The sequence below is a fragment of the Zeugodacus cucurbitae genome, chromosome 6, assembly GCF_028554725.1.
Source record: "Zeugodacus cucurbitae isolate PBARC_wt_2022May chromosome 6, idZeuCucr1.2, whole genome shotgun sequence".
In the NCBI taxonomy this organism is placed as follows: Eukaryota; Metazoa; Arthropoda; class Insecta; order Diptera; family Tephritidae; genus Zeugodacus; species Zeugodacus cucurbitae.
This window is the reverse complement of record NC_071671.1, coordinates 38,601,429-38,673,517: the sequence shown is the minus strand read 5'-3', so window position 1 is coordinate 38,673,517 and position 72,089 is coordinate 38,601,429. Positions and strand designations below refer to the sequence as shown.

Genomic DNA, 72,089 nt, shown 5'->3' with positions numbered 1-72,089 from the left:
ACTATAAACGTAGTATTTATGCAAAGTTCGTTCCTATATCTTCACTAGTGTTTACTTTATATATTGTAAAGAACTATATATTGTAACCGCAGAAAGTTTGGTTTATATAGCTTAATTGGTTTGCGAGATATATAAAAATAACCTATTTGGGGGCGGGGCCACGCCCACTTCCCAAAAAAAATTACATACAAATATGCCCCTTCATAGTGCGATCTGTCATACCAAATTTTATTTCCATAGCTTTATTTATGGCTTAGTTATGGCACTTTATGTGTTTTCGGTTTTCGCCATTTTGTGGGCGTGGCAGTCGTCCCATTACGCCCATTTTCGAACTTAACCTTCTTATGGTGCCAAGAAATACGTCTTCCAAGTTTCATTAAGATATCTCAATTTTTACTCAAGTTACAGCTTGCACGGACGGACGGACAGACAGACATCCGGATTTTCTCGTCACCCTGATCATTTTGATATATATAACCCTATATCTAACTCGTTTAGTTTTAGGACTTACAACCAACCGTTATGTGGACAAAACTATAATACTCTCGTAGCAACTTTGTTGCGAGAGTATAAAAATAAGTATAAAATGTTCGGTTGCACCCGAACTTTGTCTTTCCTTACTTGTTACATTATAGATTACCTCAGCCCTCATAAAGTATATATGATAATTTTCTGTTATTCTGTATAACTATTACACTGGTTTACAGCAAAAATGTTCCATGAACGCCACTATCCAATTTGTATGTGAAATGGCTCGCTGATTTCGAAAATCGAGTTAATTTTTTTTTATGGATACGTTTTTGAGATATTTGCAATTTACCGTTATTCGACCAAAAAAATGGTGTCTTCATTTAATCAATAGTCTTTGCAATAGCATACATTGGCTTCCTTCGAAAGAGAAAAGAAAGAAAGAGACGAAAGTGACGAGCATGGCGAAAGGTTTCACCAGCAAATGCAATTAATTGAGAATCGATACCAAGGTTTCTGGGACGTCGGTATGATGGGTGCCTACTGTTGGTTTCTCATAAGAGGAACCGATCCTAAACTAAATAAACGACAAAACAAAACACATAATCATTTCGACTATAATGTAAGAACATCAACTTAAGACAAAAATAACACATTGTTTTAATATATATTACTAATATATAAATAAATGAGTTTATAAAAACTAAAAACGACATGAAAATTGACTTTTTACTTAACAGAAACAGCGCATAGCCAGATATCCCACCCCTACTTTACACACGACATACGCATATACGTATACATTGACTTTGCGAGACTTGGATATATTTATTTGATCATGTACAACTTTCCTATTTATCCATGGATTTTGTTCGTTGGTAGCTTAATTTTTTCTAAAGAAACAGGACTTCATATGAAATAAAAAAAATTTAAAAAATATCTTTTGTTTTAAAATTTTTTTCTTGCCAAAGTTTATTTTTTTTTAATTTTTTCATAAAAAAATTTAAAAACTCGAAGTGATTAATCAATTTCTCAGAAATTATAAGGCCTATGGAAAAATGGTGTAGGCAATATTTTTAGGAAATTTCATTCACTTTTATTTTCTATAATTTGCAGTAAGATTGCTCAACTGGTCAGTGAGATATACATGATTAAATGACACCTTTTTTTTTGGTCGAATAACGGTAAATTGCAAATATCTCAAAAACGTATCCATAAAAAAAAAATTAACTCGATTTTCGAAATCAGCGAGCCATTTCACATACAAATTGGATAGTGACATCCGTGGAACAAAAAACAAATTCAAATTTGTGATTCAGTGTTATTAAAGTTATTCTGTTGGAAGTAATGCCGAATATATGGTTCATTGTGTGTTATCTTAAAAACAATGACATCAATATATTTCGAAATTATAAAATGTTCGGTTGCACCCGAACTTAGCCCTTCCTTACTTGCTATTCTTATAAACTTTTTCAGATTTTTTGAGCTAGCGGTATTTCTTGGCCTACTTTGTCGTAGAGTTTCATGCCTAAAAACCAGTTTAGCCATCTCATTGCAAACTTGTTTTGAGTTATAAAAAAATAATAACCCTCAATTATTTTATATAAATAATAGGAAGAAGTATAAAAACCTGGGACGGAAAATAAAGAAATTAGAAAATATATTAATTTTACAATTTACTGGTAGTACTTAAATCGTGTTTAATAGTTAATTAATTCAATTAAAATCGGTGTTGGACGCACAACGTCACAGTGACGTTCTCAATTAAATGTTTGTCAATGTTTGTCAATGTTTGCTAAGGCATAAAAAACATGCTAGCAAAGGAATTTCCGACTCCACATCCATTTCCGTTTCCGCATTCCATCATTATTTGCCGCTATGTTGATCATACACTGTCCTTGGCGTGGCTGTGTGTGTTACCAGCTTTGTAGTTGTTGCCATGGGGTATGGTTTATTGATTGTCTGTCTTGCTTTCTGTGGTTTGTCAACAAACGATACACCAGTCGCCAACTGCAATGCGTTTATTGAATTTGTTCACTGCAATTTGTATTGCTCATTTCAGAGCAAGTGTGTGCGTGAAAAGGTCGCGAGTCGGACATTGCCCTTCACTTTGTTGTATTGTACTTGTATATGATCAGTAAATACGGTAACATGATGGGAAAACTACAGGATTCTGACAGATGCACTATCAAAACTCCGTTTATTTCGAGTCTGCAGTGGTTTTAGAAACACTGCAATCCAATGCGTAATTCATTCTGCAATTACTAATATGTAAGTAATTCATTTTAAATTTAAATGAGAGTTTTCATTGTAAAATATTATTTTGGGAATTTCAATTTACATATTTGTTTTGAATTTACTACTAATGTAATTTCCACATTCAGTCGTGATTAGTATGTAACAAAAAGTGCAAACATGAAACGATCCAACGATATTGAAAAAGTGGGAAGTGGCAGCAAAGTGCTCACGATATAACGTACTCGTATATGTATGAGAGTAAAATGAAATTATTACGCTGTTTCGGCTGAGCGCAAATACTGGAAAGTTGGAAATCCAATACGACAACTTACGCGATGGCAAGGACATCTGGAAGTGGAAGTAAACTGGTGAGTTGGGGTACTACCCTATTGGTGTAGTAAAGTTCTTCTGGCGACATTCGCATTTACCTGACTATGCCCACTCAGCACTGCAATTCTATATAGAGGATAGTTCCGTATTTGCGATTTGTGTGTTGGGTTGTGGCAAATGTAGTCATTCGTGGTAATAGTTTCTTTTCTGCTTCCAATGATGTATTCACTATTACATACATTGCGACATCGCAAAAGAATATAATATAAAAGAACAGTGGTGGCGAAAATAATGCCTATAACCTAAAAGTTTGAATAAATCGCTCATTTACATGAATAGTGTCATAACTCAAAAAAATGATGTTTGAGTTAAGTGTGCAGAAATGTGCGCAATTTCATTGTCCATATTGTATACAAATTTCATTCTGAAATAAGAATGTGACGTTATTAAGCTTGTTATATTGCGTTATTTTTTAACCAAAACAACGACCCATTTCAGTTGTGCCAGAATTAGGCATGGTTTTTTTATTGTCATAGGGTGAATTTGGGTTTCTTTTCAGAAAGAACGACACATTTTGTATTACAACGATATTGGTGAAAATGTAATTAAATTTTTTATGTTGTTTTTTTTATCGGCAAAAACGACACATTTAACTTATGACGACGAATTTTTTTACAAATGTACATATATTTTTCAAAAATAACGACATAATTCAAAACGTGTCACGTTTATGCCTAAGAAAAAGTCTTAGTACACTCTTTTTAGTCCACCTATGCTCATTATGGTTTTTAAGATATTACATGCCACTAGTTTAGTCAATAAACTTATGGCGTTTTTCTATATTTACTAAATAAGAGACAATTGAAAACTTTAAACCTCTCTCCTGAAAATGCATTTAAATAAATATTAATTTTATATACCTTAAAATAATTGATTATAATCTGCTCGAAAACGGACGTATGTACATTTAAAGTTAGAGTTCATGAACTGTCCAAAATGCCTCCTATCATAAAAATGAATCCAGACAAAATGAATCGAAATCAAATTACTCACCGTTACCTTAACTTTCTTTGTAGAATGCAGCATAAAAACCAGCATTTTAGAAGTCTTGTGTACAAAGTTTTCTATCCATACTGTAGCTTTGTTCATGTGTTTATGATTAAATTTAAATTGACGGTTGGTGCGTTACGGCTGACTAAAACGCAATGTGATTTGCGAAAAAACATTTGTGGGTGCATTGGCAAATATTGGCGTCGGTTGCCATTGTATCCAGGGATGAGGAATACATTTAAAATTAAATGGAAAAGGAAATAGTTTGAAGAAGCCAAGAAGGTAACAAGACTGCTGGTAAAAATAGAAGGTGCGTGTTGTAGTTCGGTATGAGGGGATGAGGTGGTATACAACATATAGATAGCAATCTTCTGAATTGGCATCATTTTTACATTTTTATTGATGCGTCGCAGCTGGTTCGCTTGAAATGGCAATTTATTGCATATTTTTTACAATCCCTCCAATACATATCTTATGTAAATATATACATATATATACACAATATAATAACACCACTCCTCAGTGAGAAAATATTTTCGTTCAAGCGTGATAAATAAATTGATAAATAGAAATGAAAACAAATATAAAGAAGAAATATCTAATAGATTCACTTAAAATTCATAAAAAAAATAAAATCGATGGGGCTTACTGAATTTGCAAATGCAATTTTGAAAGCAATTTGAATTTGCACAAATTGATAGGGCTTCTTTCTCCTTAAGATTTAATTAAAATTTTCGGTTGATTTTTCGTCTCACATTATATACAGTTGGGAAATACAGAACTTCTTCAGTTAGTATTTAATATCGTGATTTTTTTCTAATAGTATGGTCTCTTGTTATTTGGTATTTGTTGACTTATTACTATTTGTATATGTAAATGTTCTAGAACAAGGCCGTAAATAATGATTATCGTTTTGATTTTTAAACTAAAAAGTCAATCACTTAGAATTGAACAGAAACAAAAGAATAACGTCATGTTAATCCTTTTTGGACGATCCATCCATTTCCACCATGATTTTTTTAAATTCAGATTTTTATGATTCTCTTCACCGTTAATGATTAATTTTTGTAAAAAGAATAAATAAGCATTATTTTTGATGTATACATTTTTTGCTCAAAATAAAACTCACTTTTGAATTAGCGGTTTCTTATTAAGTTTTTTGGTAATATTGTTTCATGTGTATGAGTATTTATGATTTTAAATTTTTTTTTGCTCAAAAATAATCGAAAATAATTTTATTTTTTTTTGTTTAATAATAGTGATCATTCATGATTGTTTACAAAATTACTCAAAACTAATTATTAACGGTGAAGAACATCAAAAAAATCAATATATGTTTATTATTACGTGATTTTTTAAATAAAACTTATAATCATTACGGTGACCGTTTTGCCCTACTAGAGGTAGATGGTGTAGATCACTACTTGTAGATTACATATATTAGCTGCCATCGATTGGTCACTTCTCTGCTCGCCATCTTTGGGCGCTGCTCGCCTGTCAAAAATTTTACATGTGAAAGTAACAACAAAGATATCTAGTTGAATTCGTGCTGGAGAGTATGCGAATACCTCATTAAAATTCCAATCGTCGCTTGCTGAGTGCTACCAAGTTTTGTTTTACTCATTTTAGAACCATTTTACTATTGTGAACGGCTCAAAGGACAAATTACTGTCAAAATAATAAAAATTGTTATACACAAATTTGAAATTGAAAAGAGCAGGCGAAGATAAATCGTCAGTATTTTTGTATTGAATTTATTGAATAAAAAACTTTAATAAAAATTAAATTTGTTGTAGAAAACGTTAGGCATAGACGGTGGTTGAAGAGGTCAGTGCGACCAAGTATATACAACTCGATTTCAGTGCTGCCAGTTTGTATGAAATTAGGAAAGTTTGTTCGATTGGCTTGTCTATAGCAGTTAGCCAATCGATGACAGCTATTATAAACGGTTGATAAAAACCTGTGGGCCGATGGAGCAGCCTTCGCCTTGGTGTCACACAAACTCTTTCGCCCAATATATTTTGCTGAATATTACCTACGCGGTGTCTTGGGAAACCGTGTGCCCTTTCAATCGGCGGTCTGTCAACTCAAGGTTGAGGATTTTGTCGCGATATTTTTTCTAGATTGTACGGACACGCTCGCTTCCACACGATAGCATAAGCAGAAAATTTTACAGTAAAGATGTTACAAATATCAAAACTAACCAAAAACGAATGAAATCTGTTTACATAATATAATCTGTCCCTCTGGTTGACTAGGTATTTATTGTTGTATATTCCCCCATAACAAAAAGTAACTTTTTATGGAAAATGTTTGTTTAATTGGAAAAGTTTGTGGACACATCTAAATATTTCACATTCCTTTAGTTCATACCAATTGAATGAAGGACAAAGCGTAAAGAACGACCGCAACCAATGTTCGACATATTCATCTTGGTGACATTTCCTGTTTATAGATAAATACTTATTCACACAGCTTGAAAACACAATTTGTGGATTGTGGAACCAAAGTCGTTCTGACCGACATTTTGTGTTTTCGATGCGTTTTCATTAACAATTCACAAATTTATTTGTTTGTTTACATTTGAGCATTTTTATACTCCCGCAACGTGTTGCTAAGAAAGTATCAAAGTTTTGTTCTCATGTTGTTTGTAAGTCATAAAACTAAACGATATAGGGTTATAAATATCAAAATGAGCAGAATGACGAGACGAGTTAAAATCCGTCTGTCCGTACAAGCGATTACTTGAGTAAAACTTCTGATATTAGCTGCCATCGATTGGCTAACTGCTATAGACAAGCCAAACGAACAAACTTTCCAAATTTTTATACGAACTGACAGCACTTAAATCGAATTGTCTATACTTGGTCGCACTGAACTCTTCTACCACCGTCCATGTTTTACGTTTTCTGTAACAAATTTAATTTTTATTAAAGTTTTTTATTCAATAAATTCAATACAAAAATATTTACGATTTATCTTCGCCTGCCATTTTCAATTTCAAATTTGTGTATAACAATTTTTTATTATTTTGATAGTAATTTGTCCTTGAGCCGTTCACAATAGTAAAATGGTTCTAAAATGTATAAAACAAAACTTGGTAGCACTCAGCAAGCGACGATTGAAATTTTAATGAGGTATTCACATACTCTCCAGCACGAATTCAACTAGATATCTTTGTTGTTGCTTTCACATGTAAAATTTTTGACAGGCGAGCAGCGCTCAAAGATAGCGAGCAGAGAAGTGACCAATCGATGGCAGCTATTATTATTCTGCCCTGTACTCTAGTTATCAAATTGTCAGTGAGAGATGACCAGCATAATAGGGTGACATTTTTTTGTTCTTTAATCATATTAAAAATGGAGCACATTCAAAAAGGTAATGCATCATGTGTATAATGTTGAAATATAAAAAGTCACCATTCGAGAAAATAAAAGAAAACGCGCTTAACAACATTAAACAAATAAATTGCGATAGTATAAAATGTTCGGTCACACGCGAACTTAGCCCTTCCTTTCTTATTATACTCTCGCAACAAATGTTGCTAAAGAGAGTATTATAGTTTTGTTCACATAACGGTTGTTTGTAACACCCAAAACTAAACGAGTTAGATATAGGGTTATATATACCAAAGTGATCAGGGTGAAGAGTGGAGTTCAAATCCGAATGTCTGTCTGTCCGTCCGTCCGTCCGTCTGTGCAAGCTGTAACTTGAGTAAAAATTAAGATATCTTGATGAAACTTGGCACACTTATTTCTTGGCACCATAGGAAGGTTGCTTTCGAAAATGAGCAAAATCGGACCACTGCCACGCCCACTAAATGGCGAAAACCGAAAACACATAAAGGGCCATAACTAAGCCATAAATAAAGCTATGGAAATAAAATTTGGTGTGAAGGATCGCACTATGAAGGGGCATATTTGGATGTAATTTTTTTGGGGAAGTGGGCGTGGCCCTACCCCTTACTAAGTTTTTTGTACATATCTCGCAAACTAATAGAGCTATATAAACCAAACTTTCTGCAGTCGTTTTTTTAGCCTCTTCCTAATACAGTCCAAAAATGAAAGAAATCGGATTGTAACCACGCCCACCTCCCATACAAAAGTTAGGTTGAAAATGACTAAAAGTGGGTTAACTCACTAACGGAAAACGTCGGAAACACTAAATTTCACATAAGAATTGGCAGATGAAAGCTGCACCCAGATTGTTTTACAAAATGGAAAATGGGCGTGGCGTCGCCCACTTATGGGTCAAAAACCATATCTCAGGAACTACTCGACCGATTTCAATGAAACTTGGTTTGTAATAGTTTCCTTACATCCCAATGATATGTTGTGAAAATAGGCCAAATCGCTTCACAACTACGCCTACTTCCTATATACCAGAACTTTGAAGACGATCTGAATCGTTAACTTTACAATATATAAAGTAAGCACTAGTGAGGATATCGGTGCAGAACTTTGCATAAATACTATGTTAATAGTGTGGCAGCCCCATTCTAAAAATCGCCGAAATCGGACCATAGGTTTTTAAGGCCCCATATATCGAACACGAGGACCTCGGTGCTTCTAACCTAATATTAGGGTTTCCAACTTTCAATAGACTTTATACAATATATATGATGAATATGTGGGTCAAATTGTGTATTATATAATATAAATAAAGTCAAATAAATAAATTGCGAGAGTATAAAATGTTCGGTTACACCCGAACTTAGCCCTTCCTTACTTGTTTTTATTTCTGTTTCTCCATTATTTTGACAAAGTAGTGGAATTTGTTTACAATATCCAATGACAATTTAGAGCTGGCAAAATATGTCTTCCAATAATATCGACTAAACAGGCACCGATTATAATGAGGGGAATGTAAGTTTTCAAGTAGTTTTCAGCGAAAACTGTGATTTCGTTTGACAGATTTTGCATGGATGAAAACTCAAGTTTTCGTACGAAAACCCATTTTTTCTATGAAAACATGTTTTCAATGTCGGTCCGAACATAGTATTATGCAATCCATAAGTGTAATATCATATTTTTGTTCGCCTCCATACGATATAGAGGGACTCTGTTAAAATTTGCCTTCTATTGCCACTTCAAGAAAGGAAATTTGTATGAAATTTGGCTTCTAAACGCTATTGCCAATTCAAGTGTTCGAGTTATGGAAGTCTTCGAGTTATAGAAGTTCGAGTTATGGAAGTTCCACTGTATGTATATTTATAAAAGCACATGTTTATGAACATACATGAATTTACAGGTAGTTTATATACTCCACTAAGTTCAAATAAAACATTTCACAACGAAAGTGACAGTTGTGAATAGAATTGAGTCAATACAGCTATTTCGGCATATGACTGTTTTACATAACAATTCAAATAAGAACGAAACTCAGCAGAATATAGGGTACAGTATCCACGAACAACTCAAATTGTATAATACTCACAGTAAAGCCTGAATTTAAAGGAACAGTAAAATGGTTGTACATACAATAAACTAAGGACGTACTTGCACGAATGGGAAAGCAAATGTAATAAGTTGAATAACAGCTTGTAGTTGTAATCGTTATTTCTTGCGTAATGCTTGGTCACTAAAACCTTCTTAATCAAGACTTAAGTCGCGTATGGCTCCAAGTGGTTCCAAGCTTAGGATTACACTGTACATCATATTTTAACTGTTTGAAAATTATTTTAAAAGCTGTGAACTTTCATTATCTCATACATACATATGCACAAACTTACATAATTGCAGAGTACAAAAGAATATTATGCGATTATGCGAAACGAAACGAACAAAACTTACATATTTGTTTTCAATATAATAAGAGGAATAAACAAAAAAGAAATACTTCCGTTTCCGCTCCAATGAACATTAATAACGAAAACAAGTGCAGACTACAACAACACGCAATAAAAACAAAAAATAAATTCTTCAACAATCGTGAAAATAAGCACCCGAATAGCTGGTAGATCTGTGTTGACAGCGGGTGTTCCAATGTTGACACCAACACTTAAACAACAACAACTGAAAGCAAGCTCCAGTCGACTATGGCGGCTGTGAGGCAACATAAACGATAACAAAAACAAACAATATGGGGAAGTCTGTATCTGTGTCTGGAGAAGCAGCAGTGAGTTCTTGATTTAGTTGTGTTATTTTTTTGTTCTTATTGTTCACTTAATAAATTTGTGTAACTAACTACTCAGCAGCCGTCTACGCAGCGCAAAGCTTATTTCATTTTCTACATTTTCCACCGCCTTCAACTAGACTACATATAAATTTAGGGGCGTTGTAGTACCATTTTTTATGCTTTAGTTTTGCTTTGTTTCTTCCATTTCGTTTCGTTGAGTGTAAATGCTTTCTACAGCAGTAACCATCTGCTAGAGAGTTGGGATTTTCGGGCCACATTGCACTTCATAAATGGAATTTACACCCATCGTGAGATAAGATATGTGAAGTGCCACAGAAAATGGCGACAACATCTGCAATCTTATTAATAAGTTCAACAACGAAATGTTTTTGAAAAATAACAAAAATGGAATTGAGGAAACCAATAATAACAAGTAAGGAAGGGCTAAGTTTGTGACCGAACACTTTATACTCTCGCAATTTATTTATTTAATTTTATTAATATTATATAATACACAATCTTACCCACATATTCATCATAAATATGGTATAAAGTCCATTGAAAGTTGGAAACCCTAATATTAGGTTAGAAGCACCGAGGTCCTCATGTGCGATATATAGAGGCCTTGAAAACCTATGGGTCGATTTCGGCGAAAAAAGAGAAATAGAAAGGAGCTGCCACACTATAAATGCAGTATTTATGCAAAGTTCCGTTATCTTCACTAGTGCTTACTTTACATATAGTGGTTGTGAACCGATTTGGCCTATTTTCACAACATATCATTGGGATGTAAGGGAAATATTACAAACCAAAATTCATTGATATTGGTCGAGTAGTTTCGAAGATATTTTTTTTGACCCAAAAGTGGGCAGAGCCACACCCACTTAAAATTTTGTATACCAATTTGGGTGGAGCTCTTCTGTTCCATCTTTATAATGAAATTTAAGGTTTCTGGTGTTTTTCCCTTACTGAATTAAAACATTTTTAGTAGTTTTCATAGCGCACTTCTGCAAAAAAAATACATCCAAATATGACTCTTATAGTGACTATCATAGTGCAATCCTTTGTACTAAATTTTATTTCCATTTGTGGCTTTGTTATGACACTTTATGTGTTTTCGGTTTTCGCCATTTTGTGGGCGTGGCAGTGGTCCGATTTTGCCCATCTTCGAAAGCAACCTTCTATGCTGCCAAGAAACAAGTATGCCAAGTTTCATCAAGATATCTTAATTTTTACTCAAGTTACAGCTTGCATAGACGGACGGACGGTCAGACAGATATCCGGATTTGAACTCCACTCTTCACCCTGATCGCTTTGGTATATATAACCCTATATCTAACTCGTTTATTTTTTTGTGTTACAAACAACCATGTGAACATGTAAACAAAACTATTATACTCTCTTAGCAACTTTGTTGCGAGAGTATAAAAAGGTGGCAATTGACGTGAATGTTAAGTGAATAGACTGCCATTTCTTATGTAATTTAAACAAACGGCAGCGAAGCAGCCAATTTGTCAAATGATTTGGCTTTGAATAGACCTTTATATATACATACATACATACTACTAATATTATTCATAGGTAGTCGGTAGCATTTCAATTTAAAATTTATTGGCACTTGCAGATTATATTTAAATACACTTAAAAAAAGTTAAAAGTAAAAAAGTCATGAGTAATGTTATTATACAACATTGCACCTTATGCAATGATTTATGATTCTAACTAACCAACATGGAAATAAATTGATTAAATCAATAAAATTGTCAATAAACTCGTACATATCGAATATCGCTAAAAAATGCTATAAAACGATTTTTGCTAATAATTACACTATATTTCATTTATCGGTGTTTTATTATGGCTATTTAAAAAAAATTACATCCATATATGCCCCTTCCTAGTGCGATCTTTATTCCAAATTTTACTTTTATAGCTTTAATTATGGCTTATGCTACGTTCGGACCGACATTGAAAACCTCTTGAAAACACAATTTGTGGATTGTGGAACCAAAGTCGTTCTGACCGATGCGTTTCATTGACAATTCACAAATTTATTTGTTTGTTTACATTTTGAGCAACGAAAATGGTAAGTTTTAGAATCTTTAATAATGTATGTATCAAATGTTTAGCAATATTTCTTTCGCTTCATCAGTTATCCTAATAAGCTACATACATATGTAGATACATATACATGGTTCTCAAGAATGCGTACACACTGGCATGTGCATTTAAGCACGTATTCTTCAAAGCGAACATCAAAGCTTGTGCTTGTGCGTCTCTCCAAAGTGGATAATTTGTATTTGATTTGATCTCACAGAAGCTTGTTAAGTTCATCCCCATGACAAGACTTTCTGTTATATACAAATTCATATATCCATATGTACGCACACTTTTATACCATCAAAAAGTCAGTAGTTGCCATCAAAGAAAAATTAAGTGACTAAAATTGTATGACCTCCATCACCGTTTCTTACTCCCGTTAACCTGTGTACGTGCTTATACCTATCATGTTATTAAAGCTTGCTGACGCATAACAGAATTCACCGCGGACGCGGCATCAAGTCGCGCTCTTGGCTCTCTTGGCTGAAGCATTTCTCGGTTTCAAATATGTAATTCAAACGCTGAAGATTAATTAGAGAGCAATTTATACAAAATGCGCCGTTGGGAGCAATTGACAGTAGATTCCCTTTGGAGCAAGTACTCAAGTTCCTCCAACATCTTTATAATGTATATATTTATATTTCGAAAAATGTGTAGACGAACTCTGTAGAAAATGGATTGCATTTAAGATTTATTGCGTCAACTTGGAATATGATAACAAATCGATATGATAATTACAAATTTAGTACAAAAGTGAATTTGTAAAAATTAAAAAGTGGTTGAAATGTATCCATGTGTCTATAATACTTTATAATATCCACTTTTCATGTGAATTATCGAAAGTTCGAAAATTGTAGTATATGGGAAGTGTGCGTGTTTGAGTCGATTTCGCTCATTGTCAAACTATAGCATTGGAATCTCAAAGAAGTATCATAGATCTGATTCCGAAATTGAAATTAGTCGAGTAGTTTCTGAGATATGGCTTTTGACCCATAAGGGAGCTGACCCAGCGGAAAAAGTTTCTTCCGCCTTAGAGGCAATAAATGAGGAGAGTTTTAATTTTATTGAGTTAATTTTTTAGAATAACATAAAAAATGAAGTATTTAAATTATTCTTTATTAGCTATGTATTTTGAAGCATGGGTTTGCTCTCCAGTCAAGAATCTTGTGATAGACGACCTTTTTCGTTTTTTCGTTTTATAATCAACTTTCAAGGATTGGCCTTGTAATTTGTTAATACTTATAGCGAATGCAAGAGGGATCAGAAATTGAAGTCGTTTGAACTCAAACATCATATTGGTAGGATGCATGATTACTACGAAGCCTAAAGAGTCGTAAATTGTATGGTTCAACTGGCACATCCAAGAGTTAAAAAATTCAATTGAATAGTTAATGGCTTCATCTTAATTTATTACACAGTCAATAGATTTGAATGAATGAAGTGTACCAATGATCTAATTCGGAATTATGTAGTTAAAGTCACCTACTTCTTTATTCTTAGCCGGCAAAATTGCTCGCCCATTCAAGCATTCATTATTTTTGTGATTGGGAGCATCTTTTTGATGAGTTCGTTTTTCGATGAGACAAAGTTACAGGAATTCGAAATTCATTCGATTTGTCGAAAGGTACTCGACTATTACCAATTGTCAGTAATTGGTGAGAGATATCTTCAACAGATGTATCATTTAGGAACACAACTCTCATGTTTGTTGTTAGCTGAAGTTCCTTCACATAACGCCATTTGATAATTTGAGGCAATCGTTTATTTCGTCAGTTGATCTTTTTTGGGGGAAATCACCAGACAGTAAAATCATTGCGCCTTTAAAACATCTCCAGTCATTTTGTATATATTTTACTGTTCGGTTAAGTGCTTCCAATACACGTTTATGCGCCATTGTAAATTCGTCCCATATGATTTTCGATGCTGATAAAACTTGGGCCATCGCGGAGCGTTTTGCAATATTACATGTTGATTCTTCAACAGTTTGAAGATTACACTGTAATTTTATAGTTCAAATACTGAACGACGTAAACCCGTAGACGGAGAGAGCCGATACGATCTAACTTATGAGATTTCAATGTAAATGAACCTTCATTACCGCTTCTACCGCTTGAGATATTCTTAAACTAACTCAAAATCACTGTCGAATACAATTATTTATAAATCGTTAGACTATTTTTAATAGTTGGATATGAGTTTTGAACTTTTATATTCTGAAAAAACAAAACTGAAAAGCTAAATGTGTGAAAAACAATCTTGACAAATTGAGCAATGGCAACATTAATTTCTCATTTTACTTTGCTTCTACGGGCATAACTTTTTTTTTTTATACATATTTCTTTATTTATTGAATCTGCTTTGTTTAAAGCCTAACAATAAGTAATAAAATCTTAAATCTAAAAAAGCTCAGGAATGTGGTTGAGCTGTTTTGGTAGAACGGTGCTCTCTAATAGGCTGGTAGATCTCTCCTTTTTAAACGTGTTTGATTGCAGGAATGTACCAAAGCATTAGCCAAAGGGTTTGGATGTTCACGAAGTTTAGAAATATATTTCTTTCTACTGTCCTCTATCTCCTTCTTTACCATAGGAATATCAAGATCTTTATGGATATTTTCGTTACGCATGTACCATGGTGAACCCGTGATTGTTCTAAGCATTTTAGATTGGAATCTCTGAATTATATCAATGTTGGTTGCACAGGTCGTACCCCATAGTTGAATACCATACATCCAAATTGGTTTTATGATTGCATTGTATAACAGGACTTTGTTGTCTAGGCTAAGTTTAGAATTTTTGTTTAAAAGCCAATTTAAATTGGCTGCTCTTAACTTCATGCATGTTATTTTACTCGCTATATGTTTCCGCCACGTGAGCCTTCGATCCAGGTGAATCCCAAGATAAGTTACTTCATTCGCTTGGGGTACTAGCACATTGTTTATTTTAACTGTCCGGCATGTTTCCGATCTTAGCGAGAATGTAACATGCTTGCATTTTTGCTCATTAATATTTATACGCCAGTTGGCTAGCCATTCTTCGACGCAAGTTAAGTGTTCCTCTAATACTCTTGATGCTCTTATGGGGCATTTGTTACGGCTTATTAGGGCAAAAGTTGATGTCAGTACGTTATTAGCTATTGGAATGTCTGCTGTATATATTATGTACAGAGTAGGGCCTAATACACTGCCCTGAGGTACACCGGCCCTTATTGCTCGTTCTTCTGATATGAAATCTGCTACTTTAACTGTAAATTTCCTATTTCTTAAATATGACTCCAATGTTTTATGCAATTCGTGAGGTAAAACGTTTTTGATTTTCCATAAAAGGCCTTCATTCCAGACCTTATCGAACGCCTGAGCTACATCGAGAAAAATAGCTGAACAGTACTCTCTGTGCTCGAATGCCTTCCTGATTCCGTTTGTATCTCTATTCACTTGCTCTACTGTGCCATGTTTAGCACGAAACCCGAATTGGTGGGTTGGTATTATATTATTTTCGTGGAGGAAAGGAGACATTTTTGATAGTAAAACTTTTTCGAATATTTTGGAAAGACAGGGTAAGAGACTTATTGGTCTGTAGGAAGACGGTTGTGTTAAGTCTTTTCCAAGTTTATCTATCATGATGAATTGCGACTTTTTCCACGAAATTGGATAGTACCCGAAACCAAGAATTGCATTAAAGAGCAAAGAGAGCACTGATATAGCAATATTTGGCAACTCAATTAACATTTTTGGAGTAATATTATCGTGTCCTGAAGACTTTTTCGGATTTAGCTCTTTTAGGATCTTGGTAATTTCATAAGTAGACGCCCTAATAGACACGCTTGACTCGTTTGCGATATTGGGCAAAGTTGGCAACTTAAAATTGTTTTTTGGACCATTGGGTTGAAATACCTTTTCTAGGTGATTTGCAAAGCAATTTGCCTTTTCCTCATTACTACGCGCCCAATTACCATTCAAATGTCTTATAGGCATGTTGGAATCTACTGGTGGCTTAAAAGACTTTTGGGCTTTCCAAAGAGAGTTTTTCTTGCTTGAATTTGGACACAGGTGCTTTATATAATTTTCAGTATTGTATTCTTCATCGCGTTTAAGTGCTTTTTTTAACTTACGTACAGCCGATTTAAGTTGACGCAGAGTTGAAGGGGAACGACTTAACTGCCATTCACGTCTGGCTTGCCTTTTCTCATTTACAAGCTTTTCTATTTCAATATTAGAGATGTTTCTAAAAACCTTAACGTTTCTTTTAGGTGTTGTCAAGACAGCTGCATTAGTTATTACATCATTGAATTCCATTATGCTTTCATCAATATCTCTTCCTGTACTTATTTTTAAATCGATATTAATGTGGCTACCGATATATTTTCTATATTTCAACCAGTTAGTTTTAAAAGATGTTAGAGATACTTTTGGCTCAAATATCATGGGCTGTTCGCATAACTTTATAAGTACAGGAGAATGATCAGAACATAAGTCAATACATGTATCTACTTTTATTAGCGATCTATCTATATTTTTTACTACAGCAAAATCTATTAAGTCTGGTATTTTGTTTCTATCACTGGGCCAGTATGTCGGCTTACCAGGAGATATTATATCAAGGTTATTGTGCTTCTTTATAATAGTGTTGTACAGCTGTCGTCCTTTCGGATTAATAAGACGTGAGCCCCAGTACATGTGTTTTGCATTATAATCACCACCTGCTAGAAATCTTGGACCTAGCGTTCCAAAAAAATCTTTAAATTCACAGGCTGTAATTTTAAAACGAGGTGGACAGTATATAGCCGTCAGATTGAGGTCAGAACCTCGATTTTTCAATGATATTGTTGTAGCTTGTAGCTGCGCTGTAGCATGTGGTTTTAAAGCATGGTGGTTTAGCCGATTTCTAACCAATACTGCTGTTCCACCGTGCGCCTTTCCATCTGGATGATTTGTAAAATGAAGTCTATATCCCGGTATATAGAAATTGTTTTTATTTGTTAAATGAGTTTCTGACAGTAGCATAACATCTATGCTTTTTTCAGTCAGAAATCGTATTAACTCCAGTTTGTGTTGGTTTACACCGTTGGCATTCCATATGCAAATATTTAGCATACTCATTTTTTAGATAATAAGGTTTGTAACATTTGGTTTTGAGATTTGATCAAATCTTGGATCATGTTTTGCATGGTAGATATAAATTGTGTCATACATTGGGTAAGATTTAGAATCATATTTTCAATACCTCCATTTGGTGGACTTTGCTGTTGTTGCATTTGCACAGCGTTGCCTTTTACCACATTTGCATAGCTTCCCTGGACAAGGATATTCTTAGAATTACCAGGTTTCGAACTCTGGTCTGCAATTTCTACATTTTCATTACGAGGGATATTCATCATTTGGTTACGACGAGCTTGAATTCCCAGTGACAATTTTGATTTCAAGTCTTTATATACAGGGCAGCCCCTGTAGTTAGCAGTGTGATTTCCTCCACAATTACTGCATTTTTTATTTGTATCCTCTTTTTTAAGAGCACATTTTGAAGTTGGGTGTAAATCACCACATACCACACAAACACTGCGTAGAGTGCAATAAGATTTGGTATGCCCATACTCTTGGCAGTTAGTGCATTGTATCGGACCATTTCTTTTATGAGGTTCTTCAACGGTAATTCTACGATGGAGTAAATATTTTAAGTTATATATTGGGTGTGTTTCATTCTTTTTTAATGGATTAGAGTTTGGCAACAATTCGATTTTAAACATTGGTTGTGGTACTTTATTTCTATTGAAGATTTTTACCACATTTTTAATTCCAAAGCCGCATTCTTCAAGGGCTTCTTTGATATCGTTAGATTCTACCGAAACTTTTGACAAATTTTGGTTGCTACTGTTTGAACTATTAGTCTTGAATGAACCGTACGCAATCCTTCTAACAATTTGGCTGCTATTCGAGAAGAAGTAACTGCAACCACATTGTTGGATCTCGCACAAACATTGGCTACAACTAATGGCATGAGGAATGTTTTTTCAGTTCTACCAGGGACATCCAGGAAATATAAACCACCATTTCCTTCATCAATTAGTGTATCATAAACTTCTTTTTGTTGTGTATTCAACAGAGGTACATTTGTACTGCAAACTTTTGGATCGAAAAAACCAAAACAATAGGCATTTACACTCTAACGCATGAGCATTATATGAGGCACAGTTGCTGTTAGATTTGTTGAAATATCCAAATTGAATTGTTATAACCGTAATACAGAAATTGACTCAATAAAACGATTTGTAACATAACTATTACACGGCCAGTTAAAGGGTTAAATTCAAGATTTCAAATCTTCAAATATTCACCCAAAGACAATATTATTTTTTTGCCTTGTTGTTGTATTTTTGTTGAAAATGTTTTGACTGATACATTTTTCGTTTTGCTATGGGTTTTTTATTTTTTTGTTTTCATTTTTATGAAATTAATGCCTATGTTTTGAATAATAAATTTGAGTTTTACAGTGATCCCCGCTTAACTGCCCCTCCCCCTGTTTAAGTGCCTGTTTTGTAATGATTTTTTTCCATATTCATTGTTATTAATAAGTATTTTTCTTATTAATAAGAAATAAATGTGATTTTTATTCTAAAAGAAAAAACATAAGGTCAAAGTATTTGAGAAAAAGATTGGTAAGTACCTCGAGGCACTTAAGCGCGATTCATTTAAGTGCCTTTCCCGCTTAAGTGTTTCAAAAGTCTTGCATTTTAAGAAGGGCACTCAAGCGGGGATTACTGTATATGGAATGCCAGTTGCGTGTTTTATACCACAGTTTATTCACGTTTTCGTCACGGGAATGGAATAAAAAGTATCCTAAGCTACCTTCAAATCAAATTTAAGCCAAATCGGTTCTGAAGAACGCTTCAGTTATAAATAGTGTAACTAACACGAATTTCTTTTATACATATAATATTTTTTTTACATATACTCATGAGGTATAAAATTTCTTCCAAAAGTTTTCTGTTTCACTCCCTTTTAGGCCATTTTCACAAATTGTTGCACATTTGCAAGACAAATAGTAGAAGAGAAACGTCAACTATTTTCCTGATGTAATAAGAGGCATTCGTACCTTGAATAACGAACGCAATTATGTTTATTTTCAAATCATGAAATTAATTAGTCCTCTGCCTGCAGCCCTCCGACCGCTTTATGAATATATACAACAAGTTGTCCTTCAAGCTGCAGTCCATGTTTTCTGTTGTTTTCCATTTCTAATTAGCATCGCATTTGTATGGTAATTCTGCTGGGGCACTTGAATACTCAACACCCTTTTGCATATGGGATGTAACTGGCAGCGCACACTGAGTGGACAGTTGGTCTCCAAGTTTTCAATGCACAACTTATGACAGCCCATCCTCGAAGAGCATTTCACGCCGTCTGCGCTGTGCTAATTCTTTCGCTTGCATAGAATAATTTTAAGAGCTTGAAGAATTTAGCAAGTGCAAATGAGATTTATTATAATAATGAATATTTATGTGGTGCTACCTTATGTTATATATACACACAGCGTTCAATCATAATAGGAAAACCTTTTAACTTCATATTTTTACTCATACGAAGGTAAATTGTTATCACACAAATCGATCCATATATTCGGCATAAAGCCTACTAGAATAACGATAATACTATATACATATAATATAAAGGGGCTGAGGTTTGACCGATTTCAACTATTCGTGCCACCAAGCTCCATTATATTCAAGAGAATATAAAAATAATAAGAGCTGTGTAAAATAAATATTGTTTATATGAGCTCCAATATTCAGGGGAATGCAATTGGTAACTCGCTTGTTTGCACTTAAATTAAAAGCGTTTAAGTTCTTCTATTTGAAATCCATCCGCGTATCGAGGTCAAAGCGAAGCAATGCTGTTTTCGCTGCACCAAAGACATTAAAATATACATGAACATTTATATACTCACTTAAATAAATAAACACATCTTCTCCCACCGTTTGTAGGTTTATAGTATACCGTTCATCAGCGCCTGGTGCAACGATTTAACTTCTGTACTCTTTGAACAAATACATCTTAGAGCGCATATTTACTTTGCCTCGCATTTAATTTATTTCAATTTTCGCAATCAACTGTTGTATAAGTAAATAAATTATTTCCTTCTCTACTCTTACCCGGCTTATTTAGACTTTGCTTCCATTGATTCTTTATTCTTCTCACTAAAAACATGCCTCTTTCTTTCTTAGCACATATTGCACACACGATAAATTACACGAATGTGCTCGTAAATACATACATAAGTACAACAACATTCCGCAAACAACTAACTGGCCATATGTATTCAGTTAGATGTTTGTTTTATACGATTTATTTTAATCAAATTGATTTATTATCTTTTGCAGGATTTCAATTTATTTAATGTCAGGTGATTTGTTACCATATTGTATATAAAAGTGCCTTATAAATGTACATATGTACATATATATATATCTACAATATATTAACAATCAGTATGAACTACAATGACCATCGCTTTTGATACATCGATCATCAGAGTTTCAGTTTGAAAATGGGCGAAATTCGATTAATACCACTCTTATTCCTTATCTAGAAATATAGAAAATTCAGTCTGATTCTTTAACTTTAAAATACATAAATCAAACTTCAATAATATTTTCGGAACAATAGTCATCTAATCATCTTCGCTATTTGAGCTATTCAAATACGGCGTCGAAGAACTTAGAGGTACATGCGTCAGCTTCTTTGCAGAATATGGTTGGAAGAAAGCATGCCTGACGATTGGAATCTTAGTGTGCTCTGCCCAATCCATAAAAAGAGAGAGCACACAATCTGTGCCAATTACCGTATGATAAGCCTCCAAAATATCGCTTATAAGGTTCTATCGAGCGTACTGTTTGAAAGACTAAAATTAATACGGTTGTGTAAGGTGACATTGAGCAACGCCAAAAGCTCCGTCACGATCGGGAATGATCTGTCCGAGCCGTTTGATACCAAACGAGATTTCAGACAAGGAGACTCACTCTCGTGTGATTTCTTTAACCTGATGCTGGAAAAAAATAATACGAGCTGCAGAGCTAAATAGAGAAGGTACAATCTTGTATAATAGTGTACAGCTGCTGGCGATAGCTTTTTCCCACCTAGTTTGTTCTGCTTCTTCTCATCTAAATAAGGAAGCGAAGCGAATGGGTCTGGAGGTGAATGAGGAAAAAACGAAATATCTCCTGTCATCAAACAAACAGTTAACGCAATCGCGTCTTGGCTCCCACGTCACTGTTGACAGTCATAACTTTGAAGTCGTAGATATAGTCGTATACCTGGGAACCAGCATCAACAACACCAACAATGTCAGCCTCGAAATCCAGCACAGAATCACTCTTGCCAACAGGTGCTACTTTGGACTGAGTAGGCAATTGAATGGTAAAGTCCTCTCTCGACGAACCAAAATAAAACTCTACAAGTCGCTTATCATTCCCATCCTGCTTTATGGTGCAAAAAAGTGGACGATGTCAACATCCGATGAGACGACACTGGGAGTTTTCGAGACATTGGCAACGGCGAATACCACAGGCGAAGGAACGATGAGCTGTACGAGTTATACGACGACATTGACATAGTTCAGCGAATAAAAAGACAGCAAGACACGTTGTACGCATGGACGAAAATACTATGGCTTTGAAAGTGTTCGAAGCAGTACCCGCTGGAGGAAGCCGTGAAAGAGGACGACCTCCGTTGGAAATAACAAGTGGAAAGTGACTTGGCAGCACTTGGAATTTCCAAATGGCGCCAAACTGTAAAACGGAGAAATTAATGGCGCGCTCTGGTGAATTCGACTATAACCGGTTAAAAGGTTTCTACGCCAATTATATACATACATACAATCATCTTCGCACAAATAGTCATCTAATGATCGAAACTGGACTATACGTTTGTTATCTTCGAAATACCGAAAATATCGCTCAATCTATTTAACCCTATTATGCCAATGTTGCCTTTAAGCAAATCTCGCCTAAAAATGTTCAAAACCAGACTATAAATATGCAAGCCTTCACATATCAAATATAAGGACCTCAGTACCTATGTTTGACTTTTTAGAATTTCAGAAATATCCTAATTAAAGAAGTTATTAAAATTATTAAAGAAATACAATTAGGTCCATGTTTCTACTAACTCTCGTATACATATTAAAGAATTTCCATCTTCGGCTTTGTTTCGTATAAAGTAAACTAATAATCTTATATCGAATATGCTACAGTTTTATTCCGAAAATAGGTCAATCGGTCCTTTTCCATAATGGATGTGTATTATCCAATCCCCCTGAGTACCTAATATAATGACTGTATGCAACATAAGCTTATCTGTAGCTAACTTAAAAAAATAGTGTTGTCTTTTTTGTCAAATAGTCTTTAAACTATGAAATAATTAAGAGTTAACGGACACAATAATTAGAAATTTGAAAGAATGAAACTATGGCAAATGGGTAATTATTTACATACATGGGTAATTGTTAGGCTGCAATCAAATAATGTAAAAATGGAGTTTTATCAATTTGACCGCCTTTTATTTATAAATACAGTGGAACTTCTCTAACTCGAATCACCATAATCCACAAAAAAACTTCGAGTTAGAGAGACTTTGAGTTATAGAAATTTTCATTAAAACATAAATTTTTCAAAAAGCTGTGAAATATAGATTTACCCACAGTTTTAGTTATTTACTTCGCAATAAGTTTTATTTAAATGCATTAAAACATGTATTCTCTAATTTTGTTTGTTGCACTTTGATATTGTTTGGCTCTTGACGTCTGTATCTCATGCCTTTGTTACACGATTTATGAAATCTATACGTGTAATATCATATTTTTTGTTCGTTTGCATATGAATATAGGGACTCCTTTAAAATTGTTTCTTGATAGTAAAATTTTAAATTTTGTATTATGCCCTGGTGGAAAAGTTCGACTTATGGAACGAAATTTGTATGAAATTTGCTTTCTATTGCCAATTTAAGAGTTCGAGTTATGGCGATCTTCGACTTATAGAAGTTCGAGTTAAGGAAGGAAATTTGTATGAAATTTGCTTTCTATTGCCAATTCAAAAGTTCGAGTTATGGCGATCTTCGACTTATAGAAGTTCGAGGTAAGGAAGTTCCACTGTATGTATGTATGTATCTATTGTGTGAACTGGGAAAGAACCGCGCAAAATGGCCTTTGTTTCTGCGATTAGAATTGGATTTTTGTGGCTTTTCAATTTACAACGCACTGATAAAGAATTGGCGTTACAGTTATTTTGCGGCGCAATATGGCTGGGCGCCAAATAAAAATCGAATCGAAGGGACATTTTGGGCAGTGCTTTATCATACTAGTAGGGATACCACACACTCGCACGTTATACAAATGTATGTGCCTACTATATGTATTTATTTGATATAACCAGCAGAAATAATATGAGCTAGTGCCGGGTCCAAGCCATATACCAGGATAATGTTAAACAGTACTTAGTTGAACTCCGAACTTTGTCAACGTAAGTCATGATGTCAAAGTCTATTTAGTGATTTCAGATTTCAGATCAAGAAACTTTGTCTCTAAATACAATAGCAACATAATAATTTTTAATGATTTGTCTTTGTTGTTTGCAACAACTACTGCAACAGCGAACCATTCACTGCGCCATTTGCAGCTATCAACATTCACAATTTTGACCATCCCACAGAGATCTGAGCTTGAAAATAACTTGTAGGCAGAAATGTTTGTGGGACACCAAAGGATAAATTGCTCTTTATTCATGTACTTGTAGTTATGAGTATATTGAACGAGTTAGATATAGAGTTATATATATCAAAGGGATCAGGGTGTAGGTAGATTTCAGATCCGGATGCCTGTCTGTCCGTCCGTCCGTCTGTGCAAACTGTAACTTGAGCAAGATATCTTGATGAAACTTGGTACACGTGTTCCTTGGTACCATAAGAAGGTTGCTTTCGTAAATGGTCGAAATCGGACCACTGCCACGCCCACAAAATGGCGAAAACCGAAAACACATAAAGTGCCATAACAAAGCCATAAATAAAGTTATGGAAATAAAATTTGGTATGAAAGATCGCACTAGGAAGGGGCATATGTGGATGTAATTTTTTTGGGTAGGTGGGCGTGGCCCCGCCCCCAAATAGGTTTTTTGTACATATCTCGGAAACCAATAGAGCTATACAAACCAAACTTTCTGCAGTCGTTTTTTTAGCCATTTCTTAATACAGTCCAAAAATGAAAGAAATCGGATAATAACCACGCCCACCTCCCATACAAAGGTTAGGTTGAAAATTACTAAAAGTGGGTTAACTCACTAACGAAAAACGTCAGAAACACTAAATTTCACATAAGAAATGGCAGATGGAAGCTGCACTCAGATTTTTTACAAAATGGAAAATGGGCGTGGCGTCGCCCACTTATGGGTCAAAAACCATATCTCAGGAACTACTCTACCGATTTCAATGAAACTTGGTTTGTAATAGTTTCCTTACCACCCAATAATATGTTGTGGAAATTGGCCAAATCGCTTCACAACCACGCCTACTTCCTATACACCAGAACTTTGAAGACGATCTGAATCATTTACTTTACAATATATAAAGTAAGTACTAGTGAAGATATCGGTGCAGAACTTTGCACAAATACTATGTTAATAGTGTGGCAGCCCCATTCTAAAAATCGCCGAAATCGAACCATTGGTTTTTAAGGCCCCACAAATATCGAACACGAGGTCCTCGGTGCGTCTAACCTAATATTATGGTTTCCAACTTTCAATGGACTTTATACAATATATATGACGAATATGTGGGTCAAATTGTGTATTATATAATATAAATAAAGTTAAATAAATAAATTGCGAGAGTATAAAATGTTCGGTTACACCCGAACTTAGCCCTTCCTTACTTGTTAATAATTTGTCTTTGTTGTTTGCAACAACTACTGCAACATCGAACCATTCACTGCGCCATTTGCAGCTATCAACAATCACAATTTTGACCATCCTACAAAGATTTGAGCTTGAAAATAACTTGTAGGCAGATATGTTTGTGGGACACCAAAGGATAAATTGCTCTTTATTCATGCACTTGTACGTGTATATTGAAAAAATATAGAACAAATGTGGTTTTTTACCGGTTTGCTCATTCAAAAATCAATTAACATATGCATATATACTTACATACATACATGTAGATTACTTTTGAAAAAAAAAGTAGAACTTATGTGAGTTGCTAAGAGAGTATAATAGTTTTGTTCACATAATGGTTGTGTAACACCCAAAACTAAATGAGTTATATATACCAAAGGGATTAGGGTGAAGGTAGAGTTGAGATCCGGATGCCTGTCTATCCGTCCGTCCGTCTGAGGAAAATCGGACCACTGCCACGCCCACAAAATGGCCAAAACCAAAAACCTATAAAGAGCCATAACTTAGCCATACATAAAGTTATGAAATAAAATTTTGTATAAAGGATCACACTAGAAAGGGGCATATTTGGTGAACGTTTTGTAGGAAAGTGGGCATGGTTCCGCCCCTACTAAGTTTTTTGTACATATCTCGTTAACTGCTAAAGCTATATAAACCAAACTTCGTAGAGTAATTTCTTTCAGGCATTCCCTTATACAGTTTAAAAATGGAGGAAATCGGATTATAGCTACGCGCACCTCACACAAAGGATGAAAATTACTAAAAATGTTTTAATTCAGTAAAGAACAAGTAAAGAAGGGCTAAGTTTTGTATTCTCGCAATTTATTTATTTAATGAAGTACCAATTGGCAACTTATAGAAAATATTTTACGGGAAACGCAGAATACCTTACCAACTGTTACGAATTGTGTGCTTCCCTGTGGAGAACTCTTGTAAGTATGTAGTAGTATATACATATCTACAAATTACATATTTAGTTATTTCCTTTATTTATTTGAATATCATGGTTTCTGTATATATGTAGGAATAAATGCGTTTAAAAGCAATGCTCGCTCGTAACGCTGCAATAAGCTGGAATGGCGGCGTAGCATAGTTTTCAAAATATTTTGCTGGTCAAACTTTTGACTATTAAAGTTCGATTCATTTTTATATGTACTCGTATATACTTAAGAATTTCGGAAAGTTGTGGCAACAATGCAGCTACTTAGAGGTGAAAATGACATTGACAGCGGAAAATGGGTGAGTGTTCGTGCTGTCTTAGTGATAAACAAGCCAACCGCAAACAATTCACTTTAGTTCTTAATTTGTTGTTTGGAAATTCTCTTAGTTTGTTTCAAACACCACAGTACCTACTTACGACCACGCCATGACCTGAAAGTTTCGCAACAAAATGTTGGTGAAAGCTGTTTATTTTGTCCAACTTTTTATATGTTTGTGTGAAATTGTCGTTGGTATACATATATATATAGATATAGCAGGTGTGTGCTCAAAATAATAGGTACACCAACTTTTTTTAAGTAAATCACATCAAAAATTAGATTTCTTTAAATTTTTGAGAAATGTGGAAACGCAATTCTATTGTTTAGATGTTTACAAGTTAAATCAAATAAACTTCACGTAAAACAAATAAGGAAGGGCTAAGTTCGGGTGTAACCGAACATTTTATACTCTCGCAATTTATTTATTTAACTTTATTTATATTATATAATATACAATTTGACCCACATATTCGTCATATATATTGTATAAAGTCCATTGAAAGTTGGAAACCATAATATTAGGTTAGAAGCACCGAGGTCCTCGTGTTCGATATATAAACTTATGGTCCGATTTCGGCGATTTTTAGAATGGGGCTGTCACACTATTAACAAAGTATTTGTGCAAAGGTCTGCACCGATATCTTCACTAGTGCTTACTTTATATATTGTAAAGTAAACGATTCAGATTGTCTTCAAAGTTCTGGTATATAGAAAGTAGGCGTGGTTGTGAAGCGATTTGGCCAATTTTCACAACATATCATTGGGATGTAAGAAAACTATTACAAACCAAGTTTCATTGAAATCGGTCGAGTAGTTCCTGAGATATGGTTTTTGTTCCATAAGTGGGCGACGCCACGCCCATTTTCCATTTAGTAAAAAAATCTGAGTGCAGCTTCCATCTGCCATTTCTTATGTGAAATTTAGTGTTTCAGACGTTTTTCGCTAGTGAGTTAACACACTTTTAGTAATTTTCAACCTAACTTTTGTATGGGAGGTGGGCGTGGTTATGATCAGATTCTTTCATTTTTGGACTGTATTAGGAGGTGGCTAAAAAAATGACTGCAGAAAGCTTGGTTTATATAGCTCTATTGGTTTGCGAATTATGTACAAAAAACTTAGTAGGGGGCGGGCCCACGCCCACTTCCCCAAAAAAATTACATCCAAATATGCCCCTTCATAGTGCGATCCTTCAAACCAAATTTAATTTCGAGAGCTTTATTTATGGCTTTATGTGTTTTCGGTTTTCGCCATTTTGTGGGCGTGGCAGTGGTCCGATTTTGCTCATTTTAGAAAGCAATCTTCCTAAGTGTGCCAAGTTTCATCAAGATATCTTAATTTTTACTCAAGTTACACCTTGCACAGACGGACGGACAGACAGACATTCGGATTTGAACTCCACTCTTCACCCTGATCACTTTGGTATATATAACCCTATATCTAACTCGTTTAGTTTTGGGTGTTACAAACAATATATTTAACACTAGCAGACCGCTCCGGCTTCGCACGGGTTTAAACAAACATTTCAACAAACATTACACACTCTCACATACATATGTATGTACTTTGTCGTTGTTGTGTGGGTTCATTAAAAAAAAACAAAATGAGGAAAATTCGAACATGAAATTATATTTTATTTGCAATGAGCTAAAACTTGGTTACGGCCTCCGTTGTCTTTCTCTCTGATTATGAACGTTCAAAGTTCGACGCCCTAGTGCGAGCCTATATATTTTTATACTCTCGCAACAAAGTTGCTTCCACTCCAGAAGAATAACTTTCGTATAATTAGGACACCTTGATTAAATTTGGCACGAAATTCAACATTTCATTCTCTCTCACACAGCTGATGATGTGGAAATAATACCAACCAACAATTATTTTCATCAAAAATATTTAATGCTATAATGATCTACTCATTAGTTAGCCTTAGAAAATTTACGGTCGTTCTTTACTAAATCATACGAGAAAACTTAAACTCCTGCATTTCACTCCAGCTTATGAAAGGTTTCATCACATTTGAAAATTACAGCTTCGAAGTTGTATTACTTTCTGGTTCCTTTCTAGCTATATTGGAATCCATATGCTCTATTGACTACACACTATCGAGTAGTGACGCAACTAATTTGCCGCCAGTCATCCCCGTTAAGCGCCCAATAATATGAAGGCATACACGTGGCACGCATATTTAATTCCAATGCAAATGTACTCGCCATACTAGCGAGTGAGACCTCAATCCCACCTTTGTGGCACGTCATTTCGTTTATCTTCAAACTGCTGCTGCCATAGTGGGGCAGGGTCATTGGTAATGTAAACTAGGTTGAGTGGCTCTAATTTAATGCGCTTAACTTCACAGTGGCACTAAAGTAGCCTTGTTCACTTCTATACATTCATACATAAGTAAATACACAGGAATGAAACAGTTGCGTTCGTCTGAGGGTAGTTATGCATTTATTTTATTTGGTTTCATATAATTCGTAGAATAATAGGTTTTCGCCAATAAACATTTCATGCCACTACAAAAGTAATGCATACATACATACATACATATGTATGTACATAGATGTACGTAATAAGTTGAATGAAAACTTGTTTTGACCTTCTCTCGATTGCGTGTTAGTTGGAAATTTCGTCCCACCAAACTTTTGGTGCTAAAGAAACGATTTCTTAAAGTGTGTTTGCCTTCTGGTTTTAGTTGGAATGTATGTCCATGTAATGATTAATTTAATTTAAAATTTAGTGAAAATTGAAATGTTTTGTAAAAGGCGGGCTTTTTAGAAAAAACGAAATGGCCAATTTTGACATACCTTTCTTATTATTTTCCAAACTATTTTCACTTTGCAATGGTTGATCCAAACGGTAAAATACTTACTACACAATACTATTAATATATAATTTGTTCATCTAAAATGTTTAGATATAAGTATGTATGTATACACAAATCAAAATTATTGACATTACGAGGCGAATGACTTCCACTCTGTAGGTCCGTTCGTTTATTCTTGGGATAATTTACTTAAGGATAAAGGGTTATATACCTTTTCTGGGGTCGAAAAATTCGAAAAAATTGTATGTCATATTTTCAAAATGTATACTTTTAATAATATCCTCCAAAAATTTCAGCGCGATTGGAATTATAGAACCAAAGTTGAAGGTCTTTATAGTCTTAAGGCAAACGTGTCGCCTCGAGATGTGATGGCGCTGCTCGAAACAATGCGTCACTAGTATTCCCGTGGAACCAAAATGCAGCGTGAGAAGAAAGGATGGTGCGTAGGCAACATCAAATCGACGTCCTCGAGGCTGATACAAGCGCAGAAGGGACTCTTTATGGCCCTGGCATAGATGACTCTATGTAAGTCCAGAATAGATAATTTAATTCATGAAAAATGTGCAATTGAGACTTTGAGCTCGATTATCTCGAAATTCTACTTTTTGAAAACGGTCTTAACGGTGAGCATGATTTCTCGAAAGTAATTTTACCGATTGTTCTGAAATTTTAAGGTGTTGTTAACAATGACTAGTTTGTGAACGAAAAAAAAGAAAACAAGTAAGGAAAGGCTAAGTTCGGGTGCAATCGAACATTTTATACTCTCGCAATTTATTGATATATTTTTATTAAGATAACACACAATTTGACCCTATTTGAAAATCCTATAATTAGGTATATGAGAGGTAGGGGAAGTTACACTATTAGAAGAAAAATATTTCCTCTAAATTAATTTAAGATACCTGAGAGATTTATCGAGATTCTCAGTGAAAAATTACCATGGGGCACTGAATTCTTCATATTCGGTATTCGGGGCTTTGGAAAGTTATAGTCCGATTTCGACAATAATTTTGACATTTTTCGGCGGTTGTAGGCGTCAATCAGGCACGGAGGTACGGGAGGGGGGTTAAAATCACTCGCGCGGTCGATTCCCTACTGAATGGTCCTGTGCGGAATTAAAAAAAATTGTCGCTTGATAATAATATAATATAACAAGTAAGGAAAGGCTAAGTTCGGGTGCAACCGAACATTTTATACTCTCGCAATTTATTGAAGAAATTTAACCAATACATAAATTATGCGGAATAAAGCTCACCGTATTTTTGAAAAACCTATAATTAGGTATATGGGAGCTAGGAGAAGATACTTTTGAAAAACCTAGAATGAGGTATATGGAAATGTTATGACCCGAATTTAATAACTTTTGGAACAGAGGCACACTATTAGCAGAAAACAATTTCCTCTGAATTAAATTGAGATACCTGAGAGTTTCGGTTAAAATTTATACTTAGGCGCTGAGTTCAACATGTTCGATATCTGGGGCCTTGAAAAGTTATGGTCCGTTTTCGACAATTTTTTCACAAGTGAAGCTAGAGATGATATGCACTAATTGTGTAAAGTTTTATTCCGTTATCTTCATTGGTTCCTTATGTTTACATTATAAAGTGAAGGAATAAGATGGATTTAAAAATTGAGTTATAAGGAAAGTAGTAGTGGTTGTGAACCGATTTCGCCCATTTTATGTCTGTGTTATCAGGGTGTCAAGAAAATATTGCATACCGAATTTCATACGAATCGGTCGAGTAGTTCCTGAGATATGGTTTTTGACCCATAAGTGGGCGATGCCACGCCCATTTTCCATTCTGTAAAAAAAGCTGAGTACAGCTCCCTTCTGCTATTTCTTCTGCAAAATTTAGTGTTTCTGACGTTTTTCGTTAGTTAGTTAACCCACTTTTAGTAATTTTCAACCTAACCTTTGTATGGGAGGTGGGCGTGGTTATTATCCGTTTTCAACTATTTTCATGGTGTGTGGTGGGGTATGTAAGAGAACCGACTGCAGAAAGTTTGGTTTATATAGCTTTATTAGTTTGCGAGTTAAATATAAATAACCGATTTGTGGGCGGGCCCACGCCCACTTCCCCAAAAAAATTACATCCAAATATGCCCCCTCCTAGTACGATCCTTTATTCCAAATTTTATATATCATTTATGGCTTAGTTATGACACTTTATGTGTTTTTGGTTTTCGCCATTTTGTGGGCGTGGCAATGGTCCGATTCTGCCCATTTTCGAACTTGATCTTCTTATGGTGCCAAGGAATATTTGTGCCAAGTTTCTCAGTGTGAGAGAGCTTTCAACCTATACGGACGTGTATTTTATGCGCTCCGTGATTATTCTCTAAAACCTAAAATTAAAATAAAATAAGTAAAAAACAAAACAACTTAAACAGTGCATTAAGCAAAGCGTTAGTCAATAACGCCGAAATTATTAGCAAAACAAAAAAAAAATCACAAAAATAAAAGTGTACAAACAATAATAAATACGAAATAACAAATTCTAAGTGCAAGAAAATAAACAATAAACAATAACATGAGCGCTGCGCAGCCTCACCAACAAGGCCGTAGGCATTCTCTGAATGCCTACTTTAGCTTTGTCGAGCCTGCAAAACCAGCTCCTACCAACAAACAAGGCAAAGGCGAGAAGGATGAGACATCTCAGCGATCAACGGAGCAGCACCCTAAGCAGAGCTTAGCAACAACAATAGTAGCAGAGAACGGCAGCCAACAACGGCCAGCAACAAACACGAACGCATCAACATATAAGCAGGTACCTGCAAGCGAGCAGACAGCGAAGAAAACTCAAGGTGAGAATGCACAAATCAAAAAAGGTCCATCTGTTCAGATTGGCATTGACCGCTACGTCAATATTAAAAGGAAATTAAGTCCTGTGAAGTCAGCGGTCAATCCTAAAAAATTTCTAGGCGGCACGCCAACCAAGAATAAACCTGACGTTTTAAATGGCAACAGATTTGCCGTACTAAGCACTGGCTCTGATGATGATGCGAAGGGTACCACCACAGTCGCGTATGCCAAACCGCCCCCAATATATTTGCGCGAGCGTAGCTCAAATACTCTTGTTGCTAAATTAAGCGAAATTGTAGGTACAAAAAACTTTCATATAGTGCCTTTAAAAAAAGGCAATATAGATGAAACGAAAATACAGACATACACTGAGAAAAGTTTTATGGATGTTGTAAAGTTTTTGTCGGATAAAAACAAAAATTATTATTCCTATCAGTTGAAGAGCTCAAAGGGCCTAGCTGTAGTAATTAAAGGTATAGAGTCATCTGTAGACTCTAGAAATCAAAGAAGCTCTTGAGGAATGTGGCTTTGAAGTTAAAACTGTCGTAAACATCTTTAACAGAAACAAAGTACCACAACCAATGTTTAGAATTGAATTGATGCCGAATTCTAACCAGCTTAAAAAGAACGAAGTGCATCCAATATATAATTTAAAATATTTGCTGCACCGTAGAGTAACCGTAGAAGAACCACACAAAAGAAACGGTCCGGTACAATGCACCAACTGCCAAGAGTATGGGCATACCAAATCTTATTGCACTCTACGCAGTGTTTGTGTGGTATGTGGAGATTTACATCCCACTTCAAAATGTATCCTCAAGAAAGAGGATTTAAACAAAAAATGCAGCAACTGTGGAGGAAGTCACACTGCCAACTACAGACCATACTCCATATTCCGAAATCTAGTAATATTAAAAATAATACTGTACAAGGGAGCTATGCCAATGTTGTAAAAGGCAACAATGTACAAATGCAACCACCGCAAAATCCTCCAAATAGTGGTATTGAAAATATGATTCTAAATCTGACTCAATGTATGACACAATTCATGTCTACGATGCAAAACATGATCCAAGATTTAATAAAATCACAAAACTAAATGCTGCAAACCTTATTAAGTAAAAAATGAGCATACTAAACATTTGTATATGGAACGCTAACGGTGTTAACCAACATAAACTAGAGATAATTAGATTTCTGTCTGAAAAAAATATAGATGTAATGTTAATATCAGAGACTCATCTGACAAACAAAAACAATTTTAAAATACCGGGATTTAGACTGTATGTTACAAATCACCCGGATGGAAAAGCACATGGCGGAACGGCAGTATTGGTTAGAAATCGGTTAAACCACTTTACTCTGGGTTCTCATGCTACAGCACAGTTACAAGCTACAACAATATCGTTAAAAAATCGGGGTTGTGATTTAAATCTATCGGCTATATACTACCCACCTCGTTTTAAAATTACAGATAGCGAATTTAAAGACTTCTTTGGAACGCTAGGTCATAGATTTCTAGCAGGTGGAGATTATAATGCAAAACACATGTACTGGGGGTCACGTCTTAATAATCCGAAAGGACGCCAGTTGTACCAAACCATTATGAACCACAATAACCTTGATATAATATCTCCTGGTAAACCTACATACTGGCCCAGTGATCGTAACAAAATACCAGATTTAATTGATTTCGCTGTAACCAAAAATATAGATAGATCACTTGTGACAGTTGATACATGTACAGACTTATCTTCAGATCATTCACCTGTACTAATAAAGTTGTGTGAAGAACCCATATTCGTTGAGCCAAAGGTGGGTCTAACATCTCACAAAACGAACTGGTTAAAATACAAAAAATATGTGAGTAGCCACATTAATATTGATGTAAAAATAGATACAGAAAGAGATATTGATGAAGGTATAAGAGAATTTAATGATGTAATATCAAATGCAGCTGTCATAGCAACACCAAACATAAGCAATAAACCGATTATCCGCAGAAAACTCACTAATAATGAAATAGAAAAGCTTGTAAATGAAAAAAGGCGAGCTAGACGTGAATGACAGTTAAATCGCTCCCCTTCTACTCAGCTGCAACTAAAATATGCTGTACGAAAACTAAAAACAGCGCTTAAACGTGAGGAAGAATACCACACTCACAATTATATAAAGAAACTGTGTCCAAATTCAAACAAAGGAAATTCTCTTTGGAAAGCCCAAAAGTCAATGAAGCCTCCAGTCGACTCCAACTTGCCTATAAGAGGCTTGGGTGGAAACTGGGCAAGAAGTGACGAGGATAAGGCAAATTGTTTCGCAAATCACCTAGAAAAGGTATTTCAACCTAATTGCCCAAAGAACAGCTTTAAGCTGCCAATCATCTCCATTAGCGCTAACGAGTCGCTTGGGTCTATTCAAACGTCATCTTCTGAAATTATTAAAATCATAAAAGAGCTGAATCCTAAAAAGTCGGCAGGACACGATAAAATTACTCCAAAAATGCTAATTGAGTTACCAAATATTGCTTTAACAGTACTCTCCTTGCTCTTTAACGCTATTCTCAGTTTCGGGTACTATCCAAGTTCATGGAAAAAGTCGCAGATCATCATGATAGAGAAAACAGGTAAAGACTTGACACAGCCGTCTTCATACAGACCAATCAGTCTTCTACCCTGTCTTTCTAAAATATTTGAAAAAGTGTTACTATCAAAGATGTCTCCTTTCCTCCTTGAAAATAATGTAATACCAACGCACCAATTCGGTTTTCGTGCAAAACATGGCACTGTAGAACAAGTAAATAGAATTACTAACGAAATCAGAAGGGCGTTCGAGTATAGAGAGTACTGTTCTGCTATATTTCTAGATGTGGCTCAGGCGTTCGATAAAGTGTGGCATGACGGGCTTTTATATAAGATTAAAAAAAGCTTACCTCTCGAAATGCATAAAACCTTGGAGTCTTATTTAAAAAATAGAAAGTTTACTGTCAAAGTAGGAGACTTCATATCTGAAGAACGACCAATAAAAGCTGGTGTACCTCAGGGCAGTGTTTTAGGGCCAACTCTATACATAATATATACAGCAGACCTTCCAACAGCTAGTAATATTTTTACATCAACTTTTGCGGATGACACAGCTTTAGTGAGCCGAAACAAATGCCCAATTATAGCATCAAAAGTATTAGGAGCGCATTTGATTTTTGTCGAAGAATGGCTAGCAAACTGGCGTATAAATGTAAACGAACAGAAGTGCAAGCATGTTACATTTTCTCTAAGACCAAAAACGTGTCCGGCAGTTAAAATGAACAATATTTTAGTACCCCAAGCGACTGAAGTAACATATCTTGGTATTCACTTGGATAGAAGGCTCACGTGGAGAAAACACATATCGTGCAAAATAACCTGCATGAAGATAAGAGCAGCACATTTAAATTGGCTTTTAAATAAAAATTCAAAACTTAGCCTAGACAACAAAGTTCTATTATACAACGCGGTCATAAAGCCGATTTGGATGTACGGCATCCAACTGTGGGGTACGACCTGTGCAACCAATATCGATATAATTCAGAGATTCCAATCAAAAATGCTTAGAACAATCACGTGCTCACCATGGTATATGCGTAATGAAAATATCCATAAAGATCTTGGTATTCTCATGGTAAAGGAAGAAGTAGAGAACAGCAGAAATAAATATTTGTCCAAACTCCGCGATCACCCAAACCCATTGGCTAATGCTTTATTACATTCTTGTAATCATTCTTGTCTAGTTTTAATTAGAATTAAGATTTTATAACTTATTGTTAGGCTCCAAAGAGCAGATTCAATAAATAAAGAATTATATGAAAAAAAAAAAAAAAAAGTTTCGTCAAGATATCTTAATTTTTACTCAAGTTACAGCTTGCACAGACGGACAGACGGACGGACGGACAGACATCCGGATTTCAAATCTACTCGTCACCCTGATCACTTTGGTATATATGACTCTATATCTAACTCTTTTAGTTTTAGGTGTTACACACAACCGTTATGTGAACAAAACTATAATACTCTCTTTAGCAACTTTTGTTGCGAGAATATAATAAAAATAAATTGCTGTTCGTTTGTGCCGAAAAAAACGAGAACGGCCAACCCGATCTGGCTAATTTTAGTCTTGAAATATTCGTGGAAGGTCAGAAAAAGATTAGAAAGTGAGTAAATATGGAAAAATTGCGAGGAAGATAATAATAAGAGAATTTTATTCGAGTTGAGAAGAAAAATATAAAAAGAGAAAACAAAAAAATAATATTTTGAAGGTTATCATTGTTGCTTTGTTAAAATATTTTTGTTATAGTTCAATTGTATAAGGTTGTGTCGATAGCCCAAAACAAAATACGATGGGCTTAATAGTTTATAAATCGGTTAATATATGAAATATCTTATTAAAATTAAGTGAGCATATAATCTTAGGTATAATGTATGTTGGAGCTGAAAATTGGTGAAATCGGTTCAGGAATTACTTCAGCATATATACTATATATGATAAATTTCGTATTTCTATTGGACTTTATGCCGAATATATGGGCCAAATTGTGTGTTATCTTGATAAAAATATACCAATAAATTGCGAGAGTATAAAATGTTCGGTTGCACCCGAATTTAGCCTTTCCTTACTTACTCACTTTTTCAAGTTCAGTTTTTAATTTTCAGGAATGCTAAATATGTATGTATGTTGATAGACATAATCGAAATTATATTTTTCAATTTCTCATGTAAACTAATGAATGAAATTTATACAGATTTTTGCTAAAACATATCAAGAAGACTACTGAGAAGGGGACTCGATAAAAAATTGAAATATGTGGACCAATAGAGTAAAATGAATTAAAGTGCGTTTTATAATTCTCATTCAGTCATAGCTAAAAATAATTATATACATATTTCATTTTTAATGGACGAAACTAAAACTATCGCATTGTTCTTAAGGGCAGAACTGATGACGATTGAAAGATATATGAGTAAATTTAAAATTATTTGCTACTGAATCCAGTTATTAAAAATAACTACAATCCATGTCAACCAACGGCTCTCACGGAGAAAAAGTTCTATTATCGAGTGCGAAAACTTATGGAATTATATTATAATTAAAGATGGGCAAAAAATGGTATTAAAAGGTTTCATTCATATTGGAGCACAAAATGTATAATGTCCGTAGCGTCGCTACTTTAGAGTCAAAAACCAAAATCGTTTAGTATGTTGGCGACAATGGGTGAAATCGATCCAGGAATTACTTCAGCCTTTACTATATATCTACATATATACAATGAGTTTCGTTATAGTGGTACGCTTTCTATCGAATATATAGATCAAATTGTATGTTATCTTAATAAAATTTCATGGAAATAGATTATTCAAACTGGATCTTTACCTAGCTTCAATATGCCCAAAATAGTGTCCAAATCGGTCTAGACCTTGATCTAGTCCTAATTCCCCCGTTATAATAAATTTTCTCAAAATGTGAATTGCGATAGCACTTCCATAGATGAGTTCTGTCACATAAAGGATAAGTTTGATACGTTTAACATGTATTTGATTACAGAACGCACAACATGACATGGAAATCTGTTGAACTTTGACAGGTGTGTCGACAATTCAGTTGAACAAGTTAGAGATCAAATTATTGTCTTCAGATGCTACTTAATTGACGTCGTTTGAATTACATATTTTATTATTATTATAAACTATCTTTGTTGAATGTTATATATATTATAGAAAATGGACGAAGTGCGGAAATGTGTACATATACGTATTTATAATTATGGAGTAAAAATGTGACTAGGAAGTGGGTTAGGTAGTTTAGCATGTTCGAGAGATGTTGATAGGTTTTAAGGTTAGGTTTAGGTATTTGATATTTCCTTAAACACGTTCCGATATGTTTGTGTTGTCAGTTTCTTTTTATTATCATTATCAGTTCTTTACAACTTACCTTTCTAGTGTTCGTCGCGTGAAATGAAACTTGTGCAGATTCTCCTTTCACTTCCCTCAGATATGCACTTTATTTTCAATATGTATTCGTTTCGCTATAATTCATTTTAACTTTCTATTACAATACATTGTTATTACTTTTTAAATACTTTTGCCTTTAAATGATCACATACTTTTTCAATTCTCCGTCGTTTTCGCATAACTTACATACATACATAAATAAGCTTAAATGTGTATTTTACAGTACAATATATCATTTTTATTTGGACAATTTAACTGTTATATCTTATATATATATATATATATATGTATATATATGTGTATATAAGTAGATATTTATTTATATAATATAATCGTTTAGTGTTCGAGAGAAAGGAAAACTTACTAATTCGTGCAGATTTAAATTTAAGTAGCTGAAATATGAGTTTGCGGTCAACTTGTAGCACTCAAAAGCAGTATTTGGAAGTTTCATATGTGCATACATACATATGTGATATATATGACTGCTATATTTATATGTACGCATAAGCCTACTAACTGCTTATTGCAACAATACTCTTATTCATTATTAAATTAATTAAATTATAAATTGAATATTTGCAGTTTCGTTTGGGTTTTGCTCGTAATTCATTTCAAGTTTTCGTAAATCACTTTTGTAATATTTTACTGTTGAGAGTTAACCTAAACACGTGAACTCAGTGGTATTGCTACTGATAATTATTATTTATTGAATTAGAAATGATATCTTCAGTCGAACTAGTTCACTAGAGCATTAAAGCTTATTTTTTCGCTTCATTTTATTGGAGTTTCATTAATTGGAAGTTCTCTTTGCAATTTAGATTTATTATACAATATATTAAGAGACAGAATATGTATTTTTATGAGCACCTTGTAGGCCAATAATGAAAAGCACAAATGTTGCACAATATACGGATACTATATTCCAAATTAATATACGTACATATATTTAACTTTTTCTGATTTCATACGATTTAAGGTGTTGTAAATATATCAGCAATTACCCGTTTTTAAATATAAGTTTTTAATAATTTTTACTTTAAATTTTAACAACGCTTATCCTAGTAAATACTCTTTAATACACTAGAGCAAAAAATTGTTTCTTTGCAAGAATTAACATTTCCTCCAAATTATATAACTCTGCACTAAACGCCTAGCTTTTTTACAAATACACAGATACATTTTAAAATTTTAATTTTTTTTATCAGTTAACGCGCTCACTGAAGATTTATAAATATTTTGTGCTGTATATTTATCATTCGCAACAAACAATATTATATTACATAGCTGTATACATAATTGTTGTAGTATGTTGGTTTGTAATTAAAACTTATACAGTTCACTAATTGTGTACCTATTTCGATTGAAATTCGTACCCTGCAGGAAATGTTTTAACAAGAACTTCAGTTTGCAATTACAGCTAATAATAATTTTAGAATACAATTTTTATAGCAAAATTTGTGCTCTCGATTTATTTCAATTCATTACCATCCGTATTTGATTTATGCTCCCATTAAATATCAACCACAAAATATAGAAATTTAGAGAAGCGATCTTTTGAAGTTTTAAAATACAAAATAGCAATATAATATTTCGAATGTAAGTCATTATTTTATAAACACATCAAGAACTTGTTAAAATTTCACTCAATGCACATTTTTGAAAACACTAAAGAATTTAGCGGATAACTTCTGTGATTTTACATTTATTACCCTTCAGTTGAATTTTACAACACTCTAGTGTAGCAATATTGCGAATTACACATAAACACATGCCCATAAAACGAGCGTATTGGAATTTTACTTTAGGTTTATTATTATAAATATAGAAGAAGGTGAAACTATTTAATTTATATCAAAGTAATTTTTCTCAAAAAGCCAATGCTTAAACAATTTCGAAGTAGTTCATTTCCTGCAGAGTAATTTGTGGATTTCAAATAGATGTTTGTGGACCATACGTGTATATTATGTGTGCGTGTGTGTGAGCATCGTATTTGTCCCAACCGTTTACCCCAAGGTACACTATACCATACATGATACGATGTGTGTGCGTGTATGTGCTGCTGTTTGGGTCTCCATAAATTTTTGTCTACTATTTATGCAGCTTCGTTGATTATGGCCATACATATTCATAAGTTTGATGCTACGTTTCTGCCTCTTACCCTCTACTTGAAGGCCTTTAAGCTTGTGTTCTGTTGCTAATAACGAAGCATGCTGTTTTGGTGTTGCTGCAGTTGTGTGGACTCGTCAGATGACTCCGGCATCATCATGTCCGCCATTTTGATTAGCTACACTTCCTCATAGCTGCGGCACTTAGGTACCGGTCCGGACCAATTTCCATCCGGTTGACATTTTGGACGCTCCGGCGGACCATTCTCGCTGTACTGCACAAAACCAGGCCGACACTGGACACTCAGGTAATCGCCGGAATCGTAATTGAATTTGAGCGGCGCTATTAAACCATTTGATGGATCGCCGGGATAAGGGCATTGCGATTTGCCTGCCGGTGTAAGGTGAGCGGCCGATGAAACGGCGATAGAGTAAAGAGATACACAGATTTGTACATAGAATGAGAGAATGAAGCGAAACTGATGAGACTTCTTCATAAAAGGCTAACTGAGATACATATGTTTGTATGTACATATGTAAACTCGTATAGAGTAAAATGAATTAAAGTGCGTTTTATAATTCTCATTCAGTCATAGCTAAAAATAATTATATACATATTTCATTTTTAATGGACGAAACTAAAACTATCGCATTGTTCTTAAGGGCAGAACTGATGACGATTGAAAGATATATGAGTAAATTTAAAATTATTTGCTACTGAATCCAGTTATTAAAAATAACTACAATCCATGTCAACCAACGGCTCTCACGGAGAAAAAGTTCTATTATCGAGTGCGAAAACTTATGGAATTATATTATAATTAAAGATGGGCAAAAAATGGTATTAAAAGGTTTCATTCATATTGGAGCACAAAATGTATAATGTCCGTAGCGTCGCTACTTTAGAGTCAAAAACCAAAATCGTTTAGTATGTTGGCGACAATGGGTGAAATCGATCCAGGAATTACTTCAGCCTTTACTATATATCTACATATATACAATGAGTTTCGTTATAGTGGTACGCTTTCTATCGAATATATAGATCAAATTGTATGTTATCTTAATAAAATTTCATGGAAATAGATTATTCAAACTGGATCTTTACCTAGCTTCAATATGCCCAAAATAGTGTCCAAATCGGTCTAGACCTTGATCTAGTCCTAATTCCCCCGTTATAATAAATTTTCTCAAAATGTGAATTGCGATAGCACTTCCATAGATGAGTTCTGTCACATAAAGGATAAGTTTGATACGTTTAACATGTATTTGATTACAGAACGCACAACATGACATGGAAATCTGTTGAACTTTGACAGGTGTGTCGACAATTCAGTTGAACAAGTTAGAGATCAAATTATTGTCTTCAGATGCTACTTAATTGACGTCGTTTGAATTACATATTTTATTATTATTATAAACTATCTTTGTTGAATGTTATATATATTATAGAAAATGGACGAAGTGCGGAAATGTGTACATATACGTATTTATAATTATGGAGTAAAAATGTGACTAGGAAGTGGGTTAGGTAGTTTAGCATGTTCGAGAGATGTTGATAGGTTTTAAGGTTAGGTTTAGGTATTTGATATTTCCTTAAACACGTTCCGATATGTTTGTGTTGTCAGTTTCTTTTTATTATCATTATCAGTTCTTTACAACTTACCTTTCTAGTGTTCGTCGCGTGAAATGAAACTTGTGCAGATTCTCCTTTCACTTCCCTCAGATATGCACTTTATTTTCAATATGTATTCGTTTCGCTATAATTCATTTTAACTTTCTATTACAATACATTGTTATTACTTTTTAAATACTTTTGCCTTTAAATGATCACATACTTTTTCAATTCTCCGTCGTTTTCGCATAACTTACATACATACATAAATAAGCTTAAATGTGTATTTTACAGTACAATATATCATTTTTATTTGGACAATTTAACTGTTATATCTTATATATATATATATATATATGTATATATATGTGTATATAAGTAGATATTTATTTATATAATATAATCGTTTAGTGTTCGAGAGAAAGGAAAACTTACTAATTCGTGCAGATTTAAATTTAAGTAGCTGAAATATGAGTTTGCGGTCAACTTGTAGCACTCAAAAGCAGTATTTGGAAGTTTCATATGTGCATACATACATATGTGATATATATGACTGCTATATTTATATGTACGCATAAGCCTACTAACTGCTTATTGCAACAATACTCTTATTCATTATTAAATTAATTAAATTATAAATTGAATATTTGCAGTTTCGTTTGGGTTTTGCTCGTAATTCATTTCAAGTTTTCGTAAATCACTTTTGTAATATTTTACTGTTGAGAGTTAACCTAAACACGTGAACTCAGTGGTATTGCTACTGATAATTATTATTTATTGAATTAGAAATGATATCTTCAGTCGAACTAGTTCACTAGAGCATTAAAGCTTATTTTTTCGCTTCATTTTATTGGAGTTTCATTAATTGGAAGTTCTCTTTGCAATTTAGATTTATTATACAATATATTAAGAGACAGAATATGTATTTTTATGAGCACCTTGTAGGCCAATAATGAAAAGCACAAATGTTGCACAATATACGGATACTATATTCCAAATTAATATACGTACATATATTTAACCTTTTTCTGATTTCATACGATTTAAGGTGTTGTAAATATATCAGCAATTACCCGTTTTTAAATATAAGTTTTTAATAATTTTTACTTTAAATTTTAACAACGCTTATCCTAGTAAATACTCTTTAATACACTAGAGCAAAAAATTGTTTCTTTGCAAGAATTAACATTTCCTCCAAATTATATAACTCTGCACTAAACGCCTAGCTTTTTTACAAATACACAGATACATTTTAAAATTTTTATTTTTTTTATCAGTTAACGCGCTCACTGAAGATTTATAAATATTTTGTGCTGTATATTTATCATTCGCAACAAACAATATTATATTACATAGCTGTATACATAATTGTTGTAGTATGTTGGTTTGTAATTAAAACTTATACAGTTCACTAATTGTGTACCTATTTCGATTGAAATTCGTACCCTGCAGGAAATGTTTTAACAAGAACTTCAGTTTGCAATTACAGCTAATAATAATTTTAGAATACAATTTTTATAGCAAAATTTGTGCTCTCGATTTATTTCAATTCATTACCATCCGTATTTGATTTATGCTCCCATTAAATATCAACCACAAAATATAGAAATTTAGAGAAGCGATCTTTTGAAGTTTTAAAATACAAAATAGCAATATAATATTTCGAATGTAAGTCATTATTTTATAAACACATCAAGAACTTGTTAAAATTTCACTCAATGCACATTTTTGAAAACACTAAAGAATTTAGCGGATAACTTCTGTGATTTTACATTTATTACCCTTCAGTTGAATTTTACAACACTCTAGTGTAGCAATATTGCGAATTACACATAAACACATGCCCATAAAACGAGCGTATTGGAATTTTACTTTAGGTTTATTATTATAAATATAGAAGAAGGTGAAACTATTTAATTTATATCAAAGTAATTTTTCTCAAAAAGCCAATGCTTAAACAATTTCGAAGTAGTTCATTTCCTGCAGAGTAATTTGTGGATTTCAAATAGATGTTTGTGGACCATACGTGTATATTATGTGTGCGTGTGTGTGAGCATCGTATTTGTCCCAACCGTTTACCCCAAGGTACACTATACCATACATGATACGATGTGTGTGCGTGTATGTGCTGCTGTTTGGGTCTCCATAAATTTTTGTCTACTATTTATGCAGCTTCGTTGATTATGGCCATACATATTCATAAGTTTGATGCTACGTTTCTGCCTCTTACCCTCTACTTGAAGGCCTTTAAGCTTGTGTTCTGTTGCTAATAACGAAGCATGCTGTTTTGGTGTTGCTGCAGTTGTGTGGACTCGTCAGATGACTCCGGCATCATCATGTCCGCCATTTTGATTAGCTACACTTCCTCATAGCTGCGGCACTTAGGTACCGGTCCGGACCAATTTCCATCCGGTTGACATTTTGGACGCTCCGGCGGACCATTCTCGCTGTACTGCACAAAACCAGGCCGACACTGGACACTCAGGTAATCGCCGGAATCGTAATTGAATTTGAGCGGCGCTATTAAACCATTTGATGGATCGCCGGGATAAGGGCATTGCGATTTGCCTGCCGGTGTAAGGTGAGCGGCCGATGAAACGGCGATAGAGTAAAGAGATACACAGATTTGTACATAGAATGAGAGAATGAAGCGAAACTGATGAGACTTCTTCATAAAAGGCTAACTGAGATACATATGTTTGTATGTACATATGTAAACTCGTATAGGCGCATACGCTTCTACATGCATGCAAACACATGGACGAGTAATCGGCTTTTTGATTACGGTTTATTAGTCATCGATTGATTGTTCAACTGTTTAATGTTTAAAATTGTTGCAAAGAAATTACAGATTGGTAAATAGAAAATTGCCAATTTTCCCTTGAACCGAACCGCAAAACTCTGCATGGTTTTTGATTTCCCTTTTCGCCTGTTCGTAATTCTTGTGCTTCTGCCAATTATTTTCAACACATACACACACACGCACACACAACGCCACTATGCCTGCATGTGTACTTGAAAGCTAACGGATACATACATAGGTCTCTCTGTGTGTGTGTGCGTGTTTGTGTTTGCGTGTGAGTATTGAGTGAGTGTGAACAGATTCGCGCAACTTCTGCATTTTCAATTTAACAACAACTTTTTGGTTTGGTTATTGTTTTACTGCTTGGGGTATTACTTACAAAATGGTGGCGGATGCGACCAGAGTCCAGTTTCGGTGCAAATGATGCTTGGCTCGCCGACCAGCGTGTGCCCCTCGTTGCAGCTGAATGTGACCAATGCGCCCACGGTGAGACGGCGCTGATTCAAATTGGTGCCGCCTATGCGTCCATTTAGCGGCGCCACCGGCGTCGAACATTGGATGGCTGTTTCATTATAAATTTCATTTTTCATGCGCGTGATTTTTCATTTTGATGGGGTAGATGATGGGGTTGACGAGTGCAAGATAGAGCAAAGCGAGAAGAAAGAGAGCAGATGGCGATGATGCAGTGAAATATGTATGTTGCATTTACAAAAAAAAAAAACTTCAAAACGGAATAAAAACAATGAGGGAAAACATGGCATAGAATATTATACGAAAAGAAAGAAATTTACATGTCTATTGCAGAACTAAAAACAAACGAAAAGTAATATTAACAAAACGAGACGCACAAATCGGAAAACATTAAGCTACTGGCCGCGTTTATTAAAGTGAAAATGTGGTACGAATAGTATGGTTATGTCGCCTTCCAACTTTCAACTCTGCTGGCGTTGACGCTGGTCATTTCTTGTCGCACAGCAACCACCGCTCGCGTCGCCTGTTTAAGTTGTCAATAAAGAATTCAATTATTCTCGTACTTTGCATGATGCTGATGCTGACAACGCCAAAAGCAGTCCCTACTCGGCAGTGCTTCTGGTTTTTAGTTGGCTCCTTTGACGTGTAGGCAAGGATCAGTGTCGATATGCGTACTATGTGTTCCTGCATTTGCGATCTTTTGCCAATAAATGGATGTCTGTGGACTCTATACAAAAACCTATCCTTTGGGTTACCCTCACAGTCAGTAACAAAATATAGTAATACGAAGCTTGTTAGAATCAGGTAACTTTTCACTCTTATCATAGGTTGCATTACAAAGACGTCAACTGAATTTGATATTATATACTATACAGTCAACATTCGTTGGAATCCGAAATTAAAAATGTAAATAAGGAAATTCGAATATTCATGACTCTCAAAAAAAAAACCATTTGCAATGAAAATCTGTACTTCTATTACAAAGAGGAAAGGAGGAATTTTGTAATGAGTAAACTTAAAAACTACTGTGCCGATGCAAAAAATTGCACCATTAGAAAGCTACATTCAACCCGAGTAACATATACTATATTTACTGCTAGAATCTCAACTTTCTGAAAATAGTTCCCAGGTGAAGGTATAAAAAGGACTCAGTGATGGAGAATCTCAATCTTTCAATTCCAAAACCTGCCAAGTACGCGCTTGAGAGTCGAGTACGGAGCGTGTGCAGCGTCTTCATAATCAGAGAGAAAGACAACGGACACCAAAGACAAGAGGTCGTAATCAAGTTTTAGCTCATTGCAAATAAAATATAATTTCAGGTTCAAATTTTCCTCATTTTACTTTTTTAAATTGTACTAAGTACATGTATGGGAGAGTGTGTATAAGTGTGTAAAAACTTATAACTATTGAAATGTTTCTTTAAACCCGTGCGAAGCCGGAGTGGTTTACTAGTCGTATATATCCCAGCATCCAAAGCTCCTATACATATGATCTTCAGAGAAGATGGGATATTTTGTAAAACAGGGATTAAGTAAAGGATCCATCTTTTCAAATCCCTTTTCTTCAAATTAAAAATAATTAATTACTGAGTCTACCTACAATACAATGGTCATCAACAGGTTGAACTAATAGGGCAATACAATTTATACAGACATATTTTCGAAGTCGACTATGGATTCTACGAATGACTTAACTGCCGAAAAGCTCATATTTACAAACGTTAACTTAGTATGTTCACACGCTTGGTACTCGTTGCTTCTTTTGTGGAATAAATAAAAGTTAAATTAAATTTTGCAAAACATATCGGTTTCAAAAACTTCACCTTCATCTTGAAATGTCAAACGTTTTTTAAATACTTTATGACAATTACTCACCTTTACAACGCGGTACTGGGCCACTCCACACACCCGTCGGCTCACAGTCCAGTCTCGGCGGGCCGGTCAGCTTGAAGCCCCATTGGCATTTGAACATCGCCCGCCCCCACGCCGACGTATTTAGCTCGATCAAACTCAAATGTGGATCGTCCAAAGCCAAACGGGGACACTGCACAGCCTGACAAGTGGGCGGCGGCGATGACCAATTACCCGAGGCCAAGCACGTTGCATTCGCAACACCATCGATGCGATAACCTGGAGGGCAGCGATACATGGCGCGCTGTCCGAGCTTATTACCCTCCAAGCGTAGCGTGAGCGGCGACACCGGTTCTGGTAGCTGCGGACATGTCGAGGTGGCCACAACAATTGCAATGCTATTAGTCAAGCCCCGTGGTGAAGTGCAAGTAAATGTGCCCGAATCGCTGTTTTGTATGTCCTTAATTGTCAAGCGATATCGTAGATTCTTGTCTTCGTGTGACCAGCCTAAAAATCGAACAGACAAAAACCACACAATAGTGTAAATGATTTAAGAAAAGACTATGAATGTTTAAAATAGTTCAATGAACTTCACAACCTTAACACATTAATGGTTGTCAACTGTATTTATACCCTTGCAACAAAGTTGCTGTGAGAGTATTATAGTTTTGGTCACATACCGGTTGTTTGTGTCACACAGAAATAAAAGAGTTAGATATGGGGATATATGTATATATAAATGATCGGGATGACGAGTGAAATCCGGATATCTGTCCGTCCGCCCATCTGTCTGTGCAAGCGATAACTTGAGTAAAAATTGAAATATCTTAATGAAATTTGGTACACATATTCCACAACCACAATATGACGAAATCCAAAAAGCTATAAAGTGTCATAACTAAGCCATAAATAAAGTTATAAAGGTAAAATTTGGTACAAGGGATCGCAATAGGAAGGGGCATATTTGAGAGTATTTTTTTGGGAAAGTGGGCGTGGCGGCCCCTATTAAGTTTTTTGTACATATCTCGTAAACTACTACAGTTATATTAACCAAACTCTATATAGTCGCTTCTTTTAGCCACTTCCTTATACAGTCCAAAACTGAAAGAAAGCGGATTAAACCACGCCCACCTCCCATACAAAGGTTATGTTGAAAACTACTAAAAATGCTTTAATTCATTAAGGAAAAACACCAGAAACCTTAAATTTCATGGTAAAGATGGTACAGAAGTGCTGCACTGAAATTGGTTTACAAAGTTTTAAATGGGCGTCGGACTATATGTTTTCAAGGCCCCATGTATCGAACATGAGGACCTCAGTTCTTCTAATAAATTTTTTTAACGAACGAATATAGGAATATAATCTGTCTCTCAGATATGTTGAAAAAATTCAGAGGGAATATTTTCCTTCTAATAATATGTCTCCGTGCCAAAATTGACTGAAATCGGGTCATAACATCCCCTAGTTCCTATATACCTAATATTTCGGGTTTCAAACTTGCATTGGACTTAATACCATATATATATCGGTTAATATGTGAAATATATCAGCAAAATTGAGTGAGCATATAATCTTGGATAGAATATTGCTAGGTGGCAAAAATAGTTAAAATCGGTCCATGAATTACCCAGCGCCAGAAGGTCCACCACAGACAAAATATTAAACATTATTAGAATTACAAAGTTTTTGCATATATTCATAGTTTATTTATATTAAATTAATTCTAAATTTAATCATAACCAATTACGAGATATACGAAAGCCAAGTCGCATAGGAGCTACTTTTCTCATTTCGATTTTTCTACTGTGTGTTTCAGAGAAAATTATTAAAGAAACATATTATTAAATAATTTGTGCTCTGTGTAAAAGCTTTATAAGGATACAAAGAGCAAAATGAAATGCATAATAAAGTATCCGATTGCTAATTACTGTTAGTTTTTGCTCCCTTATTATCCTATCGCAAAAGCTGGCAAAATTTTGGATGTAAAGTCAATTTTTATACAATTAAAATAAAAAAAACCTTGTTCAAAAATCAGAATATTTGAGATTTTAGTAACTACTTAAAATTGGTCCCGTGAGACATCGTAGGTGTGGAATTGAAAAATTTTAAATTATTTTTGTCTTATAAAATTGACTTAAGTGAGTAAATAGATACTTTTACATTAGTGGTACTCATTTAACGTCGTAATTATAATATATGAAAATGGTAAATTTGCAATATGGTAATGGTATGGTCTTTGGCAATATTGTAGCAATATCAGCTGATTGTGAATTAATTGTAAGCATGCCATGAATGCCACTGAAAATGGTGTCGCATATTTGCAAGATTGTCGTAAAATAGGTTAGGTTAGGTTATTCTGGTAGACTAAAAAGCCACACATAGACCATTTTTGGTCCTTTGCGATACCAGATTGTGTGCCGTCACTTAGTTAATGAGAAGTAATCATCCTTTAGGATGCCTGCGCTTGTTGCGAATTTCAAAAGGCTTTGTGGCTTCACCAACGAAATCTCTTCCAGATTAACGTAATGTGTAGCCCCCAAATGCTGAATTGGCAAAAATCGGCGTTTGAATCGTTGTCTGGAAAAACGACTTCCATTTTTTGTCCCGTGAGAATGGCTTGGTTTTTTGCAATTATCTTGAAAATGAAAATCGTTGAAAAATCAACCTTATCACTAAATGTAGGGTTAATAAAGAGCTATTAAAAAATCACACTATCAAATTTAAAAAACATTTTAGTTCATCATTTGTTTTAGTTGAAATGTGTGTGACAATCGACATGACGGAAATGTCCATATACTGATTTTTGTTTTTTTAATGGACTTTATGGCGAATATGTGGGTCAAATTGTGCGTTATATTAATAAAATTAAATAAATAAATTGCGAGGGTATAAAATGTTCGGTTACACCCGAACTTAGCCCTTCCTTACTTGTTATGTATATATAGTTGTATATATGTACCTGTTATATACTGCCTGTACCAACTGGTCCATGTCCAATCGGGGATGCCCCGCACCCGTGGATACATGCAATCCAATAAGATTGAACTCTGCGGCAGTACGGCCAGTACCCCAGATGGCTCGAATGCTCCAGAGCCATTGAAAACCTTGATGCGAATAGATGGCGCGCTGTCATCGGAAAAATTTGTAAGTAATGTTGTGGGTACACAGGATGGCATTCGCGGTGCCCAGAGCCCGTTTGAGCAGAGCACACGAGATTCTCCGAGAAGCTTATACATGCCCAGATCTTTGCAGCGTGCCTGTAATGAGTGTCCATGTGGCAAGTCCCAGCCAACATTCTGAGAGTGGCGAACGATTTGACAAATTGCATTTGGTTTTTATAATATACAGGGTGGAGCATTAAAAGTTTGTAGTAGAAATGTTGTTATTTTATCATTCATTTTATTAAGTTGAAGAAGTTAGTAGAAATATTAACAGGCGCAGACAGATAGAGAGAAAAAAGATATAGAGATGAGCAACAGCACGAGCCAAAATGCAGATTACAAAAAAGAGCCACGCAGAATGGCTGACAAGACAGTGTGATTAGTGTTTTTGTGACGGAAAAAACATACTTGGTATTTTGTTAATGTGTGTCAGTGTCTGGTGCTTAGTTCTATTGCGAAAATTTCCGGCATTCTTCTTTTTTGATAAATAATCAGTGGTTGACATACATTGTTTAAGTTAACTGTCTGTGTCCACATATCCCCGTTCTAAATATATTTGGTTTGAAGATAGGTGTATTAACGGCGAATCAAATTGCCGTCCGACTACTGTCGGGCAAGTACCAAATACTTGACCCCATTGCTCAACTGGGAAAGAACATTCCGAGGAAAAGATAGCTGGCGCATAGATACGACAGCCTCTTGCAACACATTAAATATGTTTAAGGATGGCTCGAAAATGGTGGATGGGGTAGGTGCGTGGCAGGAGCTTGACGAGGAAGATCATAACGCGTTGATAAAAAATACCGGGTGTAAAACAGTGGAAGCCATGTGTAAATTGGTGGACTAGAAATACACAAAATTCCTACTGTCGCTCGAATGAAAGGACTGTAGGAGTATGGTGGGAATACTCACAGGCCACTGTCGGGGGGCGGCACACGCCTTTAAGATGAGGCTGACGGATTGAGATAACTGCAGATATGTTTAAGAGAAACAATGGAGCGTCTCTTGTGCTCTTGTCCAGCATTGTCAATTCATTATTATGTCAACCACTATTTTTTTATTATTGAAAAATGTATAAGTAAGTAAAATTAAAATATTTAGTGCTGGCTTTTTCGTATGTGTGTAAACGTCTACGATAAGAGAATAAAAAGAGCCTTAAGCACCACTGCTCGATATGGAACTCATGGGTGTCTGAGAACGCAGTTCTATTTATAAGCTGCGGGCTTGAAAAATGTTAAGTGAGTTGAAGTGCTTGGTGAATGCAAAAATGTGGATCGTTACTCAGCTATCAAAATATTCGTCCAAATGCAAATCTAAATCAATAGTTCACTACCAAGTGCAAGCATCATCTACTTTGTACCCTCCAACAGCATGTAAACTACTTTAAGTATTTTCATTTCACTACAAGGGTGCTCATCAATGCTTATCCGCCTTTTCCAAGCTCAACTCATCCGCACGCAGTGCTCACCCATGACTCACGAACATACGTGACGCTCGGCCCTGCACGACCGTTGAGTCATTTAATAGCGGGAAGCATGCGGAAGATGCGAGTGTGGAATAGGCGTTTTGCATTGCGATTGACTCGAAATTGTTTAAGACGTTAAAACTCACAATTTGTGTATTGGAAATAAAAGTCGATTTGGAAGTTCGATTGCGACGCGACCCTCTTATGGACGGTATCGGGGTCTGCAAGAAAGAAAATTAAATAAGACGAAAAAGAAATTTTGGTTTGCGCACGATACGCATGAGTAACGTAAGAACGTACTTATAATGGGTGAGATAGAATCGGAGCGTGCTTATTAGAAATTAACAAAGATTACGAAAGGTGAACCAACAATTATATATGTACATACATAAATACGAGTATATATAGAAGAAGTAGCGAGTGATAAAGATATGATGTGAATAAAAAGAGCATACAAAGGGTGTGTGCAAAGAAAAGCAAACTAGTTTGAGAGCTTTTAAAACTATCAAAAAAATTTATGATTCCCACTTTGCTTTATTAATCACATATTGACACAGAGTAGACCAACATATTTTCGATGAAAAGCTTTTAACAACAGATAAATTCTAATATATAGGTACGAGTATGCATGTAGATATGTATGTATGTGTGGGTGTGTATATCCATTTGGCAAAATTAATAGCAATTGCATATGAATCGTTGCACTTTCAAACATTCTGACTTCTGTGTAGAATTTGTGATGTACCTAACAAATGTTTGCGAATGAGCGTACAAGTGGGTATGTACGTGTTTGTATGTATGTATGTATGTGAGGATATTAACATTCCGAGAGGTGAAATGTTGTCATAGAGCACTCTCATTTCCACTATGTTCTTGTGTATTGCGGATATTGTTCACAACTTACCACTGAAATATTTCGATAGCTCAATAGCAAATGCGGCGGAATTCGATTCACATGGCAACTCTTGTACAGAGGCTGAAATTTCACATTTCCATTATCGTCTACGGCAATGGGTTACAAATTTGTGAGAAATTTTCAAAATAAATTACATATTCAATGAACTGCTTCAGACTTTATATATACAAATACAAATGTACAAATGTAAATAGGAATCAAGTGAAGATACATATATGTATCAGAGTTTTCTTATTACTATGTACATATACATATATGTAGGTATGTACGAGTAAATTCGGTTTACTGTTGTAAAATTAAAACAAAATGTGTGCATTGTCAGTGTACTCAGAAATCATATTTATTTGGCTTGCATTGCTTTATTCCATCTACTGCAGTTGTAAATATGTATGTAAATTGTTAGATTATATGTAAGTATGTATGTATGTTATTAAATGCGGCATTTGGTTACAATTAGGCTTAGATGTATACATGTTTATTGGTAAATAATACTGCAGGTCTTACTACTTTCGTGTGTGTGTGTATGTGAATTTTTCTCCTGAATTTACTGTTATTTGCAAACTTTTTTTTTTGTTTAATTTTCCATAAATTCTCATTGAAGTGCATATAAATGATTGCTGTTGTGAAAATGTGTCGTTTTATTAGCCGCTAAATATGTACTATGTATTTATATCTATTTATGCTGTCACGTGTTAATTTCTACGTATGTATGTACGAGTATATGTGTTTATATTGCTTCATGATTTGTGTATTTGCTGTAACGTTTTTCGAGTTGGTAATGCCCGTAATGTTTGCGATGCTTTGATGTAGCTGTTTGAGTGCATGTTGGCTTTTCACCACTTACCCTCCTCATTGGTGGCGCATAAGGGACCGACCCATTTTCCTTTGACGCAACGTATTTTACATAATCGCCTATCGCCCAATGGTCCGATTTCGCCCGGGAAACGTATTTCAGAAACTTCAGTGAATTGCTGTTGAATATCAATTTCTTCCTCTTCCTCCTCCTCCTCTTCTTCATCGGTTTCGTCAGGATGTACAGGGGCATAACCTCCTTCTTCATCGTAAATACCTGAAAGTATAATAATTGAATTGTTGTAAATTTAAAGTGGAAAGTAAGAAATATTTGGAGCACCATGCATTTTGAGCGATATGAGATAACAACTTAAAAATTATTATGTATGTTACAATTGTACAAGTTTTTAAAATTTAATCAAAGTTAATCAAGCAAAGTAAAATGGAATGACTTACATCCCGTTAGCTTACCTTTATCTTTGCGACTTGTGGTCTTTGAGCTGGAATCTCCGCCGCCCTTGGGACGACTCAATGCGCCGGTTGTCTTGCCGGACTTGCGTTTGACGCGCTGCAGCGCCTCTGCGCCCGTCTCATTGCCATACACCGCCGGCACATCGCTATCGTCCAGCAGCTGCTCATCAGTCATTTTATTAAATGTATTTTTGATAGTTTTATTATGATCGCGTCCAATTCTTTTCGCTTCCAAGTCGCTATTTTCTGCCGCATTTACGTTCGCTTCCAAATCGTTGTAGCTGCCCGAAGCTTTCACAGTCATATCGGGTTTCTGCTTCAATGCTCCTAAGGCTGCGCGTCGATAACGTTGGTTCGGGTTCAACTCTTCATTCAGCATAAGTTGTTCACCTCGTTTTCCTTCGTGACTATCACCTCGTCTACGATAATGCTTTGCATTGGGTTCTTTATTTTGCACTGGCTTATTGTCTACAATCTGCTTCGATAAGGTGGTGTAGCTTGCTTTTTTCTTTTTCTTCTTCGCTAAACCCTGCTTGCACTGCTCTTTGGTTCCGGCGTCAGTGCATGTGGAATTCTTTGTCTTGTTTTTGCCCTTCAATTTATGCAACTTTAACCGGAGCTCGGCGTTGGGTGTGCCCGACTCTAGAATATCATCAATATGCACATAGTAAACATCGCCTTCCGCGGCCAATTTACCACCGCTCCATTTGTCCGTATCGGGAGAGGCATCGGGATCATGGTGGATCACCTGACGCTTGTATCGACTGCCACGGCCACGTGTTTGTCCATTTTCGTTTTCAATGCGACGACGACGCCCCGATCCAGAACGTCGCTTCTTGTTTAATTTCCGATTCTGGTTACGTTTGGGTGTGCCATCTTCGGACTCTTCCGCCTCGTCCTCCTCGTCGTCGATGGCGGCGAGTGTGTCATCACCGTGCACCCCTGCCAGGCCGTGCTGGTCATCCAGATCGACTTGGTAGGGATTAACGATAGCGCTCATCTTATTGTCTTTGACACCAGGCTGACGGGCGGTCAGGTCAATATTAATCCTTTCGACAAACTCCGCATCGGACGTTGTAAAGTCTTCTGGCAAATATATCTGAGTTGTCTCAAATTTCGCATATGGCTGCTCAGTGGTTGTTTCCGGTCGTATGACTGTAAAGCGTATATCAGGCGCCTTACAGCCTGGTGAAGCATCTATAAAGTAGTTTAATAAGATATTTCAAAGAAATATTAGTTTAAAATGCTACTTTGTATATGTAACATAGAATAATATGTTGTAATGTATCAAGTATCATGGTAAAGCCCTCACAGACACTCGAATTGAAATGTAGAGCTAAAGTGCAATTAACAGAAGTACCAACGATTAGCTTCGAGTGTCAAGATTAAAACGCTTAAACGCTTGCCATTCAGTGAAGTAAAACCACTAGAGATCCACTCTTACTTGGAAAATATACTGCATTTAACACAAGATACACCCACCCTTTTATGGTGTATTGGGGGCGTGGGAAACTGAAGAATTAGGTTAAGTGGTTTTAATTTAAACTAAATTACAGAAATGGTAGCTGTGCTAAAATGAAATGCAATTTTTTATTACTTGGGTAAAAGTAAATCTTTGTGAGTTAAACAATTAGTCAAACGTATCCAAGGTTCCGTTCCATTGGGATTAATGCAAGGTTTTATTTACTTATTACTTCTACATATATGTAGTTTATATTGAAATATCTTTCCTACTTTGTATAAAAATCCAAGACCTGGAAAATTATCGGTTTTTATACTCTCGCAACAACAAAGTTGCTAGAGAGTATTATAGTTTTGTTCACATAACGGTTGTTTGTAACACCCAAATCTAAACGAGTTAGATATAGAGTCATATACATATACCAAAGTGATCAGGGTGACGAGTAGATTAAAACAGATAGTAAATCCGGATGTCTGTCCGTCTGTCCGTCTGTGCAAGCTGTAACTTGAGTAAAAATTAAGATATCTTGACGAAACTTGGCACAAATATTCCTTGGCACCATAAGAAGATCAAGTTCGAAAATGGGCAGAATCAGACCATTGCCACGCCCACAAAATGGCGAAAACCAAAAACACATAAAGGGTCATAACTAAGCCATAAATGAAGTTATAAAAGTAAAATTTGGAATAAAGGATCACACTAGGAGGGGGCATATTTGGATGTAATTTTTTTGCGGAAGTGGGTGTGGCCCCGCCCCCAAATCGGTTATTTGTATTTAACTCGCAAACCAATAAAGCTATATAAACCAAACTTTCTGCAGTAGGTTCTCTTATGTACCCCACTACACACCATGAAAATAGTTGAAATCCGATAATAACCACGCCCAACTCCCATACGAAGGTTAGGTTGAATATTACTTAAAGCGGGTTAACTAACTAACGAAAAATGTCAGAAACACTAAATTTTGCAGAAGAAATAGCAGAAGGGAGCTGTACTCAGCTTTTTTTACAGAATGGAAAATGGGCGTGGCATCGCCCACTTATGGGTCAAAAACCATATCTCAGGAACTACTCGACCGATTCGAATGAAATTCGGTATATAATATTTTCTTGACACCCTGATAACACGGACAAAAAATGGGCGAAATCGGTTTACAACCACGACTACTTTCCTTATAACTCAATTTTTAATTCCATCTTATTCCTTCACTTTATAATGCAAACATAAGGAACCAATGAAGATAGCGGAATTAAACTTTACACAAATAGTGCATATCATCTCTGGCTTCACTTTCGAAAAAATTGTCGAAAACGGATCATAACTTTTCAATGCCCCAGATATCGAACATGTTGAACTCAGCGCCTAAGGATAAATTTTAACCGAAAATATGGGTAAATCTCTCAGATATCTCAACTTAATTCTGAGGAAATTGTTTTCTTCTAATAGTGTGTCTCTTTTCCAAAAATTATTAAAATCGGGTCATAACATCTCCATATACCTCATTGTAGGTTTTTCAAAAGTATCTTCTCCTAGTTCCCATATACCTAATTATAGGTTTTTCAAAAATACGGTGAGCTTTATTCCGCATATATGTATTGGTTAATATGTGAGCTATCTTAGCAAAATTAAGTGAGGGCATCGTCTTGGATATAGTTTACCTTGCTGATGAAAATGAATGAAATCGGTTCAGGAATTACCTCAGCCCTCATATACTATATATGACGATTTTCGTTATTCTATTAAACTTTATGCCGAATTTATGGGTTAATTTGAATGTTATCTTAATAAAATTTCTTCAATAAATTGCGAGAGTATAAAATGTTCGGTTGCACCCGAACTTAGCCTTTCCTTACTTGTTTTTTTAATTTTTAGGATATATAGGAGATAGATATAAGGAGATATAAGTAGTTTTTAACCCATAAGTAGGAGCCACGACCATTTTAAATTTTTTATACCAATCTGAGTTCGTTGCTTATTGCTGCACCGTTAGGGATGCAAACATCGTGAAATGAAACATCGATGGTTCGAAGTATCGATGTTTCTTCAAAACCCATCGAAATCAAAAACGTCGGCCATTAATTAAATAATTGAAAAGCTAAGGGATACGGAAGCAGAAGCATAAATAAATGAAATGTAGTACGTCTTAAGTTGATACATTTTATTTCACTTAGCATTATATGTCTGTTAAAGTTTTTTCTCAATAAATAACAGAATTTCAAAACAAAGACATGGAAAGTTTTTTCACTGTCATTTCTTTTCGATTTTACTTCTGCGTGATAGTTGCCCTGGGTTTAGAAAACGATCGTTTACTCGGCACTGAAGTGGCCACAATGTGTAAATATTAATAAGCCTCTTTATACAACTCCGGAAACACAGTATTCATGTCAACCCAAACTCTATTGGCTTCTGATTGGTAGGGGTAACAGCCGAGAAACACTTTCTCTTCAACCTTCCGGCCCTGTAATTGTAGATAAATATGGCAGCTTACATTTCATCTTTTGGTGGACCAAATGTTTATTCTGGTTCCAAATATCAAACGAGTATTCTGTTTCACACTCATCCGAAGATTCTGTTGTATCAGCGCGATTCTTTGAATTTTTTATGAAACAAAAAAAAAAAGTATTTCTTTTAGCCATAGCATCTTTAAAATGCAGTAATTTGAATCTCTGATCTAACACAGTAGCCTACGCCAGAATTAAAGTGTATAAATAAATCATAAAAGTAACTGCAGTATTGTCCAAGCGCACATTCCCTTAACGAATTCTCCGTATTTTATAAAAATCGAATTCCAATGTAAAAAGCGTATCCAATTAGAGGGTTTCGAGTTAATACCCGAAAAAGTGTGAAGTCAAATTTTTATATAAAACATCGACATAAAACATCGTTGAAAGTGACATCGATGCATCGATAGTTTTAGATTCAAGACATCGATGGCTAACATCGATGCTTTTTGACGAAAACAAAGACAAAAGACAAAATCATGAATTTTATTTGTACTTTCATTGCATATATGCATTTTCCGAATCGCGCTTGTGGTTGTACATATGCCCCACCATCATTTTTATTTCAATTATTCAAAAGTTTCATATCAAAGAAACATTTTTAAACAATGTTCTGTGACATATTTATTTACAAATTTCAAAAGTAAAGCTCAGCCGTTGGCACTTCATTTCCCATGACGAGTCCAAAAAAAGGTCTTGCCGTGGACATCATAACTCATGATTGTTTCAGATAAACGAAACGAAGGAAAAAAGAAATTATTGAATTTTGAGTTTTTTACAGAATATTAACCAAAAAGCACACTTTTTAGGTAAATTTTTTGTCAAAAAAACTGTTATAATAAAAATACAAAAAATCCTTCGTTCATTAACTAGATAATGTTAGTTTAAAGATATGTACATATATGTATATCTCTTAGAATATTATTCAGATCGATTTTATAATTAGGATAATATTCTAAACAATTGCACTATTTAATAAGACAAATTTTTTTTTTCAAAATTTGAAAGCCATCCCTTAATTGAAAGAAGTTATAAAAATAATCATCATTTAAATAAATAAATACATTAATTAAAAACGAAAAAATTGTTATAATTAACATTTCCGCAGGAGTTATGCTTTCTTGGTAGTTTGTATTTGGCTTAAGAATTTAATGTTTTATATTTTGAATATTTTGTTTTATTTCAATGCACACCAAGCGAGACAAAAAGACAAAAATTGTTGCTACGTCGCATTGTGTTTCGCATGGTGTGGGTTAGAGCACAACACATTTTTGTGTATTTTTAGTCAAATATGTCTTTGACTAATCCGGTGTGCGTTCACCCTTATACGTAATTCATTTTTGAAAATCAAGTTCAAGCTGAACGAGATATTTGCAGATGAGTTCAGTTGAGCTATGTGGTTTGGATTGATTCAACTTCAGTCAAATACATACATATGTACATATATACACAGTTATTATTGGGTGAATGTGGTCCAAAACAAATTTCAAATTTCCTGACAATGTCGTTGCATACTATATAATAAATGAAATACAAACGGTGTGGGAAGCACGCAAAGTGATATTGTTACGTGACATTTCAATGGGTTTAGATAATTTAATGTAAGTTATTTGAAACACACTGAGCTCGTGTGAGCGTTCTTACCGAAATGGCAAGTGTGCTTAAAGTAAAGAAGTAGAGGAGTCTTTCACAAGTCAAGCACGGCGTGAATTCATGTCGCTCAGAATTATTTTCTTTAATTTTTTGGAACATATGTATAATTGTGCATGTGAATATTAATAAATGTTTGCTGACATGGCAACCTAGGTGAGAATATGATGTAATATTATTTTTATCAGAAATTACAAATTCATTAATTCGAATATTGGATATTTTTTCCCTAGCTAAATATTAGAGAAATTAATTTGCTGCTACAGTTGCTTTGCTAAGTCTGAAGGCATCTTACATTTCAGTCGGTTTTCAGCAGTACCGATCGTTCAGCAGTACCGATGAGTCTGGATGCCTCTTCATTTACATGCTGTATAAGCCTCATTTCGTGAGTCTTTGCAAGTTTGGTTATTTCGTTTACTTCTGAATTCACACCAAGATCACGGTGAAGGTCAGCAGATCTAACATACCAAGGAACATTAACTATACTTCTTAGTACCTTATTTTGGAAGCGCTGAATGCAGGCAATACAGTTTTGACTTGAGCAACCCATAGCTCCATAGCAACCTTGAGCTCCATAAGCCCAAATTGGTTTTAGTACTTAATTATATATAAACAGCTTGTTTTCGATTGAAAGCGTGGATCTCCTACCGACTAGATGGTAAAACTTAGCAAATTTTAAATGAAGCTCACACCTTTTTTTCCTGACATGCTCTTTCCAGCGTAGCTTAACATCTAGGGTGATCCCTAGGTACTTAGCATTATTGTGATGTTGTATAGGAGAACCATTTATATAAATTGGATGGTATGATGTTTTTTTTTTAAGTAAAATCAACGCGCATTTAGTTATTGCATTGACTGCTGTTTGCACTCTCCTGTTGCTAACAGGGCTGTGTCATACGCAAGTGTCGCTGTCACATAACTTGAGTGAGTGGGGATATCACTTGTAAAAAACAAGTAAAGCATTGGCCCCAACACGCTTCCTTGGGGAACAACCGCTTCTATCGGTTGCAAGTTTGAGTATGCATCCTTTTGTTTTATGCGAAAGTATCTATCTTTTAGGTAGGAACCAATTATTTCGCAATATTGTTTGGGTAGCATACATTTCAATTTCAGCAGTAGACCCAAATGCCAAACTCTATCAAAAGCCTGAGACACGTCTAAAAAGGTCGCCGAACAAACGCTCTTTTTATGCATAGAATTTTCAACGAAATTAACGATTCGGTGTACCTGGATATGTTGTTGAATGATGATCACGAAAACCGGTATAATTATTATTATCTTGAGTATAGTGCATTGTTTACAATTTTTTTATACAATTCTTTGGTAGATTGGGTAATATTTCTCCGGTTATTAAATCAAACTCAGGAGCTTTTTTGAGCCTTGCGTTTCTGATAAAACTTTTAATTTCTTTACTAGTGACTGGAGAAAAGCTGACGAGTGGATCCAACCAACCATTTTCACAGTTTAGCTCAAGTCCATCGTTAGGTGTAAATGTGTTTCTCAAATGATTTGCAAATACTGCAGCTTTTTGTGCATTCGTTTTGGTCCATTCAGTTTCGTTTAATTTTATTAGTGCGACATGTTTTATTTGTTTATTGATATTCCTTTCAGCTTTCCAGAGAGAATAATCGGTGGATTTATCAACAGTGAGTTTGGACAAATACGTTTTGAAGGAATAGTTTTTAAACTGACTAATTTTTGTTCTTAGTTCCGCTGTACATCTATTAAGCTCTGTTTTGAGAGCAGCCGACCTAGTTTGCTGCCATCTTCGCCGAAGTTTGCGTTTTTTATGGATACCATCTAAGATGTATTTTGGGAATTTGTTTCCACTTATATTTACGCGAATATTCGGTGTACTGTTCCACGCAGCATTTTGAATTACTTTTGTGAAAGATTCAACTTCACAATCTAAGTCAGCATCTGTCGATATGCGCTTTAGTTTAAAATCGACTTTATTCAGTATAGTCTTAAATTTATACCAATCAGTATGTTTATTAGATAAAGAATATGTGCCGGACCGAATTACAGGTTTTTCACATAAAGTTAGTAACACTGGTGAATAATCAGAGTTTAAATATGAGCTATCTTCAATACTGTCAATCAATATTCAAATTGATTTTCGATTCTTTGTTGATGACAAAAAAGTCAAGAAGATCTGGTAATTTCCTACTATCCGCAGGCCAATAAGTGGGTCTCACTGTCAAAATAACATTGCATCCAACAACTTGTATAGCTTTCAGAAGTTCTCGACCTTTGGTTGTAGTTAAACGAGATCCCCAATGGGTATATGGGTGACTTTTATTTAAAGTCACCACCCATAATGTACCTTAGGTCATATTTTTTTAATAAACTCGTATAAGTATCAGTTTTGATATTATGCCTGGGCGGATTATATACAGCAATTACGTATAATGATTGACTGTACATTTTTACTGAAATTGCTGTAGCTTGAATTTCTTCAGTCTTAATCTGAGCGCTGAGCCGCTTATTTATGGACTTAAATAATTTTTCTTGTTCGTTTAGTTTATCCAGAATTTGTCTGACCTTGCTTAGCATTGCATTTGCGCAAATGTAAGCTTTGAAGTTGATGGGAGGGGCCTTACTTCCATCATTCCTTTGCCCGCAACGTTTTGCCTGAGCATTGACATTTTCCTCAACTGTATTACCAATCTTTTTGTCTCTAATTTTTTGTAGTTCTTTTGCAACGACACAACCACGGTAGCTTGCTGGATGGCATATTTTTTCCCTAAATAATTACTGTTGTTGTTTGGTCGATAGTCGCATTCATTCCATACTGAAAATTTTTATTACACCCTTCGTCTATCGTAACAAAATTAATTTTATTTTGAACGATTTACGCATTCATGGGCACATGAAATGTAAACGCACGAGCACACGCGCATAACTACAAAGAAATTACGTTAGTGCGCAAATACCTAGCCGTTGCCGTAGTGACCCATTTGACCTCGCTTTCAAAGGAACGTGCCGCATATGCACTAAATTACAATATTGTTTTGGTGTGGATACAAGAGTGCAGCAAATAAATTCGATGTAATGAAAACTCGCCAAAAATTACGCGCTTTAAAATTCATGGAAGTTAACGAACGTAAATGCAATTCAGCAGTTAAGAATCATGTCCGATAAGTCGTCTCACCATCCTTATATCCCTCCATACCTGCATACATTAGTGATGATTTTTGGTTACCTGAGCGTGAATTTAGTGAAATTTCGTTAACAAACACATACAGAATGTGTTTTATTGACAAAATTACGGATAAAAAATAATATACTTTTGATGTTGCTCTGAAATGCTGTGCGTTGTCTGAAGTGGTGTTTGTGCTGTGGAGCGATTGTAAATATAAAATTATAGACCATAAAGAAATTCGGATTTTTATGAAATGCTTCAAATTTTTCTGAAATATGCCTAAGGACCCAAACAAAGTATTATACCGGTGATGGTTAAATAGAGTTCTAATTATCTGCGCAAAGTTAAACACACATTTGGAAAGCATTTCATTTAATATTTAATTTGAAAAGTTAAAAGTTCTCGCATTGGGATCTAAAACTACTCAAACATAGAAATAAATAAATCTACAACCAAATTTTGGAATTACAGTTTAAAAAAGTTTTTTTTAGAATTTTACTTATAAAAATATACAGAACTAGCAGATCCGGCCGTCCGTTTTTGTGACTAAGGCATACATTAAATTAGTAAGTTTTCCAATATAGTGAACGATGGATAAGCTACACTTTGAGTATTTGAAGAGGCAGATATCTATTTGAAATGGATGTGTTAACAGCGACCTTACCATTTCCAATATCTAGCAATTGCTTCTACGATGTTAGTCCTTAAATAAGCGTTTTTTATACGCCATACTTCCCAAATTATCAACTTGCATATCTGGAGAATCTTCGCTATAGCGCTATTTTTGGCGATTTTGCAAACTGGTGTGAATATACATATGGGTCAGTGTTGTGTGTTATCTTAATAAAATTACATCAATAAATTAAAATAAAGTATAAAATGTTCGGTTGCACCCAAACTTAGCCTTTGTTACAAATAACTACTTACCTACTTGTTACAAATTGTTTTGGGCTATCGACACAACATTGTACAATTGAATAATAACAAAAATATTTTAACAGAACAACAATGACAACCTTCATAATATTATTATTTTTTGTTCTCTTTTTTTTAAATTTAAATTAAATTTTTGTTGTCAACTCAAATAAAATTCTGTTATTATTATCTTCCATGCAATTTTTCTATATTTACTTACTTTCTAAACCTTTCTTGGCCTTCCACGTATATTTCAAGACTAAAATTAGCCAGATCGGTGTGGCTGTTCTCGACTTTTTGCGAGACTAACGATCAGCAATTCATGTTTATATTTATAGAATACAAATTGTTTGTTGGGAGATTAGAAATGTGTGTATTTTAGACTTTTTCAGGCAATTTTTTAATTTCTCCTCCGTAAGAACCATCCTTGTACTTCAAGGAATATTTAAAAAAAAAAATTAGCAAAAACGGTTGAGCTGTTCTCGCTTAGCAACACATTTAGCGATTAATTTTAAATTATACATACATACATACATACATACATATCTAGATTAAAATGCTTATGAAAAAATTGATCGTATTGTGAATCTAAATTATCTTCAAACCCCGTGGAATACACACAAAATATTTCATCAAAATCGGCCCAGCCGTTTAGATGGAGTTCAATGACCAACACACGTACAGAAGATTTACATGGATATACATATATATAATATATATATATGTCCTCATACGACTGAAGGCTGACATCACCGCCATCCAAGAAGTGCGATGGACGGGACAAGGACGGAAGAAGGTGGGTCCTTGTGACATCTACTACAGCGGCCATATAAAGGAGCGCAAATTTGGTGTTGGATTTGTGGTGGGAGAGAGACTCCGTCGCAGAGTCCTGGCATTCACCCCGGTGGATGAACGTCTTGCCACAATCCGCATCAAAGCGAGGTTCTTCAACATATCGCTGATTTGCGCCCACGCCCCAACCGAAGAGAAGGACGATGGGACCAAAGATGCTTTCTATGAGCGCCTAGAACGCACCTATGAGCGCTGCCCCCGCCACGATGTAAAAGTCGTGCTTGGCGATTTTAACGCCAGGGTGGGTGAAGAAGGTGTCTTTGGCACAACAGTCGGAAAATTCAGCCTCCATGACGAAACATCGCCAAACGGCCTGAGGCTGATCGACTTCGCTGGGGCCCGAAATATGGTCGTCTGTAGTACCAGATTCCAGCAGAACCAAATCGATCACGTTGTGATAGACGGAAGACATGTCTCCTGTGTTTTAGACGTGCGTACGCTCCGAGGACCAAATATAGACTCGGACCATTATCTGGTCGCAGCGAAGATACGCCCCCGCCTCTGTGCAGCAAAGAATGCCCGTCAACAAACACATGGAAGGTTCGACGTCGAAAAGCTGCAATCGCAACAGACAGCCACGAAATACTCTACTCGACTTGCACTCCTGCTCTCTGAGAGCACTTATCAGCATCTCGGTATAAGGGAACTGTGGAACGGCATCTCAAACTCACTGCGTACCGCTGCAGCCGAAACAATTGGTTTTCGGCAACGACAAAAAACAAGCTGGTACGATGAGGAGTGCCGTCTCGCAGCGGAGAGAAAACAGACTGCCTACCTCGCAACGTTGCAAACGACCGCAACACGTGCGGGATGGGGTAGATACCGAGAGCTGAAGAGGGAAGCGAGACGCATCTGCAGACAAAATCACATAAATCTATTCGAAATATTGTCATTTATTTTTAAATTTAATATTTAAACTTATCCAAATAGACAGAATGTAATATAATGGGTAATATGATTCAAAAACTTCATCAATTTCATCAGTATACAGGAGCTAGATGAGGGTCTATACTCAACATGTTTCAACGCAGTTTTACTAAAATAACATACTTTTTGTAATAGTACAGTCGTAACTTCTGTTACAAGTTCTTATAAAATTTTAACTATAATAAAATTTGTTTTGAATAAAGTTAAATAGTTATTACTTGATTTTTAGGTGTATGGAAGCTAGGAAAGTAATAAAAACATTATGTGATTACTTTCATATGCCTAAAACGGCATTAGAATCGGCAAATAATTGGGAATCGGTTGGATACTACTTTGAATATTTATTATATCATGAGCATATTTATGTTTGCAATAGGTGGACTTTGGAATTTGTCTCTCGCGTTGTATATTTAAGTTAGCCCCTCTACGGCCAAATTTAAATCGAACCTGTGCTGTTAACAATGGGATCGTTTCAAGGAAGCAATTGGCCAACAGGTGAGGAATTGTGTTCCATCAGGACAACGCCAGGCAATATCGAGAGTGACTCGATAGAAGCACCGGGAACATGTTTTAGAGGTGTTGCAACCGCCATATAGTTCGGGGCACTAACTTCATGTCTATAGCGAATGATGTTGCTTATGAAAAACGAGGATTGAGGATTTCTTTGACAGCCGCACAATGAAATTATCTTCAACCTAACCTTCCATTTAAAGCAAAAATTATGGATTTACTGTTTACATTATATTATTTTCGTGAGGAATAAATTGTCTCTAAAATATGAACCAAAACGGTGTTTTAAAATGTGAACAGAAGAATATTAAAAAATAGTATATTATGGAATAAAAAACGGGGAAAAAATAAGGAAAGACATGTGATAGAAGTACCAAGAAACGCCAAAAAAAGGCTTTTGGTCGGTACTGGTCGATGCCGATTTGTCGGACTCTAACGAAATACATAGATTCTATTAACCCTTTTATGTCCGAATTAAATCGGACATACTTAAATACTGTTTGGAGTCAATGTTGATTTCGAAAGATGTGATGAAGCGTGGAATGAAGACCATTGTTGAATGAGGATAGTCGACATTTGATGTCAGGTCTGAGGGGCGACCTCTATTAAGATTTTGAATTATATATTACATAGTAGTTCATTTATAATATGCACACATAGTACATTTAAAATCTCTGCGATTAAATAATAAACTATTGACAATTGCCACATTAATACGTCACTTAACACTCCGAGAGATCAATAATGATAATGATTTTCTGTTGTTGTTTACGGCACCAGCAGAGCACTCGCCAACAGGCTGATCATCAATATAATAAAATTCTCCAATTTTTGCTACTAAAATTCGCTTTATCTGTTATTTCTTGAATCACTTCTAAGTTATCTTCTTTTCCAATGACTAGTGAACTCGTTAACAGTTCATTCGCGTGACTCCGCCCCACTTATTGTTCAAAAGCTATATCTCATAAACTACTCGACCAATTTCAACAAAATGAGATCGGTTTTTTCTACTAGTGTGTCTCTACGCCAAAATTTGGCAAAATCGGGTTAATTCTTCCTGTAACACCCATATACCTAATATACGGAATTTCCAAAATACGTTGGACTTTATACCGTATACATCGGTTTATATGTGAGATATCTTAGCAAAATGAAGTGAATGTATAATCTTGAATGTGATGTAGGTGGATGTTGAAAATTAGTGAAAACGATTTAGTAATTATCACAGCCCCCATATATTATATATAGTGATTCTAATTATTCTAGTGGACTCTATGGCGAATATTGTGTATTATTTTAGTACTAGATTTAAGGAACCCGCCAATTTGAAATTCTTAACATAGAAACAGTATTTTTTAATTATTAGCGCACAGCCAAGATGGAGTTTACATATAAAAAATGTATTGAAGACAATTTTGAATAAGAATGTATAGTTTTTATAAATAATTTACAACAAAATCGCATTTTATCATACGTCAAAATGACGGGTTTCAGTAAAAAAAAGGTAAACAATCAATCTCCGTAAATCTAGTGTTAATAACAATAAATAAATAACTTGCGAGAGTTTAAAATGTTTAGTTACACCCGAACCTAGTTCTTTCTTACTTGATTAAATTCACTTAATCGAAAAGCCACTTTTGCAGAATTTTTTTAAGCCCATGTGATCACATTGTAAAGATCGCCACAACTGGATCTCATTTCAATAGCAACGTCGAAATACGAAAATGTGTATAAAGAAGAGTATATAGAATATAAAACAAAATGGTATCAAGAATTTTGTATATTGGATTTTTAGCGGTTGGAAATAAATGTTGGCAACCGTCTAAGCTTTGAATTTTCATAAAATGATTTTCACCTACCTGGTTCTGGAGTTGTTGTTTGTTCATTTTCGGTGGTCGCGTTTGCTGTCTTACCCATAGCAATAATGAAGAAAGTCAGCAGAAAAAGTATCCATATCGGCTTATGTCTCAAGTGTTGCAAATTTTCGTGTGCAGTTATTGGAAACATTTTTGCATCTGATTAACAAACTATTTCAGTAGTGTATTGATTTTCCCACCTCATATATAATCATATATCTGTTTATTTCGGTTACTTGAGTTAAAGGTGTGTATACGCAGCACAATTAAATATTATCTGCTTACTATAATGAAATATATACATTTATAAAGCACTTTATTCGTCTAAAGACTTTTATTTATTTATAGATATTTTAATATATTCAGAAAGCTTAGAGTTCAAATCTCTTCCAGGAATTTCCGACCTTTTCACTTTCTGTGTTTATTCAACTCTGTGCAGACAGCCGAATAAACGACAAGAAGCCATACTGGAAAACTAGGTATGGAGTTCTTTATTCAGAATACAGCATTTATTTCTTTGATTTGTGGCATATATTAAATTTTGACCTGACAATTTCATACAAAATATAATAATTTCACCAGGTCCAAAGATAATTTTGTATAGCTGAGATACTGATAGCTGAGAGTAAATATACAAACTACAAATTAATGACATTGATATTCGTAGTAAGCTTACAGATGATTTTAATTTCTCTATATTCGACAACTTTTAGTTGAAATTATTCAAATTATTCTTGGATTCATATTTAAAAATATAACATTTTGTTTGTTTTAAAAAATTCAATATTTACTGTATTTGAATCAATGAAGAACCTTCTTTTTAATAACACTGCGCTAACCTGGAGTATACTCCTTGTGCGATCTTGGATCTCCTCAGCAAGAGATTTAAATAATTATCAACCAAACATTTCAATCAATAAATATAAACCTCAAGAAACGTTCATCTCAATTTAGAAATAAGTAAACGAACATCTATTAAAATATAAAATGTAGGAACAAGATTAGACCTAATAATTTTTTTAAATTAGTGGTACTGCCAGATGTGGCGACAGTTTGATCACAAACGAATTACAATATATAAAATTTAAAAATTAGAAATTAATTTTTTAATTTATGATTATAATATAAGGTCACAAGTGCATAATTCAAACATATACATAAAACACACATTGTTATTTTTTCACGTACAAACATAAATCCACGGACTTTTCTACTAAGACTCTGACTGCATCGCACCGAAATTGGATGCAATTTGATGTTTAAATAGGCTTTGTTAAATAAATGAATGCGAAATTGGGACTTGTTTAAGGGGTTATATATGTTTTTTATTCTTTTATCTTAAAGTATAAGAATGTTATCTCAAAATTCTATCCAGATTTAAGCAGTAGAAGCAAAGTTATAGCGTTTTGCATTTTGCTCCGCTACACTAGACAAAAATGTATTTGAAACTTTAAACACGATTATCTCGAAATCATGCTTTTCCGAAAACGTCGTTGCGGTGACTTGGATTGCCAAAAGAGTTTTAACCGTTTTATTAACTGATCGTAATTTATTTGCCGTGTCCTTGAAAAATTTCTAATTTCGTTTAAATTTTCATATCGATGTTATGAATTTTTAAATACATTTCATCAGATGAAAAAAGTAGCCTTTTTGAGTAAATCGTCGCAGTTTGCAGGAAAAAAATTTCTCATTTCAATGAATCGTTTAAGGACACCACATACTAACGAAATTTGTTTGGTTTTATGCTTTCAGTTGACCTGAGGGACTGGAATCATAGTCACGGAAAGCTTTTCGAAAAAAACGAGAAGTTTTTGCTAATATTTCGCCTAATTGAAAAAAAAAAAAAATATTCAGATGATATCATGGTTTAATATTTTGTTATTAATTGATTTTATTATTGTTTTGGCTCCTCCACTTTTAGCGGTCGATATACAAAGGTTTAAGTCATTAGAGGGCTGGAGTGCCTAAAAGTATTCTTTCAATGTTAAATGCGTGTGTTTAACAAATCGTCCGTGTTGATTGTTATACAACGCGATGCACAGAATATTTTCGTTGAGAGTGCACATTCCGACGTTCACGCATATCCGAAATACGTAGAAATAACCGAAACAAAGAAAAAACCACTTTTGTAACAAACGTATTCGAAGCACAATTCACACTTCATATATACTATTTTTCTTGCGTTGTACAAAGCGCACACACAAACACATGCAAGCATTCGTATGAACGTATCCGCTTATGTATATTTAACTGTATGCATATATACATACATACTATCCATAAAATTAGGATTTCGTTGTTGTTGCTATTTTTTTGACCACCTCAATTTGCTTCCAAAATCGTTTCCGTTTTATGAAAGGAACATGCAAAAACACAAAAGAACGAAGGAAATGTGTAGCCAAAAGTTTAAAATTTTCACACGCTTCAAAGCTAGAAGTTTTCTTTTTATTTTGATTTTTCACCACTTAACATATCCAGATTTGACACATGCGATTTTTCTACACACAAACAGCTACTTCATCTTCACATCAGCAAGTTAAGCCTTGTAGCTGTGTATAGGCATTTCTGCCGTTTTAGATAACATTAATGTTTAAGTAATTTTTCAACTTCTATCTTTTTTCTCAAGTTTCACATAACACTTTGCACTATTCGATTTTTGCGCCATTAACCGACCAGCTCAAATTCGCAACACGAACTGAAATCGAAAGCTGTTGATGTACTGCATTTATACACAACCACATTTCTTTGTTTCCGCACACGAATATGAAGGCAATTGTTCGTCCTGCCGTAAGGGCATGCGTGTTGAACGCGCTTTCCGAACAAACTACGTCTATTTTTAATGAAAAGCTTATCACTCGGAGCTTTTGAGAGAAAATTCGCAAATTATGGCCTTCACTTTCTTCTCATCTGCACATCTGTTTTAAGGCTCTTTCTTCATAATAACTACTCGCGGACGCTTGATATGCCAGACTACCGGCATTTGTTTATTTTGAACATTTCACACAAGCGGCTTTTTAGGCGCCACCTGATCGGCTTTTAGTGGTAAAGTGCCAATAGTTTGGCAGTAAAAAGTCAGTATGGGTATACGAAGAGAACGCCTTCATCTTTCCTCGCGACTTTCGAGTGTATACACTGGCAACTGATTGCTGTTTGGTGATTCTCCTTTCTACTGACCATCTTGTTATTATCGAAATGTATATTTGCCGCTGTTGCTTATTGTTGTTTTATTCAATATATCTATGTTGAAATGAAGTTGTTATCAATTCTTATTCGTATATAGAAATATTATCATTTGGTAAAGAAAAATTTTATGTGAAGAACCAGGTTACTCAAATAAATAGAATCACTATATAGTTTGTAATCCGCTTAAATATATTTGCGACGAGTAGAGTGAAACCAAATAAACGAATCTTTTGGATATTGTAGGAATTCAAAAAAGGATATTCAAAACTAAATGTTCATTTGGCTCAATTTTTTTTTGATTTTTCTTATTTGAATTTTTTATAGTTTATTTTTAAGAAGGTCTAATTCTGTTTTCAACTTTATTTGATTCTTTTACATTCCTTCTAATTATCAACTTTTAGGGTATTTTTACAATACTTATTAATTTATACAATCATATACAGTAGAACTTCCATAACAACTCGAACTTCTATAAGTCGAAGATCTCCATAACTCGAACTTTTGAATTGTCAATAGCGTTTAGAAATCAAATTTCATACAAATCTCCTTCCATAACTCAAACTTCCCTAACTCGAAGTTCTTCATAACTCGAACTCTTGAATTGGCAATAGAAGTCAAATTTCATACAAATTTCCTTCCATAAATCGAACTTTTCGACCAGGGCATAAACAAAATTTCAAATTTTACTATCGAGGCAGAATTTTAAACTAGTCCCTCTATATCATATGAAGGCGAACAAAAATATGATATTACACATATGGACAGCACTCAACAGCAAACTGCAACAAAACAAGTAAGGAAGAGCTAAAATCGGGTGTAACCGAACATTTTATAATCTCTCAATTTATAGATATAATTTAACTAATATTCCCTCTGAAATACATTAAAATATCTGAGATATTTACCGATATTTTCGGCGAAAAACTACCCTTAGGCACTGAGTTCTTCAAGTTCGATATCCGGGGTATTGAAAAGTCCGATTTCGACAATTTTTCCATAAGTGAAGCCACAGTGATATACAGTATTTGGGTACAGTTTTATCAGTTCCTTATGTATACTTTATAAAGTGAAGGAATTAGATGGAATACAAAATAGTTTTATAGGAAGTAAGCGTGGTTGTGCACCAGTTTCGCCCATTTTTCATCCGTGTTATCAGGGTGTCAAGAAAATATTGTATGTATGTGATTGGCGTTGCAACCGTTTAGCCGGTTATAGCCGAATCGACGATAGTGCGCCACCTCTCTCTCTCCTTCGCAGTTCGGCGCCAGTTGGAGATCCCAAATGTAACCAGGTCGCTCTCCACCTGGTCCCTCCAACGGAGTGGAGGCCTTCCCCTTCCTCAGCTTCCTCC

At 34.9% G+C, this 72,089-nt stretch overlaps 2 protein-coding genes across 13 annotated transcripts; both read right to left on the bottom strand.

The window, feature by feature from the left end:
• Positions 1-38,110: 38,110 nt before the first annotated feature.
• LOC128922529 (locomotion-related protein Hikaru genki-like) lies at positions 38,111-40,756 on the bottom strand. The gene has a single exon (XM_054233329.1). It carries the CDS (start codon positions 40,691-40,693, stop codon positions 40,376-40,378), a length of 318 nt encoding a protein of 105 aa, XP_054089304.1. The 5' UTR covers positions 40,694-40,756; the 3' UTR covers positions 38,111-40,375.
• A 1,142-nt stretch (positions 40,757-41,898) lies between these two features.
• On the bottom strand, positions 41,899-70,263 carry LOC105217478 (locomotion-related protein Hikaru genki). 12 transcript variants are annotated; one of them, XM_029043575.2, is made up of 10 exons: positions 69,826-70,263; positions 67,559-67,839; positions 53,738-54,934; positions 53,319-53,543; positions 52,463-52,560; positions 51,705-51,779; positions 49,892-50,228; positions 46,957-47,439; positions 44,991-45,173; positions 41,899-44,376 (listed from the first exon to the last, which is right to left on the bottom strand). In XM_029043575.2, the coding sequence occupies exons 2-10, from the start codon at positions 67,704-67,706 to the stop codon at positions 44,165-44,167; spliced, it is 2,958 nt and encodes a 985-aa protein (XP_028899408.2). In that variant the 5' UTR covers positions 67,707-67,839; positions 69,826-70,263; the 3' UTR covers positions 41,899-44,164. The 12 variants fall into 12 exon arrangements, with proteins under 12 accessions (XP_028899408.2, XP_011190799.2, XP_011190798.2 ...); XM_011192497.3 differs by having other exon boundaries at positions 69,830-70,263; XM_011192496.3 differs by having other exon boundaries at positions 69,877-70,263.
• Between the last annotated feature and the right edge of the window lie 1,826 nt (positions 70,264-72,089).

Coding starts and splice junctions, on each gene's coding strand:
- LOC128922529 (XM_054233329.1), bottom strand. CDS start 40,693: ATGAAGAAGTCTCATCAGTTTCGCTTCATTCTCTCATTCTATGTACAA.
- LOC105217478 (XM_029043575.2), bottom strand. CDS start 67,706: ATGTTTCCAATAACTGCACACGAAAATTTGCAACACTTGAGACATAAG. Junction 52,561..53,318: donor ATGCGCCACCAATGAGGAGG/GTAAGTGGTGAA, acceptor CCATTGCCGTAG/ACGATAATGGAAATGTGAAA. Junction 45,174..46,956: donor CCCAGTACCGCGTTGTAAAG/GTGAGTAATTGT, acceptor ATAATGAAACAG/CCATCCAATGTTCGACGCCG.